General features: G+C 45.5%; 6 protein-coding genes and 2 pseudogenes across 8 annotated transcripts; 3 read left to right on the forward strand and 5 right to left on the reverse strand.

Annotated features, from left to right (window-relative positions):
• Window positions 1–17,206: 17,206 nt before the first annotated feature.
• LOC136544653 (uncharacterized) lies at window positions 17,207–17,864 on the reverse strand. Its single transcript, XM_066536738.1, has 3 exons — window positions 17,820–17,864; window positions 17,434–17,595; window positions 17,207–17,344 (listed from the first exon to the last, which is right to left on the reverse strand). The coding sequence occupies exons 1-3, from the start codon at window positions 17,862–17,864 to the stop codon at window positions 17,207–17,209; spliced, it is 345 nt and encodes a 114-aa protein (XP_066392835.1).
• Window positions 17,865–22,606: 4,742 nt separating this feature from the next.
• LOC136542778 (E3 ubiquitin-protein ligase AIRP2-like) lies at window positions 22,607–27,246 on the reverse strand. Its single transcript, XM_066535372.1, has 5 exons — window positions 26,826–27,246; window positions 25,473–25,623; window positions 25,304–25,370; window positions 24,785–25,019; window positions 22,607–23,188 (listed from the first exon to the last, which is right to left on the reverse strand). Exons 1-5 carry the CDS (start codon window positions 26,888–26,890, stop codon window positions 22,978–22,980), a joined length of 729 nt encoding a protein of 242 aa, XP_066391469.1. The 5' UTR covers window positions 26,891–27,246; the 3' UTR covers window positions 22,607–22,977.
• A 1,741-nt stretch (window positions 27,247–28,987) lies between these two features.
• On the reverse strand, window positions 28,988–36,868 carry LOC136542780 (uncharacterized). 3 transcript variants are annotated; one of them, XM_066535375.1, is made up of 4 exons: window positions 36,659–36,868; window positions 29,355–29,394; window positions 29,158–29,261; window positions 28,988–29,074 (listed from the first exon to the last, which is right to left on the reverse strand). In XM_066535375.1, exons 1-4 carry the CDS (start codon window positions 36,737–36,739, stop codon window positions 28,988–28,990), a joined length of 312 nt encoding a protein of 103 aa, XP_066391472.1. In that variant the 5' UTR covers window positions 36,740–36,868. The 3 variants fall into 3 exon arrangements, 1 of the variants encoding a protein (XP_066391472.1); XR_010780771.1 differs by lacking the exons at window positions 28,988–29,074; window positions 29,158–29,261; window positions 29,355–29,394 and adding exons at window positions 30,450–33,308; window positions 34,311–34,514 and having other exon boundaries at window positions 36,659–36,797; XR_010780772.1 differs by lacking the exons at window positions 28,988–29,074; window positions 29,158–29,261; window positions 29,355–29,394 and adding exons at window positions 30,450–33,308; window positions 34,311–34,509 and having other exon boundaries at window positions 36,659–36,796.
• A 1,428-nt stretch (window positions 36,869–38,296) lies between these two features.
• LOC136542776 (nucleolar protein 56-like) lies at window positions 38,297–42,294 on the forward strand (annotated as a pseudogene).
• Window positions 42,295–42,412: 118 nt separating this feature from the next.
• LOC136542777 (pentatricopeptide repeat-containing protein At1g01970-like) lies at window positions 42,413–44,378 on the reverse strand. The gene is made up of 2 exons (XM_066535371.1): window positions 43,791–44,378; window positions 42,413–43,451 (listed from the first exon to the last, which is right to left on the reverse strand). Exons 1-2 carry the CDS (start codon window positions 44,217–44,219, stop codon window positions 42,645–42,647), a joined length of 1,236 nt encoding a protein of 411 aa, XP_066391468.1. The 5' UTR covers window positions 44,220–44,378; the 3' UTR covers window positions 42,413–42,644.
• Window positions 44,379–44,508: 130 nt separating this feature from the next.
• On the forward strand, window positions 44,509–47,233 carry LOC136542779 (elongation factor 1-beta). The gene is made up of 6 exons (XM_066535374.1): window positions 44,509–44,698; window positions 44,911–45,027; window positions 45,170–45,242; window positions 46,278–46,383; window positions 46,577–46,690; window positions 46,821–47,233. The coding sequence occupies exons 1-6, from the start codon at window positions 44,616–44,618 to the stop codon at window positions 46,982–46,984; spliced, it is 657 nt and encodes a 218-aa protein (XP_066391471.1). The 5' UTR covers window positions 44,509–44,615; the 3' UTR covers window positions 46,985–47,233.
• A 2,951-nt stretch (window positions 47,234–50,184) lies between these two features.
• Window positions 50,185–53,463, forward strand: LOC136547420 (pre-rRNA-processing protein ESF2-like). Its single transcript, XM_066539369.1, has 7 exons — window positions 50,185–50,951; window positions 51,465–51,516; window positions 51,738–51,805; window positions 52,048–52,137; window positions 52,241–52,371; window positions 52,763–52,897; window positions 52,979–53,463. Exons 1-7 carry the CDS (start codon window positions 50,681–50,683, stop codon window positions 52,997–52,999), a joined length of 768 nt encoding a protein of 255 aa, XP_066395466.1. The 5' UTR covers window positions 50,185–50,680; the 3' UTR covers window positions 53,000–53,463.
• Window positions 53,464–60,916: 7,453 nt separating this feature from the next.
• LOC136547421 (uncharacterized) lies at window positions 60,917–62,791 on the reverse strand (annotated as a pseudogene).
• Window positions 62,792–69,675: the final 6,884 nt, after the last annotated feature.

Genomic DNA, 69,675 nt, shown 5'->3' on the forward strand with positions numbered 1-69,675 from the left:
CCGTATCCGTTTTCATCAGCAAGGCCAGATTCATGGCGAAAAGTGACCCCCAGAAGAAAGCCGAAGTCATGGCGAAGGAGTGGTGGAAGTCAAGAAGTAATGAGCAGACCATCGAAGACCTCGTCATCATGGGAGTACTCCACAACAAGGAACTCACAGGATGGCGCACGCCGGAGGGCGAGGGGTACCCCGATCCACAACCAGGTGTGATTATGGTTTTCGAAGATTTCTTCAAGCGGGGTTTTGGGGTTCCAATGCACCCTTTCCATCAGGGCTCTGTCTGTATTACAAGATTAGGATTTGCAATCTACATCCCAACTCAATTCTTCTTGTCTCCACCTTCATTCATCTTTGCCAAGCATATGGTAGCTTCCAGCCCCATTTCGACTTCTTTCGCCATCTTTTCTGTCTACGGAAGAAAGGAAGAGGCGGCTCAAAGATAGCTGGAGGTGTGTACCTCAACCTTCATGATGGGATGAAGGCCCAGTACCTGCACTGCCCTTAGAACACATCGCTTGACGACTGGTACAAGAAGTGGTTCTACATCCACAAAGAGCCAAACACGATCACACTATGGGATGTGGGGTTCATTTCGGAGAAGAGGACCAGCTGGCCGGAGAAGCTCAAGCACCTGGAACATATCCCAGAATTACTTGGGATGATCCTATGGAAGAAACTAGACAGTTCGAGCGTGGTCGGGAACTTCATCAGCCGAAGGATCCAGCCCTGCCAGAGGAGGGTACACCCTAGCTACGAGTACCAAGGTAGCGCAGACCCAACGAGGACAAGGTAAGAGGCGCTTGACAAGATCAAAGTTAGAGCTAGAATTGGAGAGCTATTTAACTTAGCTGATCCAAATTATGTCAGATTGAGTGACATCGAGCACGCTTTCAAGCTCACCCGACCTCCCCCAAAGGTAAATCATCCTGCCTTGTACCTGTAGTTTTATGTTGTAACAAAAACTTACTGTGTTATCTCCTTTGTGTTTTCTAGATTAATGGTTGGGATAGAGCAACAGTGTTTGTGTCTCCACCCCATGGTGTAGATTGGCCGCAAGTTGCCGGTCCAATCGCCCAGACTAGCACCGGGATCGAAGACGTCGATTGGGCCATGCTCAGAGTTAGCAAGGAGCCAACGGCTAGATCTGTTGGTAAGCGGCCGGCGACCAGCAAGCATCGTCAGGCGATCTTTACATTATCAAATGATGAAACAGAGGATGCAGACATCTTTCGACTCGTCCCTCAAAAGAGGAGGAGGCAACTAGAGTCGATGGAGCAAGGTGGCTCCTCCGTGCTGGTAGGATCCGCATCGCATACCACTGCAGCGCCGAGGACAAGCGGCGGAGGGGTTGAGCACCAAGCCCCAGCATCAGTGCTGGTCGTAGAGAGAAACTAGGTGTCACCCGCAGAGCACGTGGAGCAAGCACGACCGAAGAGACGCGCATTCGCCACATCATTCCGTGCTTCCAACATGTAAGTATTTGCAACCTTGATGTAAGCTTACAATTTATATTGATTATCGTTGCCTTCTGAACTTATCTCGGATATATTAGGTCAGCATCCACCAAAAATCCAGACCAACTAGCCGGGAGCGACGTGGCGCCGCCAGCAATGTCAGAGAAGACTGCCCAGCAGCTGGCCATGGAGGAACCCATAGCAGAAAGTCCGCCGAAGCCTCAGTAGACAAGCGGCCAGACAACAGTCCCTGAGTAGGTGGTCGAGGGGAGAGCCGAGCCAAGTACAAGTGCTCTGAGCACCAACCCTGCGGAGGGCGACACCTCAACACTAGGGGTAATGGGTTAGACTGAGGAGCGGCGGCCAGAGTCGAGAGCACAGAGCACGCTTGTCGATGCTGAGGCCCGTGGGAAGGCCATAGTGATCGCAGAAGCTACCAACTCTAGACCAGCACCGGTACCTGAAAAAGAGGCCAAAGAGGATGAAGTAGAAGAGATCCTGGGCCATCCACATGACAGGCGATAACATGTATATGTGTCGTGCTGGCGGAACGACTAATGGGTTGTTCATGAGGAAATCCCAGAGGTCGAAGAGACCCTGAAAGTTAAACGAGCGGCAAAATGACTGGTGATGGAAGTCTAGGTATGCTTTGCTTGACCACCTGACCTTGCCATCTAGTAATACTATCTTACTTAGCTTTTTGCATGCAGGACTTAATGAAGATCGTAAGGTACCACAAGAAGTGCTTCGACCAGATTGAGGGGATCATAGCAAGCAATAAAGAACTGGTGGCCAAAGTGGAACGCTTGCGCCACCAACTTGAAACCGCCAACCATGAGAGGATGGAGCAAGAGGCGCAAAACCAGAACCTAGTCGTCCAGCTCAGTAAAGAGCAAGAAAAAACAAGTAAGTAGTTACTTAATCACAACGATTGCATGACAAGTGTTGTTGCATTGTTGGTAGTAACAGCCATAGTGCAGGCTTAGAAGCCGAAGTAGCCCGTCTCCGAGAGGAGAATAATCGTGTGGTCATAGAGTGTGATCTCCTGAAGGAGGACAACAAGAAACTAGCGCATAACCAGTCGTAGCTCCAGGACCATACGACCAAGATGAAAGAGGAACTGAAAAGTAAGTGTTCCAAACCCCTTTGCTCACTTTTGTTTCCCACCTTATCTTGTCGTGGTAGGACGTTTTAATGTCTTGTGTGATTTGTAGTTCTAAAAGTCAATGCCAAGAAGCATCTAGAAGCCATGATGAAAGATCATGATGGCTGGAAGGCGCGATGCCAAGAGATCACCGAGGATTAGGACACATGGAAAAGCCAGTGCCAGGATGTGGCAATGGGCATTTTGCCGGTCCTCAACCTTATTGACCCAGCGCTTACGGAGGACATGCCAAGGACGCCATAGCTCGGACTGGTCGATAGATGTCGAAAGGCATGGGGATGGTTCCAAGAGTTCGTAAAGAAGGCGGGTGAGTACATAGGCGCACATGTGCTAAGCATGGTATGTGCTCACTACCCCTTGATCGATCTCAAGCGCCTGGAGGCTAGATACCCAAAGGAAGTAGATCCAAACAAGGCTGAAGAACTTTGGATGACCTAGCTGGACTTGTCGGCAAAAATAATTAGCGACATTAACCTGTGTGGAGGTGAGACAACACCTATATAGGGTATGCCATCAACAAGTCAGCTGGAAACACCATCAGTTTTGAGCCAACCGGTGAAGCCTGCGGTCTTGACCAGCCAGGCATTAGCGGGGCCATCTTCTTCAGCTCAACCAGTACAAGAGTCCCTGGGAGTCGAGCATGATGTTAGGCCCAGCGAACAGCAGGTGCTGCATGACCCGACCAGCCAATAGTTATAGTCTGTAGCTGTAGAAGATGTAGTTGTGTTATTGTAAACTTAGTCCTTTTTAGGCAAGCTTGTAATAACGTAACTGTATATCATCATAAGCTTGTTTGTTTTGTGGAAAACGTATTTAAGCTTGAATCTCACGTTGGTGTAGCTAAGTGAGAACATGTTAGTGTTCTATTTAGTTGTACCAGTTTCATCGACACATCATCCTGACAGGTTTGTATGGCCCTAGTTTGTCTTATGGTCGGAGTGTGAGGAGCATAGCCTGTGCACACATAGACGTAGACAAGTCAAAACAAAGGGGACCTACCGATCACCCACAGCATAGAGAGCAGATCCCATGCACGTGTTGGGAGGAACCGGAGACAGGGCCTGCTCCAAAAACACAGGAAGGAATGGTGGTCGGTTTTGACTGGTTAAGTTAGAATAATAATGGACTTCGAAGTGACACATTAGAGTGGTCGAAGAAATCATAATAGCTTTATTGAATTAAATCGAAAGTACAAGATGAGTACATATCTTAGTAGTTAAGCATAGAAACGCCTAAGCTTGTCGATGTGCCATGAATTGGATACGTCTGTACCGTCCAGGTGAGCTAACCTATAAGCCGTTGGTCGTGTGACTTCCTTGATCATGAAGGGCCCTTCCCGTGGAGTTGCGAGTTTGTGGACACCAGCCTGATTCGTCTTCCACTTCAGGACAAGGTCCCCGACCATGAAGAACCGCTCCTTAATGTTCTTGTTGTAGTACCTGCACAAAACAGCAAGGTATTTGGCTGTACGTACGTAAGAATCAAGCCGCTTCTCTTCTGCACTATTCACTTCTAGCTCCCGTGCTTCATTGGCCTTGTCTTCGTCGAAGTTCTCTACCCACGCTGATCTGAAGGCTATATCTGTTGGGAGCACTGCCTCAGTGTCATAAACCATGAAGTATGGTGATACGCCGGTATTACGACTAGGCTGGGTTCTGAGGCCCCAGACCATAGCTGGTAACTCTTTGAGCCATCTTCTGGGAGCCTTGTCATTTTCTCTATACATCCTCTTCTTTAATGCGTCCAAGATCATACCGTTTGCCCGCTCGACCTATCCATTAGCTCTGGGATGCGTCACCGAGACATATTTTACTACTATGCTCCTTTCATCGCAGAAGTCCTAAAAAGTGTTCTAGGTGAACTGAGTACCCAGATTAGTGATGATGCTGTTGGGTATGCCAAAGCGGTGGATGACCTGGTCGATGAACGTGACAGCATTTTCTAAAGATGCCTGTACCAGAGCCATGTACTCTATCCACTTAGAAAATTTATTAATCAGCACAAAGACACATGTGAATTTCCTAGGAGCTAGTTTGAAGGGCCCGATCATATCCAGTCCCTAGCATACGAAGGGCTAAGAGGCTGGTATTGTCTGGATCTCATGTGCTGGTATGTGGATTCTCTTGGCGAAGAACTAACAACCCTCACAATGGTGGACTAGCTTCTCTGCATCGGCTATAGCTGACGGCCAATAGAACCCTGCTCGAAAAGCCTTGCCAACCAGCATTCTCGAGGCCACATGGTTGCCGCAGGAGCCAGAGTGGATTTGGTCCAGGAGATGTTTGCCATCCTCCTAGGTTATACACTTCATCAAGATTTCCTCCTTTGCATTCTTGCGCCATAATTTGCCATCGACGAGCAGGTATTGCTTACTGCGACGCATCAGGCATTCATTTTCTGTCTAATCAGTGTAACCGCTGCCATCTATCAGGTACTTGATGAAAGGTACTCTCCAGTCGAGCTCATTGGTGGTCGGAGGTGGCTCGGTGGTGCTTAACACCGGAACCGTAGCCACCAATAGCTGGTCTAGAAGCTTGTCGACCATGGGGTCTTCCTCTTCGATGGAAGGCGTGAGTAGGTCTTGAATGAATACACCATGTGGGACTTTGGCTTGGGATGATCCTAACTTTGACAACGCATCTGCTGCTTGATTTTTGTCTCAGACCACGTGTGCGTACTCGATGTCGTAGAACTTGCCTTCTAGCTTTCTGATCGATTTACAGTATGCATCCATCTTTTCACTAGTCGTGTCCCAGTCCTTGTTGAGTTGGTTGATGACCAGAGCCGAGTCTCCATAAACATAGAGATGTTTGACACCGAGCTCGACCGCAATGCGCAAACCATGTAGGCATGCTTCGTACTCGGTGGTATTATATGATGCTGGGAAATAAATCCTGAGGACGTATCAGAGCTGCTCTTTGGATGGTGACATGAAAAGGACTCCTGCTCTTGCACCATTGATGTTGAGAGAGCCATCAAAGTACATCTTCCAATACTCATCGGGCCCCTGAGAGGCAGGTGTGCTTAAGTCTGTCCACTCGATGATGAAATCGATGAGTGCCTGAGACTTGATTGTAGTACAGCTTGCAAATTCTAAGGAGAAAGGGCATAGCTCCATTGCCCATTTGATGATGCGCCCGTTCGCATCCTTGTTGCGAATGTTGTCTCCCAGAGGGTACTCGGTCATGACCACCACATGATATCCATCGAAGTAATGTTTCAACTTTCGGGATGTTATCAGTATGGCGTAGATTAGTTTCTAAATCTGTGGGTACCTAGTCTTGGATTCATTGAGTACCTCGCTGATGAAATAGATTAGTTGTTGTACCTTGTAGGCATGGCCAGGCTCATCGTGTTTGACCACCATGGTAGTGGAGACCACTCGATTAGTTGCTGTAATGTAAAGTAGGAGAGTTTCATCTTCTCTGGGAGCAGTGAGGACCGGAGGTGATGTAAGGTATTGTTTCAACTATATGAAGGTAGCATCTGCTTCCTCTGACCACTCAAACCTCTCGGATGCTTTGAGCAGCTTGAAAAATGGTAGTCCTTTCTCTCCTAATCTTGATATGAAACGACTGAGAGCAGCCATACATCCAGTAAGCTTCTGGACATCCTTCACCTTTTTGGGCAGCTTCATATCTAAGACAGCTTTGACTTTCTTCAGGTTAGGGCGTATGCCATCATGACTGACGATGTTGCCAAGCAATATACCAGAAGGAACACCAAAGATGTACTTCTTTGGGTTTAACTTCCATTAGAATGTATTAAGGGCTATAAAGGTGCATGCTAGGTCATCAACAGGGGTATGTGCTTCCTTGGTCTTGACAACTACATCATCGACATAAGCCTCGATGAGATCATCTTTTATCTCGTCTTTGAGGTAGGCCTATATGGCGCGTTGATAGGTAGCCTCGGCATTCTTGAGCCCAAATGACATGGTCGTGTAGCAGTAGGCGCCGAAAGATGTGATAAAAGATGTCTTAATCTGGTCATCCTTTTTAAGAGCAATCTGGTGATAACCAGAGTAGCAATCGAGAAAGGAAAGCAGCTCGTAGCCGGCGGTTGAATCTATGACCTCGTCTATGCGAGGTAAGCCAAATGGGTCTTTAGGGAAGTGTTTGTTGAGATCAGTGTAATCAACGCACATTCTCCATTCATTATTCTTTTTGCGTATAAGAACTGGGTTGGCTAACTACTCCGGATGATACACTTCTTTGATAAATCCAGCTGCCAAAAGCCATGTAACTTCTACCCTAATCGCCTCCTTTTTGTCACGAGCGAACCATCGTAGCTTCTGCTTGATAGGTTTGGCCTTGCTATTGACATTCATGGAGTGCTCAATCAAATTCCAAGGTACACTGGGCATGTTAGCAGGTTTCCATACGAACACATCCACATTGCTCCTCAAGAACCTGATGAGCGCGTCTTCCTATTTTAGATCCAGGTTGGCCCCGATAAGGGTCATTTTGCTGGGATCACCGTCGACCAGCTGGATCACCTTATGCTCCTTGGACTTGATGTTCTTGCATGGAGCCTCGAGCTCTGGGATCTCTAGGTGGTTGGCTGAGGTCTTCTTGGCGTCGAGCATGGTCTCAACCATGCGAATAGAGAGGTCATGAGCCTCTACTATTTTGAAGCTGTCGTCCTCGTAGGTATAAGCTACGTATACGTTGCCCTTGAGAGTTAGAACTCCTTTCTCGGTAGGCATCTTGAGCACCAAATACCTGTAATGAGGTATGGCCATGAACTTAGTGAGCGATGGTCGACCAAGGATAGCATGGTAGGTGCCATCGAAGTCAGCGACCATGAAGTTAACATAGTCGGTGCAGAAGTGGTTCGGGGTCCCAAACTGCATAGGTAGCATGATCTACCCAAGAGGTGTAGAGCTCTGTCCAGGGAGAACACCCTAGAACTGTGCCTCGTATGGCTTGAGATCCACCTAGGTTATCTTCAGGGCCGGCAGACTATTCTTGAACAGTATATCGATGGAGCTACCATCGTCAATCAGCACTCTATCGAACTGAACCTTATTGATACAAGGATCGAGGACCAGGGGAAAATGTCCTAGTTTAGGTATTGCGGCCCATTAGTCCTTTCTGCTGAAGGAGATCTCATGGTGAGACCAAGGAGGGAGCCGCGAATCGATGATGAGGTTGTTGATGTTGGCTACATTTAAGCAAGCGCGGGCGAGCAGCTTGCGTTCTCGTTTGGTCTCGATGAACACTTTGCCTCCAATGATGGTGTACACGCGATCGGTTGGCTTGACGTACTTGTGACGAGGATCTACGTCTTCATCGTCGTTGTCCTTGTTGCACTGTTCCCCTACATCGTTTGGCTTGTCGGATGTATCCAGAGTCTGTTGATGTGTGTAGATAGACTTGAGAACGCGACAATTCTCCATGGTATAGTTTGACTTGGGATGGAGTTGGCAGGGCCCTTTCAATGCTTTGGCATAGTCTTCTTCGTAGTTACGACGTTCACCACCTTTTTTAATGGTGTTGACCTTGCCATCATCTTCCCGAGCATGCTTGCCCCTGTAATCGTCACGACGGTTACGCCGCTAATTACGTTGGTCGTGGTGGTCACGAGAGTCGTAGCGCTGGTTACGGCGGTCAAAATTGTCATTTCGACCACGGTTGTCGCAGTAGTCGTCGCGGTGTGGGGGGTGGTCGGAGCGTGGAACCCTTGCTGCTTCTTCGATAATCATCTTTTTGGCGTCGTCGGCGTTCGCATATTTCTTAGCAGTGGCCAGGAGCGCTGTGACTGATTCAGGTCTCTTGCAGAGGAGCTTGTCCCTTAGGGCGTCGTGGAAGCAGAGGCCAGTGATGAAAGCCTTGATTGCCTCGTTGTTGGAGATTGATAGGACCTTGATGCGCATCTCCGAGAAACACCAGACGTACTCGCGCAGTGGCTCATCTTTCTGATCTTGAATCCGCTGCAGATCATATTTGTTGTCGGGTTGCTCGCAAGTAGCAATGAAGTTGTCGATGAAGGCTTGCTTGAGCTCTTGCCAAGAATCAAAGTAGTTTGTCGGTAAGCTGACCAGCCATTAGTGACCTGCATGGCCAACAATGACTGGGAAATAGTTAGACATGACGTGCTCATCAGCCATGGCTGATCTGCACGTAGTTTTGTAGAGCATGACCCATAATTCGGGGTTCTCCTTGTCGTCGTACTTCTGAAGTTTTTCAAGCTTGAAGTTCTTAGGCCATATGACTTGGCGAAGGTGCGGAGTAAACTGCTTCAAACCCAGAGGGCCATGGGCAGTATCATATTCCATACGGCGATAGCTTTCGTGGGATGCATGATCGTTGGCTCTTTGGTTGATGCGATCACGCAGATCGCGTCCTCTGAGGTAATGGCGGAGATCGTTATTGCCATCACGGCGATCTCGGTTGCCATCTTGATTAACCCTGCGATCACGGTTGTCTCGGCGGTTGTTGTCCCAAATGTCGCAGCGGTTGTCCTCCCGACGACGGTTGTCGTCCCGACCACCATCATGGTTATCGTTTCCACCTTGACAGTTGTCTGATGGGTCGTTGTTGTGCGAGCCACGTTGGTTGGGTGGCTATGAGCGACTTGAGTACTGGCGGCTGTGGCTTGATTTGACTGAGACGGATGGAGCCTGGACTTGATTTACTATCTCTGTGGTCTAGGCCATACCAGCAGTCAGGTAAACTTGTATGTCATCGTGAACTGCCTGTGTTTCTGGGGTGTTGGGTAGTCGTTGCATTGTCGCCATAGCAATAGCTACGTTGGCGCTTAGAGTCCTAAAGACCTACTTGTCCCCTACCCTGTCAAAAGCATTATTAAGGTCGCGTGGCTAGACCCTTATGCGTCGGACCTCCTCTTCTGCCTCGGCTTCAATTTGTCGCTGATTAAACTGGTCAATATTGCATGCTTCGCATGCCAGCCTTTCTTGTTCTATTTCACCGACCGTCGGCAGTTCATCATTACTGACAACATTGATCAAGTCTCCTCGCCTTGGTGGGAAGGACGGGAATTATGGGATTCCTAGGGCATGGTCTGGGGTATCCAAATCATATTCAACACCTTCATTGTCATGATGCTGGAGCTCGGTGTGAATGGAGGCATTAGATGCGATGCTGGACGAGGAGCTTGAGCCACCCTCTTGAACTGTGTGAACCGATCCTTCTTGATAATCCTCAATTCGGACCATGTTGACGAAGTTGTGCAGGCCGTAGGGCTGGACCTGGTGTTTTTCCATCGAGGCTTCATACTTGGAGAGCTGGAGACCCGTCGCAGGGGCTAGCCGATGATGGATGGAGTGCCCTTCAGGAGTAGATATGACCACGAGATCCATATCGAGTCGTGCAAGACGACTGGCCTAAGTTGGTCGGGTAGATCTATTGTGGATCATAGTTACCTGCTCATTAGGTTGACTTTGAATCGAACTTACCAGAGCCAAGGTTTCGGCAAGTTTGGTGCCGACCCGATCGATGGAGTCGAGCAAGTCGGTGTTGTCGATCTGCCTCCTTTTGTAGCGAGGAAGCAGACGATGGGTTGTCGGCGTGGCTGAAGACGATGCTGGCATGGTTGGAGCCAGATCCACCGTGGTCGGAGCTAGATCCACCGTGGTTGGAGCCAGATCCACCATGGTCGGAGCCAGATCCTCCATGGTCAGAGCCACAGCCGATGCAGGTGAAGCAGTGGTCGGCGCAGATTGGACCCACACCTCCTCCAGGGTCATGGTGATGAAGTCATCGAAGCCAGTGGTCTAGGTGATCTAGCCGATGGTGAACATGAGGCCGTTTGGCGTAGTCATGGAACCGGGGATGATGACCATCTTGTTCGCTAGGAGAGCAGTACGCACACCCCCTACCTGGCGCACCATTGTCGACGAAATATGGTCGGCAGTCTACCTAGGGTTATGCCCAAGGTAGTAGATTATCGGCAGACAGATGCGCAAGCAACAAACAAGATAGTAACGCAAGACAAACATAAGGGTTTATCCAGGCTCGGCCACCGTAAAGGCGTAATACCTACGTCCTGCGTCTGATTATATTGCTGTATGTCAATGAGAGATGTTTTTTAGAGGGGTCCCCTACCCGCCTTATATAGTCCGGGGGGTAGGGTTACAGATCTAGAAACTAATCCTAGCTAGTTACAATTACCATAGGTGGTCGGATAAGGATTCCTATTCTAACCGACTAGGATCTTGCTTGATCTCCAAATCTGCCTTGACTCCTCATGTGGGACTCCAAACAGGTTGGCCAGGCTACGCGTTGTCTTGTAGTGGACCGGACCCCCTGATCCAGGCCGGCCCAAGCCTAGCCATAAGGGTATAGGGGTTAATACCCCCACAGCCTCATATTCAGCCACATTGTTGGAGGCAGGGAAGTTGATGCGAACCATGTACCTCATGCGCACCCCGTGGGGCAAAACAAAGACCAGTCCCACGCCAATGCCTTTCTTCATCACCGACCCATCGAAGTACATCGTCCAACACTCTTGGTCGATGGCTGCTGGTGGCATCTGAATCTCAGTCCATTCTGCAATGAAATCGGCCAACGCTTGGGACTTGATGGCTGTCTGAGGGGCATACAAAATGCCCTAACCCATCAGCTCGAGTGCCCACTTCATGATTCTTCCTGTGGCATCCCGGTTTTGGATGACTTCGTCGAGAGGGAAAGATCGACCGTCACCAGGTGCGACTCGAAGTAGTGATGCAACTTCCTCCTAGTGATCAGGACAGCGTACAAGAGCTTCTAGATTTGGGGGTAGCAAGTCTTGGAATCGGATAAGACTTCGCTAACGAAGTATACATGATGCTACACCTTGAGGGCGTGTCCCTCTTCTTCCCGTTCTACCACCAGGGTGGCGCTGACCACTTGTGTGGTGTCCGTAATGTAAAGCAGGAGTGCTTCCCCATTGGTCGGTGGGACCAACATCGAGGCTTTCATCAGGATTTCCTTGACCTTGTCAAGTGCCTCCCTAGCCTTGGGCATCCACGCAAATTGGTTGGTTTTTTTAGAAACCGGTATAGGGGGAGGCCTTGTTTACCAAGGTATGAGATAAAATGGCTAAGTGTGGCGAGGCACCCTATAACTTGTTGTACTCCCTTTAGATTCTGAATCAGGCCCATCCTCATGATGGCCGAGATCTTCTCTGGGTTGGATTTGATGCCGCGCTCAGAGACGATGAACCCAAGCAGCATACCCCTCGGGACCCTAAAAATGCATTTTCTTAGGGTTGAGTTTGATGTTGTTTGCCCAGAGTTTTGCGAAGGTTTGCTCTAGGTCTGCTATGAGCTGGTCAGCCTATTTGGACTTGACCACGATGTCATCTACGTAAGCCTTAATGGTTCGCCTGATGAGGTCCTTAAAACACTTGAGCATATAATGCTGATATGTAGACCCTGTGTTTTTTGGACCGAACGACATCGTGACATAGCAAAATGATCCAAATGGGGTGATGAAAGAAGTCATGAGCTGGTCGGATTCTTTCATCGCGATCCGATGGTACCAGGAGTATGCATCAAGGAAGTAGAGGGTTTCGCACCCCGTGATCAAGTCAACTACTTGATCTATACATGGCAAAGGAAATGGATCCTTTGGACATGCCTTGTTAAGACTAGTGTAGCCAACACACATTCTCCATTTTCCATTCTTTTTTCATACAAGGATGGGATTGGCTAAACACTTGGGATGATACACTTCCTTAATGAATCCGGCCGTCAAAAGCTTCACGATCTCCTCACCGATGACCTTGTGCTTCTCCTCGTCGAAGCAACATAGGCGCTACTTTACTGGCTTGGAGCCTAGCCTAATCTTCAAGGCGTGCTCGGCGACTTCTCTTGGAATGCCTAGCATGCTAAGGCTTTCCACACGAAGATATCTCTGTTGGCATGAAGGAAGTCGACGAGCGTGCTTTCCTATTTGGAGGAAAGTGTGGTGCCGATGTGCACCACTTTGTCCTTAGAGCTGTTGGAGTCTATGAGGACCTTCTTGATGCCCTCCGTGGGCTCAAAAGATCTAGCCAACCGCTTAGAGTCAGGTGCTTCCTTATTGGTCCCCTCCTTACTGACATGAGCTTCTCAGAGGCGATAATTGTCGAGGCATGCTCACAGCACTCAACTTCGTACTCATAAGCACACTGGAAGGAGGTACCGACGGTGATGACCCCACACGGGCCTAGCATCTTGAGCTTCCGGTAAGTGTAGTTGGGGATGGCCATAAACTTCACGTAGCACGGTCATCCTAGGATGGCGTGGTAGATTTCATGGAACCCGACCACCTCGAAGGTGAGGGTCTCCATCCTATAGTTGGTCGAATCCCCAAAGGTGATGGTAGGTCGATCTGTACGTCAAGCGGTATGGCTTGTTTCCCTAGCATGATGCCATGGAAAGGCACCACGGTCGGTTAGACGCGTGACCAGTCGATGCTGATGGCATCAAGCGTCTTGGCATATATGATGTTGAGGCCACTACCTCCATCCATCAGCATCTTGTTGAGCCGCTTCATGCTGACAATTGGGTCAACTATGAGTGGGTACCTTCTTGGCTATGGGACGCTCTCTAGGTGGTCGGATTAGTCAAAGGTGATGGCAAACTCTAACCATCGGAGTAAAGATGATGTGGCTGGCTCGGCCGTGTAGACCTCGCGATGCGTGAGCTTTCGGTGGCGCTTGGAGTTGTAAGCCGCCGCCCCACCGAAGATCATGGGACAACCATCTAGCATCAAAAAGTCACCATCCTTTCCCTTAGCGTTGTCCGCCGTGCGGCTTAGGCTTCTTCCTCTGGTCCCCGTTTTTGGAGCCACCGGATAGGAAACACTTCACGAGGGCACAGTCCTTGTACATGTGCTTGATGGGGAAGGCGTGGTTTGGGCACAACCCCTTGAGTAGCTTCTCGAAGTGGCTAGGAGCACCCTCGGTGGGCGCCTAATGCCTTTTCACTTGGCAGCGGTCATGAGTGAGCCCCCGTGTCACTGCTTGTTCTTATTCTTGTTTGGGTGGTTGGACGTGCCCTCGCCGGCATCCTCATCCTGCTTTGCTTTGCCCTTAGGGCGGTCAAAAATTGCTCCAACTGTCTCCTCGCCTAAGGCATGACTGGTCACAATGTCGAGGAGCTCTTTTGTGGTTCAAGGGCCCTTGCATCCTAGCTTGTGGACTAGGGACTCGCAGGTGGTCCTAGACAGGAAGGCTCTGATGACGTTGGTGTCGGTGACGTTAGGCAACTCATTGCATTGCCTAGAAAAGCATCGGATGTACTCGTAGAGAGTTTCCCTAGATTTCTGTTAGCAATTCTTCAAATCCTCAGGGTTCCTAGGGCATGTGTAGGTGCCCTAGAAATTTCCCACAAAGATCTCCTTTAGGTCCGTCCAACTTTAAATTTGGTTGGACGGAAGGTGCTTCAGCCATGTTCGTGCTGAACCAGCTAGGAACAAGGGGAGGTTGTGGATCAGGAAGTAATCACTATCTGCATCACTAGCTTGACAAGCAAGTCGGTAATCCTTGAGCCATAGGCTAGGGTTCATTTCCCTAGAGTATTTTGGGATGTTGGTTAGTGGTCGATACCACGCCGGAAAAGCCACATTGAGGACGTGCTAGCCAAAAGCCTAGGGCCTCGACAGATTGGGGCTTGGGCTCTGGTCCTTGCCACTGTCATAGCATCTACCACGACAAGGGTGGTAGCCATGGCCGACCTCCTCTCTCTTGTCCTCCTGTCTGCGTTTACGGGCATCTAGGGTGTTACGTGCGTCACGGTTAGGGCCAAGACGCTCATACACCAAGACCATGGCAAGCCCCCTATCGTCGCATGGCACCTAGTGGATGGATACGTCCCGACCATGTTGTCCCAAAAACACGCTGACTGGCATCGAGATCGCGTTACCAAGACAGTGAGCTTTCCGCCTACTACCCCACCGCGCGCTCGAGCAACGTGTGGATCTCATGAAGGGCCCGATGGTCTTCAGGTGTCATGGACTTCGAGAGCCCTTAGAGCAAGGCCGTCATAGTAGCTATGTTCTAGTTTGCCCAGGTGAAGTGCAGGAGGCCTCCATCGTCCTCGATGATCCTCTAGTTTATGTCGTGGGCGATGGCGCGGGCACAACCACCGTCTCCACGGCGTTTAATCTTGCGCTCGAGCTCCACACCCTCTTGCTCTAGCTAGAGTCACGCATCCTCGATCTCCTTATGTTGTGCCCACAGCTGCTCCACCTAGAGGTGAGGCGGGCCCCCTGTATCACCCTCGACCTTGTTGTTGGGGTCATCCATAGGAGTAGCCCATCCCTCGTGGATGCTTTCAATGCATCCCTCAGGAGTGCCTACCATGAAGCATTCTCATGAAGGGTGATGGCTTTCCCTACTAGAGTCAGAATCAGAGATCGTCTCTGAATCTCCTACTAGAAGGTCATGGAAAGATTCCACGATGTAGTCCATCATACCCATGAATTCATCATCCGTAGGGGATGGGTGCATGCGTTGCACCACGAGGTGACTAATGGTCCTTGTAGCATTGCGTAGATCGAGCAGGAACGCTATCGGGGCGCTCTGGGTAAGGTATTATAGGGAGAGCGGTTCCCCTCTAGCAAGCTACATCATGACATTGGTGAACAAGAAGGTGAGGCAGCGCAGGTCCTCCCAGGATGGTTAGGGTCCCAGGAAGGCATCGAGCCGGTGTTCTAGCCTCCCATAATTAAAGCCGAGGAGCTAGTCGCTCCTGGGGGCATGGGCCTCTAGGGCATGCAGCTGTAGCTCTTTAAGGCCATGACAGTTGCATCGAGGCCGGTGGAGCAAAGAAGTTAGACAGGGGCGGGAGCCTGTGCCAGCTCTCCCTCCATGGTGATGAAGAAATCCAGGCTCCCAAAGCACACGTGCATGCCTAGGACCTAGCTGATGCCATGGCTAGCCATCCATGGCCTGTTGTGGACAACGAGATGCGCAAAAGTCCCCTACCTGGCGTGCCAGCTATCGATGTTTCGAATCACCGACTAGTAAATTTGTGATTTGCGTGTCTGGCCCCGGATGGTGTGCTCGGAGGACACAAGGATTTATACTGGTTCGGGCGGAATATCCCTATGTCCAGTCTGCTGTTATTCATGTTAGCAGCACTAGTTTGTAGTAGGGGTTACAAATGGGTAAGAGAGGGAGCAGGTCCCAAGTCTCTGGTGAAAGGGTTGAACGGAGTTAAGTCTCATTAAGCTTATTCGGTCGTTCCGCATGCTCTTCATGGAGCGTCTTGCTTCCCCTTTTATAGATGAAGGGGAAGGTACAGGTTACATGAGAGAAAGAGCGAAAAGCCAGGAGGAAGAAGGCCACTAGGGGTGCAGCGCCCTTCATCTACTTTATGCGGGTCTCACCGGTCCTATAGATGATGACAGGGATAGCTCCACATCGTGACCCTGTTTATCACTGGCGCTATACACGGGCATCGTTAGCCAGTTGTGGCACTCCATTCCATCTTGGCGGGTAGCATGGTTAGCAGATACCCCCGTCGAAAGTCATATGAGGATTGGGTAGCATAGTGCTGGCATGCCCAATATTGTTGGTGATGTGAGTCCTTAGGTATGGCCCATCATGGTCGTGGGTCACATCAAGATGCGCCTACTCCTTTTTGTGTCAGAAGTTTGACCCTAGGTTTATACTCTTGGGTCCATAGTGGTTGGGGGTGGTATGGACCCCTGTTGGGCGAGGTAGAATCTCCCTTCAAGGGGTCTGGCGAGGCGAAGTCCATGCCCGAGGGGTTGGGCGAGATAGAGCCCACACCCTCGGGGTCAGGCGTGATGGTGCCCGTGCCCTCAGGGTCAGGTGAGACAAAGACCGTGCCCTTGGGGTCAGACATGATGGGGCCACGCCTAAGGGGTCTGGCGAGATAGAGCCTGCGCCCTTAGGATCAAGCGAGACGGAGCTCGCGCCCTCGGGATCGGGCATGACAGAACCTGCATCCTCAGGGTTGGGCGACACGGAGCCCATACCCTCAGGATCGAGTGACATGGAGCCCATACCTTTAGGGTCGGGCGAGACCAAAAAATGCTCTTGACCATCCGGACGAGTTAGCGTTCGCGGCCATCAACTTCCTTCTTCTAGGCATCCCTAATATTGATATCCAAAAACTTAGCATTAGGATTTACAGAAGAGGTGCACCAATTAGTAGTTCTGAAACTGAGTTTGGCACAAACAAAAGAAGCCAACTCCTGGCATTCATCAGTACTGAGTGCTACCTCACTCCATCACATTACACAAGTTCATCAGACTTCATCTAACACTGCATCAGCTGCTACCACTACATGATAAAAAAAGCCACAAATTTTCATCTAACAGCTAAGACAACCATTAACTACCATATCCAAGTGCCAACCACCTTACCCAACTACTTTATCTAACAGGTAACACAACAAGCTCAGATCTGTCAATTGGCCTTGAAGAAGAAGGCAACCAGCAGAAACACGATGATCCCCAATAGACAATAGATTAGGTACATGAGCTTACTCTTGTGAATGGTAGCCACTATAGCCTTCTTGTGATATTTAGAACAGATGTGCTGTGTCACCCTCTTTATGTGGTTCACTTCTTCCTGAAGGGCAACTCTTGCATTTGTGGCAATGTCATTGAGGTTGAAGTCATCTTATAGAGCTTCTGCTGCCCTTGACTCTACATGCTTGGCTTGCTTCAGCTGTTTCCAAACCTCCTTCAAGCTCTCCTCGATATGATCAGGCCATGGTTCATCAAGCCACTCCACAAACTGACACTGATCCATTTCTTCCTACTCGGAGCAAAGCCAATTGTTACACAAACAACAATACTTGTGTTAGCTATGAAAAAACTAAAATTAAGTTTAGCAGATGATGAAACCTGAATGGGGCAACCCGAGAAGCGGTGACCAGTGTGCTTCCCACCCCATGCCTTCTTCAGGATCGCATACCGCCCATGTTCGCACTTGCAAACTCTCACAACACCCAAGTCAGTCCAATCCCACTCGTTGACAGCATCAGGGATTGTAGTGTCGTTGTTCTCCTATTGAACAATGGGGAAAGTTCAAAATTGGGCTAAATAATCAAATGATTTTGTAATAAATGATCAACTGGACTCTAATTTTGGACCAAAAGCATGATATTTATGAATCTTCAAAAGGAAATCCAACATTTGGCCCTAAAATCACAAACTTCACTAAGTCAGCTAAACCCTAGGGACGAGGCGGAGATGAATCATACCTAGGATTCAGCAATCTTGTGGCTTACGCTGTTGTTGGAGGAGTCCATGCCATCGCCTTCTTCAGTGTGCATCGATGGGCTCCTCAACTGACGGTCTCGCAACGGGGCATGAGCTGGCGAAGACCGCGATGGGCTATCAGCGTCAGAGACACATGGGCATGGAGCGACACCCACGCACCAACGTGCACGATAGCTCCCACCACTAGCACCACCAACCTCACTAAAAACCGCCATCGGAAACCCTCGGACCTCCTTAATGACAACGAAAGCAATGAAGGAGAGGGAGCACGAGTGGTGAGTGAGAGGAGGAATGTGTGAGAGAGGGGACCGGTATAAATAGACACGTACGGGCGGTGGTGGTAACGTTACCAGACAACAAAACACGCTAGTTGCACCCCATTCTAACCAACCAAACAAACAAACTCATACTTGGCTCCACTAGTGCAGCCAGGACCTTAGCCACCCAACCAAACACAAACATAGCTGAACCAGGCCAAAGATTGATAAGCACCCAAACACACCTATGTTGGCTAGGTGAGAGCAGGCTAAGGTTGTCTAGGCTAGGATTGTAGCTAGGCCAGGATTTAGCCAGGCAACCAGACATCCCCTTACTCTCAAAATTAAGCCTACATATAGGTTGGCGAGTAAATCTGGTTATATTTCTGGTCAATGGAGTTGTTGATCCCTAGAAAACAGTCCACGTTGCTGACAAATGTTTTCACCGCGTGCGCAAATGCTAGACATTTGTCGATTTTTAATCGGCCATGTACAAGATATTCGGCACATGACCCGCGGTTATGGCTGCACTCATGTCTTCTTAGACTATGTAGTCATCTTGTCTAGTGAACGACATTATCTTTCCCGATAAAGAGGGTCAAGGTGAAATTTTAGGGTTCTATACTTTTCAACATTGGATAGGCTTAGAGATTGTCAGCTCCACGATGACTAGACATGGCTTGTTAGAGATGGATTGCGGTGGGATTGGTGACGTCAGTGGCCAAATATGAAGTTAGAGGCTCGAGTAGGGGCTACAAATCATTGGTGAATAAGACTTGTGAGTAGCTCGTTTCGGTTATGTAGTTGCCAGTGAACCTTTGGCCAGTGAACTTTTATGTTACAGTGAAATATCTGATGCAGCAACGGCTACGACAGTTCAGGGTATAGAGACAAGAACACATGGATGTGCGTAGAAGGAGTTATAATCTAGACAACAAGGGAGTTACCGGGTACTTAAGAGACTTGTTTGGATTAGGAATCAAATCCGACCACTATGATCTATTGTCTAAAAATAGAAAGATTTTAGGGCAGAAGAAATCTCCATATTCCTTTAGGCACAACTTAACTAGGTTTCCAACTGTTTCAAGGTAGTTTGGAGAAATTGTAAGAAATGTTTACTTCTTTTGGCTTACCTCTTATTTTGCCCCTTATCATTGCTACCAACAATTCAAAGTGCAAACGAGGAGAAATTATTGGTAGTATTAGATCGACGTTCGATGTTGATGAGTGGTGCATTTACATGGCGAGTGGTAGAATGGTGGTAGGGGTCAAAGTCTCCTAATTTTTTGGTCGGATTTTATGAAATTCGAAGTTTGCAGCTATGATAGATAAAAGAAACGTACTGAAATCCTAAACCCTAGCTTGCATCGTCTTCTTTCAACTAGAGACTCTTGAGCACATTTCGTTGTTAAGCTATTTCATGACTTCCTACTCATTTTGTCGATATACATAATCATATAAAGTACTTATTACCAAGGTTCGAAATACTCAAGAGTTCGCATAGCATGGAAAGCTATATTAAAATATCGTTGAAAACTTAGAAATTCAACCAGAATAGATAACACTGTACCGAAGTCTAAACCTGAGTGGCGGTGGTAGTGAGCACAACATGGATTAACAAGTTGATATAAACATGACGATGCACATGTAGACATCTCGATAAACACATTTTGCTCTTGATATAATGCTCCCCTCAGTGTCTAAGGGAGAGGAGGATGACCTGGAGCACATCTACCTGATTGGCTAACAATACAACATCATCCTTTTTTATGTGTACATGAGAGAGAAGCACATCCTTAGGTGGTTTAGATTTGTAGGGCTACGGTTTGAGTAGAAAAACAAGAAAACCGAAGACCTTGACAAGAGGATCAATATCATTAGGTGTCATGAACTTGGGAGGTTTCATATAAGGGGGTTTATGGATGGCCCACATCAATATCGGGATCTCAGATCCGGATATTAGCGGTTAGGGTTAGGTCAGGGAGTGGATTAGCATAGACAATATGCAGTGGCAGATTCAGAAATTTATTTTCATTCGTGCTGCCTATTGCTTGGAATTAGTTATGTCTTGGTAGCTGGGCTTACTAGATGATGGTGCCCTTAGTCGAGCTTTTTGGTGCCTGTTAAGCTAATATATGATCCAGTACTGAACATTGTGCATTAGGTTAGTTTCTGGCTTTCTGCTACGGCCGATGGGTCTTATTGGTCGATGTACGGAGTAGTTCAGTAGCTGTTGCAAATTCGAAAGCAGTAAACCACATGACGACGTCGTTCAGTCATTTGCCGCCATCCCTCGAGTGTCCCCGCTAGGGGTGGGCTCCGTTCAAAGTTTGCGAACTTTGCCTTGTGCCGGTAGGCGATAGCCTAACATGCTCTCATTTTGGAAGCTCCTGTGAAGATTTTTTTGAAAAAAAGACACATCATTCATCATAGATCACCTTCCATGGAGAAAAAGAGAATGACTCAATGGTTCATGTATGATGTACCCCTCCGTCTTAAAATAAATATACTTCTAGGATTCAATAAATACACTTCTAGGATTCCGGCAGAAGATCAATGCTACTTGAAAATTATATATTACCTATATCAAAAGTCGTTGCATTGTGTAATGATTACACTTTGAAACAGAGAAAGTAAAAAAAGCCTACTATATCTATAAAAGCATTTATTTTGAAACAAATTTTAAATGTCAGAAATACACTTATTTTGAAACAGAGAGAGTATTGGTGTATGCTATAGGCTAAAAGTTATATCGGCACACGAACGATTTAAATTAGGATTTCACCAATCAAACACCCAAACCTTCAGACCTTCAAATTAATCCGACTGGGATAGCACTGGCATCTTACTAGGGCCTGGCTAGTGCCTGGACGTCCGGACGCTGGCCCCGTCCAGACACCCGCTCCTACCAGCTTGTTGTGCATACTGCTGCGCGTGTCGCACCTGCTATGCATGCTGATGCCTGTTGTGCCTGTCGCCTGTGCCTGCTACTACTGCGCCCCTCCCTACACCCTACTGCTGTTGCGCGCCTCCCTACAACTGCTTTGCATGTGCCTGTTGCTACAGTGCTACGCATGCTGCTACACGTGCGCGCGCTTGCCTGCTGCTCGCCCACACCTGCTACTGTGCATGCATGTGGGGACCGCCCGTGCCCCGCTTCGCTTCCCGCGCGCATGCGGGGACCGCCTTGCTTCCCATGCTTGCTAATGAAAACACTTGCAACATAAAAAACACTTGATGCAACATACATTTGAAACACAGGTGAAACATTTAGAACATATGCATGCAATATATGTGTACAGCCACTGCAATATATGTAACATTTAGATAAAACACTTACAGCTTACGTCTGAAACAGGTGAAACATTTAGAACATACACTTATAACATATGTATGAAAACAATGCAACGTCTAGATAGAACATTTGCAACTTGCAACATGAAAACACTTGCTGCAACAGAAGATTGAAACGATGAAACATTTTGGAACATATTGAAACATGTGTGAAAACATAAGCAACATCCAGATAAAAAATGCTTGCAACATACGTCTGGAAACATATGAAATAGTTTGAACAAACGCTTGCAACATGCCTCTAAAATACTTGCAACATATGCAACATGTGCAACATCCCCTGATCTACTGTTGCAACATCCATATGAAACGATTGCAACATGCTTCTCTAAAACGTCTGAAACAATTGAAACATACCTTTGCACCATAGGGGGGGGGGGGGAGAGAGGCCCGGGCCAATCGATTCCGGCCGACGGGGTGGGAGTCAGTGACGAGCGGTTGCGCATGAGCACCACCTAGCACCAGCACCAGCGATGCACACGAGCACCACCACCACCACCACTAATGGCACCGGGCTTAGCTTGGCGGTGACAGTGGGGGATAGGGGCGGGGAACGCCATAGCCACCGGGGTGGGGGGAGCTCGGTTGCCGAGGTGAGAGAGGGCGCCGCGCCAGGGTGGGGGAGAGCCGCCGACTCCCCTGCAACACCACCGCACTACCACCATATGGATCTCGCTCGTGCTCCATGGATATCGCCAGGGTCAGGGAGAGGGCCACTCAATCCGCGGGCGTTGGGCGCTCTGAGTGGGTGAGGACGTCGGGGTAGGGGGAGGAGCCGCCAAGGTGGGAGAGGAGGACGTTGGGGTGAGGGAGGGCGCACGCCAAGGTGGGTGAGGGTGCCGCTGCCGGCTAAGGAAGCAGCCATAGCCGCACGTCGGGGTGAGACAGAGTGCGAGCGCGAAAAGGATAAGGACAGGGAGGAGGAAACAAGAGATAAGATCTTTTTTGGATGCGGGAATGAGCAAAGTGAGACATCCGGACAGACGTCTTAATTGTATCATTATCGATCTTACTACCTCCTACCAAAGCTGACTACCACAAGCTGTATTATTTGACCTGATTATATCGTTTTATGGTCCCACGAACCAATTGGCGCCATTTCTCGAAGAAATAACCCGCAACTGAGGAACCTGACAGAGATTGCCCTGAAAGGCCGGCCTCACCTGACAACTGAAACAACATGATGCAATTGCAAGAATCACTTTCTGCATTTGACAACTGCTCCATCCATACATACATCCATGAACAAGAATCATACATCAGAATATGCATCAGATGAAGGCCTATATCTTTTTTGCCATAACCATGATACCCCACTGACATATATAGCGTCAAATTACCCTAAACCACCATAAAGACCCAAATCGCATCACGCAAGATGATAGAACAAGTTCTACTTACATTCAGTGTATAGCTCCCTATATAAATTAGCCTCCTCGGCACCCAGTTGCTTCGAAACTCTTAAAAAAAGCACAACAGCACCAGAGGCCCAGGGCTCAGCACTAGTAGAAGTAGCAAATACATACATAAAACAATTGGCAGACGGGCTCGACTGTCACTTTACATGGGAGTCGTAGACGTCAAACACAGATTCTGGGATGACGGTGGGCAACTTGTCTATGTACATGAAGAGTCGCCTCAGGTTCTCTCTTCGGACTGTCTCCACGTCGACGATGTCCTTGTTATCTGTGTATACCCACAGGTCAGCAGAGTTTACCCTCTTGAGGCTGTCACGGCAGAACGGACATGACTGGGATCTTGACCTCCTGCAGCAACAACATTACCCACTTAGAACAATGAGATTATATGGGGTCATCGAAGAAAGAAGAAATTCAGTGGAAGAATCTGAAAGATATCTAGTGATGGTCAGATTGACAGTCTGATACTAACAAACTGCATGCTAGTTCTGCATCGACATGTTAATAACACACACAATGGATGACCATTGTCCTTATTTGGCTTGATGTAACATCACAGGACTGTTTGGTTAGCAACCATATTTGCCATGCCTAACTTTAGCCCTCAAAAAAAAAAAAAAATCAATAGAAGAATCAGAAAGATATCTTTTGTAGGCTAAGACAGTGATGGCAAAGGCTGACATCAACAAACTACATGCTAATTCTGCACTCAAATGTCAATAGCATACAGAGAGAATGACCATTGCCCTTACTTGGATTGATGTATAATATCAATTCCAAATACAAAAAAAAGAACAGTTTCAGCAGACAGCAGGCATAGAAATGAATACTAGTCCTTGAAGAGTCCACGAACAGAATTAGTATTCAATTATGGTTATATGGAAATGAACTGATAGGCAAGTCCCTAGCCCCAGGTAATCTAGTATTCACATTTTCACCAAAAATCACATGAATTAATTAGGTTTTGTACTGTTTCAGAACAATGGATAAGCCTACATCCATAGTTCCAAACAAAAAGACGATGACATGGTATGTTCTAACTTGCAAGCAAACAAGCCCAGTGGAGATCTCAAGGCAAGCGCTCCAGAGTAACCGACACATAGGAACACCATTAGAACATATAGACCACTCGTAAGAATTTAGGCCTTAACTCAGTTGCTAGTATCCTTAAATTCAGGCATAACCGAGTGTTCAAGAGAAGTCCACAATACATGGATCTTGGTCTCCTTCAGACTCACCACAAGCTGTAACCTGTTGTTACAACCAGCTCCTTATATTGACACTTTATTATTAAGTTACATTACATGTTCAGGCCCATTCCTGAATTCTTGTCTCGTGGTAAAATGTGTACAGAAAAAGAACTTGAAAAAGAGTAGAGAATGAAGTGATGAACAGTACATCTTCAAGTTCTGCCCCAAAACTTCTACTCCATAGGACATAAGATTATGATCATTGCATCAAGAGCTAGTAAACATCGAAGAGCAAGAATGGCAGCTGATATTAGTTAGCTGTAGAAGAGATTTTTAGCAAGCTTTTCCCATTACAGTTTGTTGCCAAACTAATCTCATGTGAAGATCTACCAATACCTTATGGAACACAGCAGCAAAAGAATGAAGGTCACAACAGCTAACGAAGCAAAACGGCAGTTATGGACTTACGGTCATGATTTAGGGTCAATGGTTCATAAGGGTAAATTGATCCTGTATGTAATGTGGAGGTCAGGGCAAGCAAAAAAATGACCAGCTCATTACTAACAAATCCATAAATTTATGAAAAATCCAGCTTATATACATGTATCCAAACATTATTGTATCAAGCTAGAAATTATTTCACACACTGAAGGCGCAGTATTTCATCTCGAGCATGCAGGAGCGCATAATTGTCAGAACAACGTAATAATTAAAAATATCCCAAAATCTCTAGAAACAGGAGGCAGATTTGTACCAGTCGCGGTAGCATTTAATGCACATAGCGTGGCTACAAGTTGGAAGAACAACTTTGTTGTTTATCTCCATGCATATGCCACATTCCTCCTCTATATTATCATCGATCTCAGATATCACAGTTTTCTGATCCTCATCTCGTTTTCTGTACCTCTCTAGACATATTGCTTTCTGTTTTTTATCCTCCACTTCATTGATTCCTTCATGTAATTGCATCAAGGAGGGAAATATGACAGCTGCCAAAAACAACTGAGAGCTAATGAACAAGAGAGTAAGGATAATAAATGTGCAAAGAAAATATCATTCAAAAGGTTCTCAAAGGTATGCACTAAAAAAAAAGGGCAGACCCAGTGCCGGAGGCTCCCACATGAGTGGGGTCTGGGGAAGGGAAAAACCGAGGCAAGCCTTCCCCCCGTAAAATCTACGGAGAGGCTGCTTCAAACCCACGACCTGGTGACTCAGTGAGACATCTCTCACCACTGCACCAGGCCTGCCCTTCTCTCAAAGGTATGCACTATACCATAAAATTCCCTGATGCTTGCTTTTCTTTCATGAGTACACATGGTGGTTGTCCCATCAGCGTAAACCTGCACATTTAATATAATTGTGACATTAACTCAGGTGCTGAGCCACCATTAGAAATTAGAGAAGGGGAGAAACTTGGTTCTAATACAGGAATGTTGGTCAACCTTATAAATTAGAATCCTCAACAGCCCAAGTGCACCAGCAAGGTTGCAGTCTGTCCACTGCACAAGAAAAAGGAAAAAGTGGGCAGCAGGGCAGTACGCCATCCTCATCTGAAGGCAGGCGCCATCGTATTCCCTTCGAAATTCAGAAGCACTGCATTTTTACAAACTAGCAAAATGAATTCTTGGTAATGTACTGAAGCCGGGGGGGGGGGGACCTAAATGATGACTTGCCAGGCCAACTAGGCCGTGAAACAAACCATGAATAGTAGTTAAATTCATCATTACAGCCTTGTTAGCCAAATGATATTAGCTCTCATGGTGCCTTGTATGTTTGCAGACATAAGATTCCATCACAATTACCAAAGGACAATAAAATCAATGATGGCACTAATTGAGAGACAACAGATGCCACAAAGGCGGAAGCGCATGACACTGGCAAAAAGAAGACGAATTTGATACAGCAACAAGAGGAATTCCGAGATGGCAACTCAAAAAAGGCTCCCACATTGCAGAGCTTCACCAACAAAAGGAGATTTGGCCAAAAAAGTAACAGATTTGCTGACAGGTGGTAGTGTGAGAAGCTACTGGCAGCAAACTTTAGTCATTTACAGAAACTAATTAAACCCCAAACACAACAAAACTACAAAAAGTGAAGTGGTGTATATATATATATATACGTACTGTTCTGTAGCTGGCCACAGAATAAGTTATTCTGTGGCCACTTTGAGTTACGATAATTACTATACTAATTTACGAGATTATGGTAACTCCCTCCTAAGTGATTTAGTATAACATTATGGTAAGTATCATCTTGAATTAGAGTAACCCATGTATCGTAAATGTTTATTGTCATCATCGTAAATTAGTACAAACATTATCATAAATCAAGGTGGCTATAGAATAAGTTATTCTGTGGCCAGCTGCAGAATAACCTTACCGTATATGTGTGTGTATATATATATATATATATATATATATATATATATATATATATATATATATATAGGCGACTCTCATTCTATATAGGTATCACAATCAACAACGCATCATATCTAATCTAGATATTTTGGTTGGGACCAAGGAACCAAAAGGTGACTACTAGCCGTGTCCCATGATCTAATTTCTAACCCATTATTAGATTCCAGACCTGAAATAACCCAAGCAACTCTGTCCTAAAACAAATCAACAGAGCAATTCCGCGGCTAGGTACTAGCACCCAGTGTCCGAGCTCAAAATACCTGGAATAGGCACCGGTCAAAGGACAGTAACAGACGATCTCTATCCTCTCAGCTGAACAAGTGAGCGAACAGTGAACATGACGCGAGAAGAAAGGCGAGCTTCACTACTACTCACATCGAGTTGGCGTGCTGGATGTCGGCCTCGAGCACCTTGAGCGAGTCCCTGAACGACCTTCCCATGGACACCACCTCCGGGAGCGCTCCGCCTCCACCTCCAGCACCGCGACCATCCAAGCCCCGGCCTCCTCCAGTCCCCCTCCCCTGCTCTCGCCGCGCAAAACCTCACCCACCCCACCCAAACCAAACCCTAGCGGCCTAGCCGACCGCGCTCCGGTCCTCCCGATCCGCGCCGGCCCAATCCACTCCACGCCGCGGGGGTCGTCGCGTCGCGCTCCGGTAAACGGCACGGGCGGGCGGCTCGAGTGGCGGTGGTTAGCGGCGCGGGCATTTAAAGCTCTGCCCCCTCTCGCTTTCGTCCCGGGGTGCCTTGCGTGCACGGGAGGGAGCTCGAGGGGAGAGGCACAGTGACGCCGCCAAAGCTACTGACGCGTGGGGGCGGGCGAGGAGGACCCACCTGCCGGTGAATGTGCGTAAGGTATTGGTGGGGTCGGGGTGGGGTCCCGGAGGGGTGCCACGTACGTTTCTGGAAGGTGCGGTCGCTGGCTGGGCATGTCCGTTTTGGTTTCGTCCCTACCCGGTTTCAAAGTTGTTTATACGGTTCAAAGTACACGTCATCATGCTGTACGGAGGATGGCACAGATGAATAGACCTGCTGCTAGTATCATATATTTAGTATATTTAGGGGGTGGTAGATCGTGTGACTAAAATTTAGGAGATATTATATAAGGGTTGTTCTATAGGGTATTTAGATACTGATAAAAAAATAAATTATAGAATCCGTCAGTACTCCACGAGTCGAATTTATTAAGTCTAATTAACCTGTCATTAGTATATATTTACTGTAGCGCCACATTGTCAAATCATGAACTAATTAGGCTTAAAAAATTTGCCTAGTAAATTAGTTGCAAACTGTGTACCCCTTATTTTTACAGTATAGTCTAGTTTATTTTCCCTGCTTGTTTGGTACTTTCTGGACGCAGCCCCCGTCCATCGAGATGGTCAATAAGATGTGTAACTATGTGATTCAGATAGACTTGTTTAAACCACTGCCATGCCAGATGTATGTATGTATGCAGTAGTATAATACCTGTTGATTGCTGAATACCTGACTAACATGAATACATGATCCCAGAGGATACTATTTTCTAGTGGAGTTTGCATCTGTGCATGTAAAATAAATAAAAGAAGGTAAAATAAAGTGACAAGATTTGCAGCCTGCCCTCTTAGGCCTTGTTTAGTTTGCAAAATTTTTGGCAAAATAGTATTGTAGCACTTTCGTTGTTATTTGACAATTAGTGTCCAATCATAATCTAATTAGGCTTAAAAGATTCGTCTCATGAATTTTATCTAAACTGTGTAATTAGTTTTATTTTTTTATTTATATTTAATGCTTCATGCATGCGTCCAAAGATTCAATATGACGAGGAATCTTGAAAATTTTTGCAAAATGAAGTGCAACTAAACAGGCACTTAGCATGAAGCATGATGCATGAAATCCTTAGAGCTATCATTAGAGCTGCATGCTTCTACCCAGTGAAACTCGTCTTTCTTTCTTTCCTTCCTTTACTCCAAGTGTCCATCCACTCGGCTCCATTGTCAGCTGAGGCAGATTACCAAACACACACTACAAACTACATGCTCCTAGGTATAAAGTGGGGAAAATGTTTTACATATGAACTGCCATTTCAGATAACAGTATATGTCCAATGTTCAACGCTGGACACCTGCCCTTCAAGATGTGTTCAGGTGAAAACAGACAATCGTGTGCATATCGTTAAAATCAACAGTTTGATAAAGTTTTGACCAACATCTATATCAAGATCACAACAATAGCTTAAGCCAATGCTTTCCTAAACGGTAAACGGTCTTTACACGGTCACCCTTCGTTTAGCGTTTAAGCTGTTTACACGGCGTTTAAATAAAGTTAAACGGTCTAAACGGTTTTGTACTTTAAAAAAACATATAATCAAGAATAACGTGGAGGATCAACAAGACTCTGTTCGCTGAAAAAACAAGCCAAAACACCATTCCAGTTGATTTGTTGTGAGAGAAAAACACTGTTTCAGCTGAAAAACAAACTAAAAAACAGATTATAAAAGAAGCAAAGCAGAGCAGGGACACTTCAACATGAGGCTTTAAATCGGCCTCGTCAGACACCTATCTTGATTCTGCCTCTTTTAGTGCAAAGATAAGATGGGTCATTCGGTACAGGAGCTTCTCGTTCTCCACGATTAGCTTCTTGTTCTACAAGGTTCATGAGACAAGGTGTGGTTATGTAGATATGAGATATCAACAGCTGTATGATTGTGACAGTTTCAAGCGATTACCTTCTCTTTTTCAGTCAAGCATTCTGCAGTAACCGCATCCAGCTTTGACCGAAGATCCTTCACGGCAGAGGAAGTTGCCTCAGATCCACCGCTCAGACCACCATCTAGCAAATTAATTATGTAAGAAGGAATTAGGCACTACCCTGATCTCTCATGAACAAAGGACACGCTTGGAACAGCAAAACATATGAAATTACCTTTGTTGTACAGCAAGGCTTCCAGCTTTGCTATGCGTATCTGTGGGATGAAAGGAAGCACCCATAAAATTAGGAAAGATAGCATCGAGACAAACCACCTGTACAGATTAAGCATTCATGTAACCACTCTGACCAAGCAAGACAAGATTGCCCCAGGCTTCCATGTCGCTGGTCAATACATAAGGACGACGACGAAGACGACGACTACGACGAAGGCTTTAAGTCCCAAATAAGTTAGAGTAGATTAAAGTTAAAACCCAGCAGAAACAAAGGTTTAGGCATGTGAGTAGCTGTTTTCTAAGCGCTCCTATCTAAGGCTAAGTCTTTAAATATATTCTATCTTTTCAAGTCTCCTTTTATTGCCTCTACCCAAGTCAACTTCGGTCTTCATCTGCCTCTCTTCACGTTACTATCCTAGGTTAGGATTCTACTATGCACCGATGTCTCTGAAGGTCTTCGTTGGACATCCAAACCATCTCAACCGGTGTTGGACAAACTTTTTTTTTCAATTGGTGCTACCCTTAATCTATCATGTATATCATCGTTCTAAACTCGATCCCTTCTTATATGACCGCAAATCCAACGCAACATACATATTTCCTCGACACTTATCTGTTGAACATGTCGTCTTTTTATAGACCAACATTCTACACCATACAACATAGCAGGTCTAATCACCGTCCTATAAAACTTGCCTTTTAGCTTCTGTGGTACCCTTTTGTCATATAGGACACCGGATGCTTGGTGCCACTTCATCCACCCTGCTTTGATTCTATGGCTAACATCTTCATCAATATCCATGTCTCTCTGTAGCATTGATCTTAAATATCGAAAGATATCCTTCCTGATGTAGACTAGACCCGATCTTCCGATAGGTATGATAGTGTCGATTGGTGAAGACTCGACGTTCACGATCTAGGTTTCGAACCAAGACTGATTCGGACCCCCGCAACTGTTACACCACTGCTCCGTTGGTTATCAATCACGCGAACGCGATTGACCTCGTCGAGAAGGCTTTCCTGCAAGCGAATCGAAAACACAAGCAAGAACGAGATAAACGCAATCTGAAATTATAAATAAATATGAGGCTTATAATAACGAGGAGTTCAAGTCTTTATTAGAAAGGACTAATCGCTACAGATGAACAAGATCAAGATCAAGAACTGGGGCCCTAGTTCGCAGCAAGCAGCCTTGATGGCACAATTGCAGCAAAACAAAGTCTGTTTCACGAGGAAATTAAGAACTAAACAAAACTCAAACCCTAAGGAGAGCGACGGCTGCTATTTATAGTCTTGGGCGTCACCCCCTGGACGCGTCCCCTAATGGGCCCAAACACGATACACGGTCCAACGGACCAAAAGACGGTGTCGCAACACCCTGACAGATTCTGGACGCTGACTTATTTCGACGATTCCTATTGATTCTGAAGGTCTTTTGACGTGAAACCACTTGGATTGACTTCCTTATCAAATTAGCTTTCCAACCATATGCGGATCGTCGAAAACGGAGTCCAGATACACCCTGGATGACCAGTCCAAGGCAGACTGATCCTGAAGTCCGAGCCAGACTCGAACTTGAGTTGGACTGGGCTTCCACCATGAAAAAGATGAATTGGACACCCATACTGGACCTCCTCTCCTTGACTTATATGCGATGAAATAGTGATGTCCTCATCATCATTCCTTTCTTGAATGGAAGTCGTCCTCGACTGAAGTAGATCGTCTCCTCCATTGGATGACAGCAACGATGGTTCCAAAAGAAGATGTTCATCTTGGCGTCCCATTCTTCGCAAAGGCGGTTGCCATGGTGGCTTTCTTGTTGGAAATTCATCCTCCTTCTCCTATAAAAGGTTAGTACAAAAAAAAGACATATCACTAGGAGTAGGACCAAGTGGACATATAGACGATGTACAAGTTAGAGCATAACATGGTTCATCATGAACAACAAGAACAGATTTTAGAGCAAATAAAACTTCTTTCATGTTACTTAAAGGTTCATTTAATGGTTTGCTAGAGTCATTATCAAGGCCTTTCTTTTTCTTTTTAGCAAGTTTCTTTTTATATTGCATAATTTCAGCAGGTGTTAAAGGAAGTAAAGCAATGGTCTTTTCTTTAAACATAAAAGTATATATATTTTGTCTACCATAATGTACAACATTATTATCATATTACCAAGGGCGACATAACAAAAGTGAACAAGCTTGCATAGGCATGACATCAAAATTAGCATAATCATGTATGACCCGATAGAAAAATACACATGAGTAGATTGTGTTACCTTTACCTTACCACTATTGTTGAACCACTGAACATGGTATGAATATGGAAGAGCACGTGTAGATAAACCAAGAGTCTTTTGACAAGCTCAGAACTTACCAAGTTATTGTTGCTCCCTCCACCAATTATAGCACGAACACGAAAATTATTGACAATGAGAAACATTTAAAACAAATTATGACGTTGTAGCTTGTCTACTGGCTCAACTTGTGTACTCAAAACGCACTGAACAAGAATTAATTTGTAGTCTGCAGTGCATGCCACACTATCAATTACCTTATCAGGATCTTCAGCACCATCCACAAATTTATCTGCATAAAGATCAGTTACAAGTGCAAATTCATTCTCTTCATCACTAGCACTAGCATACCCACCATCATTAGTAGCAATATATGAACGTTTGCTGGGACATTCTTTAGCAATATGTCCCATACCCTTGCAGCGGTGGCACACAACTTTAGAAGAGCTGCTAAAGGAAGGTGTAGCAGATCCACTAGAAGAAGGTGTGATAGAACTCTTCTTTACAGACGCTGATGGTGTATACACATTAAAAAATTTACTCACCTCGGTTGGACGTGAAGGAATGGATGGAGTCGCGAATGGAGTCATGGATCGCATAGGTTGTCGTCCCTGTACTTCACTTTCAGCTTTAATAGCATAATGATACAATTGAAAAAATCTAGTCCATTCTTTACAGTCAAGAACATCCTGTATTTCACGACGCAAACCTCCAAAAAATCTAAAACACTTATCCATATCATCCTCTTGTATGTTACTATGTGCTAGACCAATTAAAAGCTCCTGATAATATTTCTTAACAGTTTTACTACCTTAATTTAAACGTTGCAGTTTTAATCGCAGATCACGCTGATAGTATAAAGAAACAAATCTTGATTTCATTTATCGTTTAAGTACAATCCAGGTTTGAGGTATTTGAGCATTAGCATTAGCATTATTGCAAATATCATTCCACCAAAAAAGAGTAAAACTAGTAAACTCACTAGTAGCAAGTCTAACTCTATATTCTTCAGGTACTTGATGAGAGCTAAATTTTTTATCTACAGCCATCTCCCAATTTAAATATGCTTTAGGATCAGTAGAACCAGAAAAAAAAGGTATCTTAAACTTGGTTTTAGAGAAATGATCATTGTTACCTTAGTTGTTACCTCCCATACCGCGTCGGTTAAAGTTCAACCGATTACGATTACGTGCATCCTCAACACGTCGTTGAGCTTCGGCTTCAGCCTCAGCGTCGCCATCGTCCTCCTCAGAGAGATCGTCATCATCATCTTCAGGACGTGGTTCAGGATGTCGTTGTTCAACATCTTCAATCCTTTTGGCCAAATTGGTGATTTGTTGAAGGATCTCATTGAACTTATCATCAAGAATGACACGAAGCTCATCCTTAAAAACACAGTCATTGAAATCTGTAGGTGCGTCCTCATTTCTTTGGCCGTTGCCTCCGGCTTTTTCTGACATGGTTAGTAGAAAAGAAAATACAACACAAATAGTATTATCCCTACCAACTACTTAGGTTGTGGATAAGGAAAAATAAAGCACTCAACTCTCAAGCGTCTTACCACGATCTTACAAGTGTTCTTACCAAAGCAACAGGCGGTGCAATCGGTTGATGACTATGATACCGTTGTAGCTTGAGCGTAACAGTTACAAGGCGAACCTGTACTTGGTTATAAGAAAGTAGAGCTTAGACAGGAACAATATAGTAGCAAGGAATAGTAAAATTCGCAACTGAATAGTAAAGCTTAATAAGTATCCCAAGTACTTGTCTTAGTTGCTGGTCTACTCACGTTCCAAGTACCAGATGTATCAAGTGATGTGAACAGTAAGAATATGATTAAGAACAAGGCATAAATCAGCATATGCAAACACAGCTCAAATGGCGCTCTCTATGTGCTCCTCTAGATATTGTTCCACTTTTTCTCCTCTCTTTTTTCTCTTTTTTTGTTGTCGTTGTTTTTGGGGATTCTTTGACTTTTTCTTTTTCTTTTTTTGATATTTTTTCTTCACTTAGGAGCACAAAAGAAGTAACCACATAAAATATGAGCTTAAACAAGTGAAAGACGTAGCCTGTGGAATTTTCAGAAGACGTGCTCGAAATCGACAAAGACCTTGTGACCACGAAAAGAGAATTTTGTGATCACTTTTTGACCAAAATAAAAATCTCCGACCCTGGCAAGACCGGGGATGGACGGATCCAAAATTTTTTTTTGATCAATTTTGATATATGAAACGTCGAAATCCAAGTTCGTATGCAAAAAGTAGATCAGTTTTAAGAACGGACTCCAAATTAGAGGACAACGAAAACAATACGTGCAAAATTGGTCACAACAGCAATGATTTGATGGAAATAGTGAAGACAAATGTAGGAAATTAGATGGCGTGAACTTGGATACAAAGGAAACTCAACAAGACTTGAAGATGTTCACGGATTATGATTAAAAACAAAGGAGAAAACACAAACTAGACTAAAAAACGATCTAAAACCAGCAACCAGAACTTGACCTAGGGCACAAACTCAACAACGCAAAACAGAGACAAAATTGCATGGCACAATGAGGCTATAGGACAGGGAATATGTGACGATGTATATTTTTTTGGCTTTTTGTGGACTAGGTAATGCAAAAACAGTAACAATCTAAAGGGGAAAACAAAGTTATACCTAACGGGCAACAAGGTCTCTGATACCACTTGATGTAGACTAGGCCCGATCTTCCGATAGGTATGATAGCGTCGATTTGTAGAGACTCGACGTTCACGATCTAGGCTTCGAACCAAGACTGATTCGAACCTCCGCAACCGTTACACCACTGCTCCGTTGGTTATCAACCACGCGAATGCGATTGACCTTGCCGAGAAGACTTTCCTACAAGCGAATCGAGAACATAAGCAAAAACGAGATGAACGCAATCTAAAATTACAAATAAATATGAGGCTTATAATAACGAGAAGGAGTTCAAGTCTTTATTCGAAAGGACTAATCGCCACAGGCTAACAAGATCAAGAACTGTGGCCCTAGTTCACAGCAAACAGCCTTGGCGGCACAGTTGCAGCAAAACAAAATCTGTTTCATGAGGAAATCAAGAACTAAACAAAACCCAAACCCTAAGGAGAGCGACGGCTGCTATTTATAGAGTCTTGGGCATCATCCCCTGGACGCGCCCCCTAATGGGCCCAAACACGATACACGGTCCAACAGACCAAAAGACAATGTCGCAGCACCCTGACAGATTCTGGACACTGACTTGTTTCGATGATTCCCATTGATTCTGAAGATCTTTTGACGTGAAACCACTTGAATTGGCTTTCTTATCAAATTAGCTTTCCAACCATATGTGGATCATCGAAAACGGAGTCCGGATGCGTCCTGGGTGACCAGTTTAAGGCAGACCGATCCTGGAGCCTGAGCCGAACTCGAACTTGAGTTAGACTGGGCTTCCACCATGAAAAAGATGAATTGGACGTCCATGCTGGACCTCCTCCTCTCCTTGGCTTGTATGCGATGAAGTAGTGATGTCCTCATCACTTCCTAGGCACTACGTGACCTTTCAAACTAATATCTTCCTTCTCCCGAGTAGTAGCGTCAAAGTCACATCTTATATACTCAGTTTTAGTTCTACTGAGTCTAAAATCTTTGGACTCCAAAGTCTCCCGCCATAACTTCAGTTTCTGATTCATTCCTGTTTGGCTTTCATCAACTGGCACTACATCGTCCGCGAAAAGCATACACCAAGAGATGTCTCCTTGTATGTTCCTTGTGACCTCATTCATCACTAATGCAAACAGATAAATGCTCAAAGCTAATTTTTGATGTAGTCCTATCCTAATCGTGTCTCCATCACTTGTTCGACCACTGGTCACAACATTCCATCACGATAACTTCTGATCAAGGATAATAAGAGATAGCAACCCACAAAGTACAGCTTAGACCAGTAGGTATCCACATACCATAGCCGGCGTGGTCACTGGGTTGGTGATATGGCAATTTAAGAGAGAATGGTCCATGGTAGCCCCTCCTAGCCTGGTAGGTAATACTCCAGTAGAAGAACATGCTAGGTTGCTATTTACTAAGTTAGGCACTTGTGCTGGCAGTATGGGTGGAAAATCTTCAAAGCGGTAGTACATAGGAAGGGACCAAGATGTTTCTTGTAAGGACAAAGGAGGGAGATCTACCAGGGAAGAAATAAAACAAGCAAATAAGAACATAGAAATCTGTAGCCAGGGCAGTTGAAACAATGTTACATGACAGTAGTAGAAAGAATTCTAAGCATTATGTCCTCTGACGCTTTTGAGGCCACGTCAAAAGCGGTCAAAGGTTTATGTTGGGACACCCTGGGATTCCTCGCTTTCCAATCAAAACAAATCATGCAGATAGCACAGACGATACCAAAAATTTTATGTGTGTAAAACAGTTGGCTTTCCTCTACGGCTAGAAGCCTGGGATCAAATTATCTTATAAATTCGAGTAGAATAAGAGCTAAGGCTTTGTAAAATTGTTCCTTTTTTTTTTGAATGAACACTCGTCAATTTGTTCTTTGCTTGCCCTGACATTACACACGATGCATCGGCTACTAGGCCCTAGGCGTACTTACAGTTCTATGCAATTGGCCAGGACCTCAGGAGTGAAAGTGGGGGGTATGAAGCATTTGTTTCATTTGGGTTCACAAATCTGAAATCTAGTGTATGGTCTTATGGATTAGATTCTGACTACAAATAGCACCGAAAGATCATCGAAAAAAAGCCGCATGATTTGCTCATAATTCCTCACCAATCTGTTTTATCTGCCCCAACATACACCATGAATTAGAAAGAAAGAAAGAAAAGTGGCATCCCACGACACCAGTCAACACTCAACAGTGACCAGCTGCATCGAAACCGGACCCACCAATTCCTAAGAATAGGAGGCGAACTAGAAGATTGCTGCCGATTAAGAGTAGTCTAATCTAAAGAGGAACCGCCGGGAATCACAGGTGGTCAGGAGCTCGGGAAAAAAAATCAAATCGAGCGAACCTCAGCCTCGGAGGCTCTTTCCTGGAAGGGCTTGAGGGCCTCGTCCAGCGCCCCCGTCGCGGGGCCGCCGTCCGTCGCCATGCTCGCCGTCGGTCGCTTGAACCCTCGGATTCGGAGGAGTCTTCGAGTTGGTCAAGGGATTTCAGTGGGTGTCTGGGGACTGGAGTCCGGAGGACAGGAGGAGGGACGATAAAGAACTCACGGGCCTAATTCTGCTACTGCTCTAGAAGCTCATCAAGGCCCGCCTAGATTGGCCGTGGTAATAAAACCATCAGCTAAATACCATAGGCGAAGATTTAAAACATTGGTTATAATTAGTATTAGCACATTATATACTTTTCATAATTTTGCTCCCAGGTTCCAACCTGCCAAGTGCCAACCATCCAAATGCGCGGTAGGGTTCTCATTTTTTGAGGTGTCATGGGACTACAGAAAAAACAAAGATTTATGTAAAAATGTGCTTGCTCCGCTCTAAATTATAATTCACTTAGTTTTGTCATAAGTTAGACTTTTCTGACTTTATCGAAGCCAAAATAAATTATATTTTAGAGATAATTTAATGAAACTAAGCTAAAATGAACTAGTATATATAATTTAGAAATGTGGTAGAAAAACACAAAGGACCACTCAATCTCAAGACCTCAAACATAAAATTCCTACACCAAAAATCTGCTGGCGCTGAAGATGAGATGTCGAGGAAGATATAGGAAACTATATAGGTGGATAAGGAGTACAAAATCACAATGATCGCTGAGAACATAAGGTTTTTTTTTTAAGTCGATAGGCCATGTCAATTGCAAGTGCATGTTGTAGGCTTTTGTAAGGTTACCTCATCTATATGCATGGACTAATTGATAGTTAACGTGGTTCATGTGTCTACAACTCAAAACAATGGTTTTAGTGTTGTACATAGTGCGGCTAGTCTCCCTGAATCTTCTATTTGTCCTAAAATGGTAATTCGGTAGAATTAATTTTGCCAACCATCAAATTATGGTGATCTCATAAGCTGTACACTTATATAAAATAATTTGTTCTTTGATAAAATTTATAGGAGTCGAAATCTGTCTATAGATGAAGCTATTTGGAAATGACAGATTATAACAGTTGGGGACAATTCGATGCGCGAACCATAAAACCTAAACATAAATAGAAAATTTAAGTTCAAATCACATTCCGGTGGTATCATGAAAACTCCTAGAAAACTATACTGAAGAGATTTCAAAATAATGCACATCCATAGTGCATCTAGATTGTCATAAAATTTAAAATTCAAAATCAATTGGCAATAATCAATTTTAGATGCACATGTATATAGAACGATGAAATTTATTGAGAACTATCTTCTAGCACATATGCACTTGATTTTTTTCGTATAAATTTTTATAACAAGAGTTTGAATCTCAAATTCTATCAAATATAAATTTATAATTCTTTTGAAAACTTCTAAATATGTTTTTTTCTAAGAGTTTTTTTTACGATTCGATGTGTGCATATTTTCTCAATGTAAGCCCCGTTCGCGTGCTTTTAAATTTAACTTGATCAGTTTTTTTTTTCATCTAAAACAATATTTTCTTCTCACAAATCTCTTCAAATTCATCCAAATTCGTGTTAGCCCGGGCGAACGGACCGACCGTAAATTGCTCCCGTGAAGTCATTCCTCTTTCCTCTCTTAAAACCCTAGCCCTCGGTGGGTCCACACCCATCCCATCTCCTCCTCTGCCGCCGCCCGCCCGCCGGCGAAGCGCGCGGCGAAGAGATGGCGCTGTACCTGCTCTTCGAGTCGGCGTCGGGGTACGCTCTGTTCCACCTGTACGGCATCGATGAGATTGGGCAGAGCGTGGACGCCGTCCGCGCGTCCGTGCTTGGACCTGCAGCGCTTCGGCAAGCCCGTCAAACTCACCGGCTTCTCCCCCTTCTCCTCCGCCGTCGACGCGCTCTACCAGTGCAACGCCATCTCCGAAGGTACCATGCTATCTCGCCCCCGCCCTCTCCTCAGTCCCACGGTGCCCAACCCGAATGAATTGTGACTTGTGAGGCGTTGAGTGGGCTGTGCAGGGATCATGACCGGCGAGCTGAGGAACTTCCTGGAGCTCAATCTGCCCAAGGTGAAGGAGGGAAAGAAGGCCAAATACAGTCTCGGTGTCACAGAGCCCAAGGTCGGGTCCCACATCACTGAGGCCACGGGGATCCCCTGCCAGAGCAATGAGTTCGTCCAGGAGCTGCTCCGGGGAGTGCGGCTGCACTTCGATCAGTTCATCAACCAACTCAAGGTGATGAATTTCACTTCTAAACGAAACTTCTTGGGGAATTCCTTGTGAGCCATTAAAAAAGAGCTCAATCCCTGTGAGCCACTAGAAAAGTTCAACGGACGTCAGCTTCGCTGCTCCAACTTTTTTTTTCCCTCCGTGCCATTGCCGTCAGATTGGGCTCTAACGGTGTCAAACTGCATGTGTGAAAAGTTAAAAATACCCTTAAGTCTAAATATGTCATTAATTTTTTTGAGCATCTTAACGACTTCAAATGAAAAAACTCAAAACTAGAAAGTTGTAGATCTCGTCGAGATCTATAATTTTCATATAAAAATTATCTTCTTTTAATACCGCAAAAAAGATATTGATGGGTGCTGCCGCTCTTTTGTGGAGGATATATTAATCATATCAAATCATATCTTTTTTTGCGGAATTAAATGAAGATAATTTTTATATGAAAATTATAGATCTCGACGGGATCTACAACTTTCTAGTTTTGAGTTTTTTTATTTGAAGTCGTTAATATGCTAAAAAAAAAATTAATGACATATTTAGACTTAAGGGTATTTTCGACTTTTCACGCCTGCAGTTTGACACCGTTAGAGCCCAATCTGACGGCAGTGGCATGGAGGACAAAAAAAAGTTGCGCTGAAGTCCGCTGAACTTTTCCAGTGGCTCACAGGGGATTGCGATCTTTTTTAATGGCTCACAAGGAATTCCCCCAAACTTCTTTATCTGACATCAGTTTTGTTACTGGTCCAATTTTGGAATCTGGAGGGTTGTAAATTGTCTTGTTGCTTATCACATTATCTGAATACTTGAGAAATTTTATTTTCTGGTTAATTTTGCTTGTGGAGCCAAAATCTGTGGTTTTGGATGGCTTTGGCCCTGGGAGTTACACAGTATAGATCCCACGAGCATTTCATCAGGCCTAACTACTTGTTGCTTATATGTAACAAAATTGCAGGAATCTGACCTGGAGAAGGCTCAGCTAGGCCTGGGTCATAGTTATAGCAGGGCCAAGGTCAAGTTCAATGTGAACCGTGTGGATAATATGGTGATTCAAGCTATCTTTCTGTTGGACACACTCGATAAGGATATCAATTCCTTCTCCATGAGAGTGAGGTTAGCCTAACATTTTCCATTTAGTCAAAGCTATTTACCATCCAGCGCTTCTTCTTAGATGATGTGATGATTGCTCACCTCGACTCCATTTTTTTAACAGCACCTTGACTTGGTACCCACATACATTCTGGATAACTCTAAAAATGTATTTGATTGCCCATGATCCTTTTGTTTTGTTTGCTTATGCTGCCATGACATTCTGATCTGCAGTCATGTCATTCTGGAATTCTGTAACACACTGCCATTTTTTCTTCACTTTAGTCTATAGAAGTGCCACCGGAAAGTGTATCTAATTTCTAATATCTGCTATGCTTCAGAGTAAAGGAATTTTTTTAACGCTGTGCTTTAGAGAAAGGGAGTTTATTCTAAATGTATTTTGTCATAAATTTTTCATCAATTCTCAACTCTGTAATGCTGAATACACTTGAGTGATTTTACAAAATGTTGTTGATGCATGTGTGAAAGATTATGTAACTCCACTTATAACTCATCATGTCGTCGTATATACTCATTGTTATGTTTGTAATTGATATCACGGTAAATCTAACTTCATTGATCATTCTTGATGATACAACTATCTTTTGAATATTCTGTGTGATGGTGATGTTGGTTTGGCTGTATTAACAGATTACTTAACCATAATGCAGGGAGTGGTATTCCTGGCATTTTCCAGAGCTAGTCAAAATTATAAATGACAATTACCTCTATGCTAAGATTGCCAAGTTTGTGGTAAACAAATCTGACTTAGCAGAGAAAGACATTCCAGCTTTAGCAGATCTAATTGGAGATGAGGATAAGGCGAAAGAAATTGTTGAAGCAGCAAAGGCATCTATGGATAACAATACATCAACAACTAATTCTGCAATAGTTGAAGTACTGATGTCTTTATGTAAGTTGTTAACTTCTTTTTTGCTGTTGTATTTTTCAGGCCAGGATCTTTCACCAGTTGATTTGATCAATGTCCAACAGTTTGCCCAAAGGGTCATGAATCTATCTGAATACCGTAAAAAGCTCTATGAGTATCTCGTAACAAAGATGAACGATATTGCACCCAACCTGACCTCTTTGATTGGAGAAGTTGTTAGAGCTCGACTAATCTCTCATGCTGGCAGTCTTTCCAATCTTGCCAAGTGCGCTGCCTCCACTCTTCAAATACTTGGCGCTGAAAAGGCACTTTTCAGGTACTTACAAGCTGTTTTTGCATTGTTAGCCTCCTATTGATATCAAAACTATGCTTTGAAGTCCTAATAGTTTGTTACTTGAATCCTGACTATTGTCTGTTGTCATAAGTATTAAAACTTCTCCCTTTATGCCTCTGAATTCTTTTTGGTTGTCCTTCTTTATTTAATTGCAGAGCTCTGAAAACTCGTGGAAATACACCAAAGTATGGCCTCATATTCCACTCATCATTCATTGGTCGTGCATCAGCTAAGAACAAGGGTCGAATGGCTCGATACCTGGCAAACAAGTGTTCCATTGCTTCACGCATTGATTGTTATTGAGGTCAGTTGCACAACTTGTTTGTAAACTTTACATATGCTGATACCCTGTTCTGAGACTCCTGACCGTTACTGTTTGGATTCCAGAGTTGAATACATCCATTTTTGGACAGAAGCTGCGTGAACAAGTTGAGGAGAGACTAGACTTCTACGACAAGGGTGTCGCACCTCGTAAGAACCTTGATGTGATGAAAGCCGCCATTGAGGGTATTAATGCGGTTTCGGAGGATGTTGATGGTAAGGATATACCCCCTCCTTGTGGTTCCACAAACACTAAATTTGAATTCATGTTTCTAATAACCATATCAAATTAATTTACACTCATTGCAAAAATTATTTTGCAGGTAATGAGAAGAATGATGTGTCTGCTAAGAAAGGCAAGAAAAAGAAGTCTAAAACTCAGTCGGACGGCGAAGCCATGGATGACTCAGTGATGATATCAAACAAGATGAGACTCCAAAGAAGAAGAAAAAGAAGAACCGAGACACGTCTGAGGATGTTGAGCCTAAGACAGCCACTGAAGGGAAGAAGAAGAAGATAAAGAAAAGGTCCAAAACTGATGACAGTGATGAGTAGTTATTTAGAATCTCGAATTTAATTGTGAATCTTATTTATATACGTCAATTGAGCCAATTGGGCCTCAAGTAAGCTTTTCACTTGTGGTAAATGCTGTCACATGTTATTAACCCCTTGCTGAGTTTACAGTGTAATGAGGTTATGGTTCATGAATATAACGGTATAGCTGTTGCGATTACATTCAGAATTTCAGATATAACCCTTATAACGCATATTGAGTATAGCTGCTGCAGGCCTGCAGTATTTATCTTTGGAAATTCAGGATGCAATTGACTTGAGAAAAACTCAAGCAACTCGGATAGAGGAACAAGGAAGCATTGAAGAGAAGCTTATCACACTTCTGAATGGCTGAAGATATGTGTGTTCGGTATTATATTTGACATTTGAGTTCGCAACATTGAAAAATTGAAATTATGCTACTGGATGTACGTCATATGGCTCAGCTACAGGTTAGTGAATATTCAAGAGCGTTATATGTTACTATTTGCTTGGAAATACAGTGCCAAAACTTTTAACAATGCTACCAATAGATCACTACTACTGTTCTAAAGAAACTGCAAAACTTGGTTTACTCGCCATGTCTTCTGATGAGAGGTCTCTCAGAACCTGTTCGACCTCGTGAACTACCCCAAGTTTCCTGAACCACGCCGCAAGCAACTGAGAGGGCTCTTGGCCAATTGAAACACCGTTTTCTTCAAGCTCTGTCAAAAATTCCAGTGCTGTTTTTAACATGCTCACCTTCTCATAAGCGCCCAATACTAAGGCAATACATTTGTCACAAGGTTTGACTCCTGCACTTCTCATATTACAGATGACACAAACAGCTTCATCGATTCGATTCGAGAGGCAGTAAGCATTCATCAGAAGTGCACACAACTTCGTGTCAGGCACTATCCCTGCAAACTGTATGGCATCGAAAATCCGCTGTGCGCCATCTGAATCGCCTCTGTATGAATAGGCTCTCAGCAATGCCTTGTAAACTTCCTTTCCTGCGAACATCTGCTGGTCCTCCATTTCTTTGATCAAATCTTCTGCTTCCTGCAACATGTCAGCCCTGATATAAGCCATGATCATCGAGCCGTATGCGCGCTTATCCAGTGGAAGACCGAGCAACACGATTTCTCCGAATATTTCCTTTGCGCGGGTCAGATTTCCGGCCTTACTGTACATGTCCATCAGTGCAGTCAGCATGACCTGATCACAAGGGAAACCTCTGCCTTTCATGGTGGCAAATGCATCCTCAGCTTTCTGCAGTAGCTTCTGCTTGCCATAGATGTGGATCAACTTGGTGTAGTCGCGAACATTTGCTTCGAAAGAATTTTCCAGCAATGCATGCTCCAGTACCTACCAAACATACCGGACCTTCGTTAAATTACTTGACTCATCAACTGGTCATGCTAAATTACTAGACTCGTAAGCCTATTGCTAACAGAGTAACTGTCAACGCCTTAAAAATCAGAAGTCAGCAAACCACAGTTAGTGAGGAGATTGTGGGCAAAAGAGTAGTAATAATTTGAAACCTTGAAGTTTCAACCAAGCACAGCAGAAAGTTGAGAACATTTGGTCGAAATACACCACCAAACGATCTACATTCATTATGCTAACTGTCATAACAGCACACGATCCTTCAGAAGTTCAGAGTTCTATCAGACGACACGAAGGGAGATGCTCTCTGTCACTGACCTCTGCAAGCAGCGGGCTCTCCATGGCCTTGAGTTCCTTGAGAACCAGCAACCAATCCGCCCTCTTGGGCTTCATCGCTTTCACCCAGTACGCGAGCAACGCGCCAAGGCTCTCGTCCCCGGGGCACAGGCACACCACGCGTGCCACCAGGGCCTTGCAGCGGTTGGGCAGCTTCGGAGACAGGCCCCGAACCGCCCGCTGCTGTGGCTCGGTCAGGTCGGACCCGAACGTGTCCCACCTAAACCTTGGCCTGGCCTTGCTCACCGCCGTCTGCTCTGCCTCAGCCTCCGCGGCCCGAGCCGACGACTCCCCGCCATGGCCACCGGACACGCAAGCGCATTGGCAAGCGGGCTTCCAAGGCTTCGTGGCTGTGGTGCTGGCGAGCTTGGCTCCCGCCGAGCGCAAGGCCGGGATGGCGAGGGAGGCCATGGGAGTGGGCGGGACGGCGCCGGAGAGGATGAGAAGGGGGGCGTGCTGTTGCCGCTTGGGGAAGACGAAGGCGCCTATCCAAAGAGATGATAGATCTGAGCCGTCCGTTGATCGTATATGCCGGTCCGACGGCCCGTACGGTCCCTGTGATGCATAGGGAATATCCTCATCGTAGATGCCTAATCACACGGGCGCTCGGTGTCCGGCTCGTGCACGACTTCTGACAGGTGGGTCCCACACGCGCCAGCGCCGCCAGATATAAATAAGCGGCTGTCGCGGCTCGCCCTGCTCCTCTTTCCTCCGTCTCTAGGGTTTGAGATTTTAGCCGCCGCCGCAGCCCGTCTCACTTCCCCGATAAAGTCGCAGCTGACGACTTACTTCTCGCCGATCGATACGATGGCCGTCTTCTCCGATCTCCACACCGCCGACGGCCTCAAGACCCTGGAGGCGCACCTCGCGGGCAAGACATACGTTTCAGGGTGAGCGCTGCTATACTTGTAGCTGATTAGATCTGTTGATTGGTAGCGATTTGTGCTTAATTACCCCGGTTGTCGATTATTAGCGCTGTTATGATGATGACCGTGATAAGAGATCTTGTTGTTTCCGCTTCAAATTTAGCAAATTTCTCTTGAGATGTCCACCGGCCACGGGGCACTGATTACTTAGAGTTCTTGTGCTGCTGCCTGTGCAGTGATGCGATTACTAAGGATGACATTAAGGTCTTTGCGGCGGTGCCGTCGAAGCCTGGCGCTGAGTTTCCTAATGCAGCCCGCTGGTACGAGACCATCTCTGCGGCTCTAGCCTCAAGGTTCGATTTATTTCACTGATTGCAAATTTGTAATTGTAGTAGACTGATTTTCACTGGTTACAGATTCAGGTTTGATTTATTTCACTGATTGCAAATTGCAAATTTGTAAGTGTCGTAGATTGATGTCTTTCACTGGTTGCAGATTCCCTGGTAAGGCTGTTGGTGTAAATCTGCCAGCGGGATCATCTCCCGCAGCAGCTGCTCCTGCTGCTGAGGTTTGTTCTCCCCATCCTAAGCCATATTACCCCATCTTTTTTTTTTGTTTATACCCATCTGTCTTATTGGTCAAGCAATGAGGCACTGCTGTTCTGTTCGATTTAGCATGGTACAATTTTCAATGATTGCTTAAGAAGAAACTCCAGTCGATCTATGTTTCTGATTTTTAGATTGTATTATAAATATCACTGTCTTCATCGTTGTGTGATTGATTGCATGCCAAGGATGCTATATATCAATGCTTGGTTTTTTGTCGTCACTGTCTTCTGCTGGTGTAATCTCCTAACTGAAACTAAAGCCACTGTCTTCCGCTGGTGTAATCTCCTACAACAACAACAACAAAGCCTGTCAGTCCCAAACAAGTTGGGGTAGGCTAGAGTTGAAACCCACCAAGAGCCCCTAGTCATGGTTCAGGAACATCAATAGCTGTTTTCCAAGCACTCCTATTCAAACATAGATCTCTAGGTATATCCCAAGCTTTCAAATATCTTTTTATTGCCTCCCATCATGTCAATTTTGGTCTACCTCTACCTCTCCTCACATTATTAGCTTGGCTTAGGACTCCACAATGCACTGGTGCCTCTGATGGTCTCCTTTGGACATGACCAAACCACATCAACCGATGTTGGACAAGCTTTTCTTCAATTGGTGCTACCCTAGGCGGTCATGTATATCATCGTTCCTAACTCAGTCCATTCTTCTGTGACCACAAATCCATCTCAACATATGCATTTCTGCAATACTCGGTTGTTGAACTGGTGTAATCTCCTAACAACAACAACAAAGCCTTTAAGTCCCAAACAAGTTGGTGTAATCTCCTAACTGAAACTAAAATCTTGAAGTAGTAGCGGAGTTTGAGGATGCTCTATATCAATGCATTTTTTGTCTTCACTATCTTCTGATGTAATCTCAACTAACTAAAACTAAAATCTGGAAACCGTAATGTAGTTTGTCATAGGTTTGATTCTCATTGCTTTAACATTTTTTATGTTGTCGAGTTATCCTTGTTGAAGTAAGCTTTTAATTCTTTACAGGCTGAGGATGATGATGACCTTGATCTTTTCGGGGATGAAACCGAGGAGGACAAGAAGGCTGCTGATGAGCGCGCCGCTGCCAAGGCCTCATCCAAAAAGAAAGAAAGTATGCATAATTTTCAGTTAGGAGTGTTAACCTATATAGTTCCTTTTAATCACTTGGAATTGTTGCAGAAGTTTGACGTTTAGGTCTTGTTAGTGTTTCTTATAATCACTTGAAATTCTTGCAGAAGTTAATTCTTGCAGAGGTTTGACTTTTAGGTCTTGTTACTTATTTATGGCTTTACATATATTTACAGGTGGTAAATCCTCTGTCCTTATGGATGTCAAACCATGGGACGATGAAACTGATATGAAGAAGCTGGAGGAGGCTGTTCGCAGTGTCCAGATGGAGGGTCTCACTTGGGGAGCATGTAAGTTACTTGTTTCTGTCTGCTTACTATGCTATGCTACCGATTTGCCTGTATTAACCATTTGGCATAAACTTGGAATACAACAAAGCTTGTGTCTGTATTAACCATTTGACATGAACTTGTGATACAGCAAAGCTTGTGCCTGTTGGATACGGCATCAAGAAGCTGACTATTATGTTGACGATTGTCGACGATCTTGTGTCCGTCGACAGCCTAATTGAGGATCACCTTACGGAAGAGCCAATCAATGAGTACGTTCAGAGTTGCGACATTGTTGCTTTCAACAAGATCTAGAGTTCAAATGCTGAGATTGGGCAACAGCCGGCAGCGCTTAAAGTTTGTGCTGGGATGCGAGAGTTTATCCCTTCTAGTTACCTTGTTATAGAAATGTTGGTTGGAGTTTATTGTTGAGTGCTGCCAGATTTTTGAATATCTGTTTATCTTGAAATAGCGGAACTGCTGGGCGATGTTATGTGCTGGGCGGAGTTAATGAGTTCTCTTTGCAATGCTTAATTTTAAATGTTGCGGGTTTTTAATCTAAAATGGTGTGTTTTAATCTATCCTCGATATTATATCACTCGTATCGATATTGTATCTGTTTTTTAATCCACAAGTATTGGCTGTACTCGTATCCATATTATATCTGAATCCACTCCACACATGGAGGACGATTCTCCGTTTCTTTGTCCATAATGATGGTTTAATCACAAGTCTTGGCTGTACTCGTATCCATGTTAGGGCCCCGTTTGTTTGGAGGAATTTTAGAGGAATCTGGATGAATCTGGATGAATTTGTGAGAGGAAAATACTGTTCCGGATGAAAAAAGAAGCGGATCAAGCCGGATTTAAGGGCACGTGATATCTGAATCCATCCACTTTACTTATGGAAGACGATTCTCAGGTATATATGGAAGACGATGGTATATGGAACGCAAAAGCTACTGTTAAGAGACTTGTCGCTCCACTCATTGCAGCATGTGCTGCTAGTCTAAAGAAACAAAATCGACTCCCGTACGTCTCGCTCTGCTCCCGCCCTTACTCCTTCCATGCTCCTCATTCCCTATCGCAGTGCACCAACACCTAGCGTCCTCCAGTACCCGTAGATCCGGCGGCCCTCTCCCCTACCCTAGGCGAGATTCACTCGCCTCCGATGAGATCCATGGAGGTGGCGCGACGGTGTTGCAGGGGAGTGGGTGGCTCTCCACCCCGGCGCGACGCCCTCCCCACCCTCGGCAGCGCCGTCTCTCACCCGAGCGACCAAGTTCCCCCGCCCTGGCGGCCATGGCGCTCCTCTCCCCCATCCCCCACCGTCGCTGTCGAGCCAAGCCCGGTAGGCGGTGGTGCTCGTGCGCTGTCGGCTCCGACCCCGACGGCTGGAATCGACCGGCCCAGGCTTCCCCTCCCCTGTGTTGGAAATGTATGCTTTAGGTGTTTCAGTCGTTTTAAAGGTATGTTGCAGTTGTTTCTTATGGATGTTGCAAAAGTAGATTGGGGGATGTTGCACATGTTGTATATGTTGTACGTGTTTTAGAAGCATGTTGCAAGCGTTGGTTAAAAATGTTTTATCTGTTTTCAGACGTATGTTGCAATCATTTTTTATGTGGATGTTGCATATGTTTTCATACATATGTTACAACAGTATGTTTCAAATGTTTGAACCGTTTCAGTCTTATGTTATAGTAAGTGTTTTTCATGTTGTAATTGTTTTATCTAGATATTGCATATGTTTCATACACATGTTGCAAGCGTATGTCCCAAATGTTGCATCTGTTTTAAATGTATGTTGTATTTGAGTGTTTCATATTGCAAGTGCAGACCACCAGCGTTGGTGTCCATGAGGACAGGCAGGGCCAAACGCGGCCACCGACGTGTGGAGGAGGTGCAGGCCGCCGCCAGCGGTGTAGGGAGGAGGCACAGGTCGCACGGTGCTGTTGTGGAAGAGGCGGGGGCGAGTCTTCCGGGCGGCCTGGAAGAGATGGGCGCCGCGGCGGTGTGGAAGTGGCGGGGCGAGTCATCCTAGCAGCGTGGGTCTGAAGCAGACGGTTCGGATGCAAGCGTGGAAACGGATCTGGCGTGGGTGGCACGCGAATCCAAGCGGATGGGGCGAAGCAGCCGTGGGCGTCCGGGCGCCAGTGCTATCGTATATGGAAGATGATTGTATGTTGGAATACGATGGTACATGCACCACAATGGTTAGCAATTAAGCATGGTCTAAAAATGAACTTACAATACACCATTTAACAAGTTTGGAAAATCGTGCCATTTAACAAAATTAGGGACTCAAAATTATAATATTGCCTATCTCACAAAAGTAAATAGATTGCCGCAGTCCGTTCGAGGATAATATTATATGAATGGTATTTCGAGTGTTGTCAGTGTCTACATGGATGCAAGTATGTAACCACCTTGGTAATGACTAATGATACATACTACCTCGCTCTCAAGTCTCACGTAGAAGATGAAGGCAACCTGCGCAGGCCTATCCTCCCGTGGCATGATTCGCCAACAGTTTCTTTCTATCTTGTATAAGAACAGGCGATCTCCATCCTCATTAAGGCCTGTTTGTTTATGTAAATATGGCAAACAATCCGACCAGGAACGGTTCCAGGGAGCGGTTCTGTAAGAACTGAACGGACCCTAGGTCTGCAGAAAAGCTGGACAGTGATTCAGTGAGCAGTGTTGCATTACTCTCTTTTTTTCATTTTGGGAAAAAGTCTACATTACGTCCCTCAATTTTTGTGAAAGTCTGTTTTTTCTCCTGGACTCTAAAACCGGGTAGACCACATCTCTAAACTTTTAAAACCATTTGTTTTACCTCCCTAACTAGTTATATGTGGTTTTCAAAAGCGTTTTTGTGTTTTTCTTTTTTATTTATTTTGGCTGAATCTTTGAAAAATTATAGTAAATCACAAAAAAATCATAAAATAAAAAATCTAATTTTTTTGGACTCCACATGAGTAGATCTACACAGTGAATATATAATATGGTATATTTTAGTATAATTTTTTTTGCTGTAGCTTTGGATCTATGCTTTTCTATAATTAATTCATAGTTGTAGTTCTATGGTCCAATTGTGGTGAAATTTTTACTGTGGGCTAATTATTGTATGCTTGAACTGTATTAAAAATTTTATATTCATTGAATCATGTACAACTTAGTAGATTTATTTAGGTGTAAGCTTGTTAAAAAATATTTATAAATCTATAACTTAGTTATACATGATCCAATGACTATGGAATTTTTACTACAATTCAAACATATAATAATTAATCCACCATAAAAATTTTACCACAATTGGACTATAGAAAATGCAGCTATGAATTAATTATAGAAAAGCATATATCTAAAGCTTCAACAAAAAATTTGTACTAAAAAATATCATATTATATGTTCACTGTGTAGATCTACTCATGTGGTGTCCAACAAAATTGGATTTTTTATTTTATGATTTTATTGTGATTTACTATGATTTTTCAAAGATTCAGCCAAAATAAATAAAAAAGAAAAAGACAAAACGGCCTTTGAAAGCCGCTTTAACCGGTCATGGTGGTAAAATGAATGGTTTTATAAGTTCATGGAGATGGTTTATCCGGTTTTAGAGTTCAGAGAGGAAAAACAGACTTTCGTAAAAGTTGAGGAGATAATGTGGACTTTTTCCTTCTTTTCGAGTAGTGTCCGATTTCATTTGGGGCCCAATCAGTCAACCACCTCTCAGCCCACGGAAGGAAATCCCGACCCGTCCTCTGGGGCCCAGGGCCCATGCGGCCCAACCAGTGGTTCCCGTCGTCCTTCTCTAGCCCACCCGAACTCCTCTCGAAACCCCATCGCCGCCACTCCACGCCCGACCCGCCGTTCCAACCGCGCCGCGCGGCAACCCGCCGCCGTCCAGCTCCCTTCTGCCGCCGCCTCGCCTAGGGAGACCACCGCTAGGAGCGCACGCACAGGCACCTACCTCCCCTACCGCCTGCCGCCCTGATCCAGTTAGCTAGCCATGGCGGAGCACCCCGAGAGAGACCAGTTCACGGACGAGGAGGAAGATGACTTCCTGGAGGACGGTGAGCAAGGCATTGGAAGCGAGGACGAGGATGAAGGAGGGGAAGGAGCGGGGGGCAAGAGGAAGCGGCTGGGGAATATCCTGGGCGGGATCGGCAAGCGTGGGGTGTGCTACCTCAGCCGCGTCCCGCCGCACATGAACCCGTCGCACATCCGCCAGATGCTCTCTAAGTACGGCGAGGTGCTCAGGATTTACCTCGTGCCTGAAGGTAACCAGCTACCTGAAATCGATGCTCGTGTTCTCTTCTGTTTTGGTGGGCGTAGGCGTAGCTAGCGGCAGAGCGTAGTGCATATTTCAGGAGCTTATTAATCCTATTGCGTGGTAGCCTTCATCGTCTGATGTGGTTGGATTATGGGGGAGACACTCAATTTTCATGTTGCTTGTGCTGCTTCCATTTGTGAAAATGTAGTTCTTGATAGAGGAAAAATATCAACTTCAGTGCCTCACTGCATGGTGTTAATTGTGGTTTCCATACTAATTGAAGTGCATGTTGCCACAACAGTACACCGATTTCCTTTTTTTCTTTCTTTGATGTGTTAGAACTTAGATGTCTGATTTAAGGGAAAAATCACTTCAGCTTCTCTTTATTGGTCATGTAACATAGCTTATTATTTTTCTCAATATATGACATTAAGAACTTAAAAATATAACCATATTAGTTTTTCAATGTTTGCCGATTAAAAGTCTCTTATATATTCATATATGTCATGCCCACCTTCAGGTCAAGGTCATCGGAAGCATACTACTGTTAAAGCGAAGGCTTACGCCGAAGGGTATGTTTGGACAGGACATACACACACAAAAGACAGATGCACTGCTATGAAGAACTTTGCATTCCTCATCTGAAATATTACTCTAGAAGTAAAGCATGTGCAATATTCATACCAGCACCAGCTTTAGTGCATTTGTGAATAGTTTTACTGAAGCCTCCAAACATTTTCTAGTGTTCTCTTCAATATTTGTACGTACTCATTCTGCTACCAAAATCTTTTAGGTGGATTGAATTTGCGAAGAAGAGTGTTGCCAAGAGAGTGGCTAATCTGCTTAATGGTGAACAAATAGGTGTGTTCTCGTTGCCATTTTATTCTTCTTTGCTATTATTTGTTTTGTAGTTCTATGTATTATTATGTATGACCCCCCTGCCTTTTGCCGCCCCATTTTGTACACTTGTTGACCGTCAGCCTGTTTGAAGGGGTATTAGATGTATAGCTCTTTCACAGAGATCATAGTATATGTGCTTTAGAGCTTGTATTTTACTTGGCAACCACTGGACAATAATCTCTGCTGATGTTGTACGTTATTAGGCGGGAAGAAGAGATCTCCATTTTATTATGACATTTGGAACATTAAATACCTCAGGAAGTTCAAATGGGATGATCTGGTTGGTGAAATGGGTATGTGAAAAGTCCAAAATATAAAAGTTATTTAAACTTCTGGTGAAAGTGCTTGATGATTAGAATAGTTTTCCAAGTTTTATAATCCTTTGAATTAATGCAGCTGAGAAAACTCACATCAGAGAGCAGAAATTAACCTTGGAGATAGCAGCAGCAAAGAAACAACGTGATCACTACCTGTCCAATGTTGAAAAGTCTCGCGCATTGAAGCACATTCAAGAGCGCAGGAAAAAGGTTCGTCGTATTTTGCATACATACAAGATATGGAAATTTTTTTGTGTTGCTGTTTATCTGTTGGCTCTAGTCTGTATACTTGTTTGTGCCCCTTAATCCATACTCATATTAGATGATTTTCTCATTGATTCTTTTTTTGTTTAATCCACAAAGGAACAATCGCCAATGTAAAGTATCTGGCCTCATTGTTCTATTGATTATGGTCGAACTGGTTGTTATATGTTTGTCCTGTTATATGCTCTTTATGACTCAGTTTAGTAATGAAATCTTATAAACTTGCTGTGGTCGAATCATGTTTCTCCTATCCTAGGGAGATGTAATCGCCATGGACTATACTGTCACAGTGACTTGCCTTCAAATTTTATAAACGTGTTATCCTGGACTGAAACAGAAGCAGAAGGCAGAAGGAGCAGAAGCCAGTAATGCCCCAGAAACAAAAACTGCTCGTCCAATTCCTCAAAAGAAACCAGTCGGGGAGACTGATGCCAAAACTAAATCTACGCTTTCAAAAGACATTTTAGCTGGTGTAAGTTTCAGCTCTCATGGAAACGTGTCTCAAAATTCTTGTGTCCACCAGTTATTATTAACAAACATCATGGTATTGCAGGTATTCGGGGGTTCATCATGACCGCGTCCTATCTGTCAGTGTGGGTTGGTGCACGCCGAACTGAATGGAGTAGTGCAAGATCATAGAGCTCATATCGTACTTCCAACTTTTGTAGATGAAGTCGCGTTTTTTGTTGTGGGTAAGTAGGAACTTTCAGAAACATTTTGTTCTGCTGATATGCCCTGGAAGGTTTTCTGGGACCTGGCGATTGAATGTGAAAGGACTGTTGATTGCTAGCGCCTGTTGATCGAAATCTTTGTAAAACTGAAACGCATGCTCTCTTGTAGTTGAAACAAATATCATGAGCAACTGTCATTGGCATTATCTCCTGCCTGGGATTTCAGTGCCTCAGCTTGCAGCTATGCTGTGTGCGCTAGAAGATGACGGAAGAGACACGAGGGAACATGAGCGGGTGGGATGAGTAGATGGTGGGTGATTTCTTATTGCCGGAGGAATGGAACATGGTGCTGTGGTCATTAGATTTAGATCCAAGCTGGTGAAAGATAAGGTTGTGCAAGCTGACAACCATGGTCAACGTCATCTTGCGTGATCCCATCGACCCATAGTTTTGGAACGTTCCAATATATACATGAGAGGTAGGTCTCGTTCGGCTTACCTCATATTCGGTTTGTTTGGCTTGTTATTTTAGGCGGAACAGTGTTTTTCTCTCGCAACAATTCAGCCAGAACAATGTTTTGCAGTCAAGTTTCAGTCCAGCGAATGGGGCCAATAAGAATAATAATAGGAAAATGAAATGAATTACATTAAGCTACTGTACCATCAGTAAATGTTGTCTAGGCTTCCGGGCCTCCGTATCGCTGGTGTAGCTTGTCTTGGGCTCTTCTTCTGCTTCTGGTGTGCTTGGTGTTGCAGCCAGTTTAGTGACACTCCCTAGGGCATTTTATACCTCCACCGCATCCATCTTAATCATGGGTGTTTTATTCTTTCTTGCGTCCCGACGATCATGCCACCGCCCACCGGCGCAAACGAGGATAAACAGATTTAATGATAGACGTTCTATGTTTTCTTGCGTCCTCGACGATCATGCCACCGGTGCAACCACCTGCCGCTGGTGCAACCACCGTGCGAATGAGGATAAGCAGATGGCCAATCAAGATTTGGACCATTATTTACCAATGTGGCGCCTTGAAACCCAATCCAGATATGCTTTTGCGCCACAATCCATCGATGTACTCAGACCTCACATGACCCTCACCAATGCTGGATGGACCACCGAGAATAAACAAACACTCCCCAATAAACAACCCCCCCCCCCCCCCCTCTCTCTCTCTCTCTCTCTCTCCTAATGGTTTCTAAATAGCTACTCAGAAATAATTCTATTAGCTTTCAGGAAAAAAGATAAAATAGCTAGCGACACCCAAATAGCTATTCTAACACGATCTCCTAGAAATAACTCTCCCATAGCTCAAATAACTCTCCACTGTGATGTTCTTTTTTTTTAATTATTTCTAAGCCCAATCTAGCTAACTATTTAAAAGTTGCCATTGAGGATGCCTGAGATGCCAATAGCTACTTCTTTCTCCTGCCTACCCCCTCTCTCCCCCTGTCGATAAAATCTGGTCGGCAGTCTACCGAGAGGTATGCCCACGGTAGTAGATGAATCAATGAAGGTGCGCGAGATACGAACTAGATGATAATACAAACACCAAGACACAAGATTTAGATAGGTTCGGCCATTAATATGATGCAATACCTACATCCTGTGTTCCGATGTATTGCATTGAGATATGCGGAGATGCCCACTACGGGACCCTGCCTCTCCTTATATACTCTGGAGGGGTAGTGTTACAAGAAAAATATCATATTTTGTATTATACAATAAATCATATCTTCTTGTAGCCTTGCAGTGCACGTCTTGATCTTGTGGGCTGGGCCACCTTTGGGGCGCGACCCATGTCTTGTCTTGTGGGTACCGGTGGTATATCCCCCACAGCTAGTCCCCGAGCACCTTGTATCCTTTGAGCAACGCTACCACCACAGCTAGTCCCTGAGCGCCTTGTATCCTTTGTGCAACGCCATCTTGAGCTTGTCCGAGTTGTCCAACTTGCTGCTGATCACCAGAGATAGGCTTCTGACCAATTTTATTGTGAGCCGAGTTGTTGAAACAAGCATCCGAGCTGTTAACCAGGCGTCCGAGCAGTTGAAAACGACGTCCGGGCAGTTGAAGCAGATGTCCGAGCAGTTCAACTGGGAGCTAGGCTTGAACTTACTCGAGTAAAGTTTGCTAGAAGGATGTAAGTGGCTCAACATAAAAATTTAAAATTCTCCACCTTAGGCGAAGTGTAGCCACTTAGACTCCTTAGTCAATAAGGAGGGTAAATCAGAAAAAGTACTACATTCACCGCTAGGTGAAGTGTAGCCACTTAGTCTCCGAGCCTGCTGGAAGATGAAAAAATGAATTTTGTAGCAGGGTCAAAGAATTTTAATGAAAGCTTGCCAACGTCATCTGTCATGTACTTATCAAGACCTCAAACATGTTGCCCAAGATCAGCACCTTGATCCGAACAACATGGAGCAACTTGATAGCACACCGATGAGACGTAGCAAAATCCAAATGCCAAGGGAGTCCCCAGCTTAGCTGGCGACTCTTGCACGAAGAATCCAAAGGCCGAGGAGTCCCCAGCATAGCTGGCAAGTACTCAACGTAGCTGTCGGTGAAGTCGAAGCGACGATCAATATGACCAATGGGTTGATGATTAGCACCGAGCAGTGCAACCAACTGGTCGACGGTGAAGTGAATGCCTGAGCGGAAGTGAGCGTCGAACAGTCCAACCAACTGGTCGGCGATGAAATCCATGAGCCGAACGGTCTGACCAGTTGGTCGGTGGTGAAGTCTGTCGACGAAATATGGTCGGCAGTCCACCGAGGAGGGTGCCCGTGGTGGTAGATTATCGGTAGACGGTGCGTGTAATCAGGAACCAGATGGTGACACAAGGCGCAAAGACAACGATTTAGACAGGTTTGGGCCGTCTGATCGACGTAATACCCTATGTCCTGTGTCTTTGGTGTATTGTATTGAGATCTAGATGGATTGTCCTCCCTGAGGGGGACCCCTGCCTCTCCTTATATAGTCTAGAGGAGGAGGGTTATAAGTAAAGTATCATATTTGGTACTATTACAATATCTAGTACAATTTGTAATCTTGCTGTGCACGTCTTGATCTTACGGCCCGGGCCACCTCGGATGGTGCGGCCCATGTACCATCTTGTGGTACCCGGGGGTATATCCCCCACAGCTAGTCCCCGAGCGCCATATATTCTGATACGACACGCCATTTTAACCTTCTCCGAACAGTGAGGCTTGAGTTCTTGATATCTCCGACCACCGTTGTCGCCGGAGAAGTAGGTTGTCCGAAGAATGTATGGTGCTCTTAAAAAGAAAGAAAAAGATTTCTGTCCTGGAAAGTATGCCCACTTGTATTTCTGAAAAGAAATATAAGTGCGTCTTGAAGCGTAGCGTCCTTGATCATCAGAGGCGTAGTAGTCGAAAAACAAACACATTCACCGCAAGGTGAAGTGTGCCCACTTAGTCCCCGAGCCTGATAGTAGGTGACGTAGGCACGTGGTGCCAGGGTCTAAAAAGAATTCCTAGTTAAGTTGAGAATCCAATCGTCGTATAGGCGATACGAGATGCACCGGTAGGTGCATCGTACCAATGTAGTCACCGAGCTTGCTGGAAGGCGAGGTATGAGCCTTGTAGCAAGGTCTAAGTGAGAAAAAAATATCCCAACTGTATGCGAGTTGCTAGCCACATGTAGTCGAGACGCAAAGTCTCCGAGCCATGGTCGAAGAGTGGTCGAGGCAGTTCCCGAGCACAGGTCGAGGAGCGAGCGACGAAGTCTCCGAGCCATGGTCGGAGAGTGATCGAGGCAGTCCCCGAGCACAGGTCAAGGAGCGAGCGACGAAGTCCCCGAGCTGTGGTCGGAGAGTGATCGAGGCAGTCCCCGAGCACAGGTCGAGGAGCGAGCAATGAAGTCCCCGAGCTGTGGTCGGAGAGTGATCGAGGTAGTCCCCGAGCGTAGGTCGAGAAGCGAGCGACGAAGTCCCCGAACATAGCTCAAAATTCCTGCAATATAAATATGTAGAATGGTAGTACATGATGTACAAAATAATAAATTATGGAGAAAAAATCCGCGATGAAGAAATAACGCTCAGCAGTCATGAGCATGATGTGATAAAGTAGTTGGTGCTTTGTAAACATCAGTGTTAATGTGAAGTTTGTGTTTATACTTGATATAAATTGCCCGACCAGTTAGTATGTAGCTGAGTCTCCAGTCCTAGTTAGCCCGTTAACCATAACGCGGGGCGCGGAGCCCGTGCACGTGTAGGATGAACAAAGCGTCGCTAAGGAGCCACTGTCGACCACCCATAACGCAGAGGGCAGACGCTCATGCACGTGTAGGGAGGAGCCGGAGACATGGCTGTCTCTGTAGGCATCGAGCGTCAACATGACTGGTCGAGGATTTGCATTAAGTATAGCTGTATGTTATATTTAAGATTGTATATATGGACAAACATTATTTGAAGAATAATCATGACAAGGATGTTGTGGAGAAATGTCGTAATGAAAATTATATTAAATATAAATATTAGAAGTGTACTTATCTTTGGATAGAAATCTGGTCGGCGGTGATGAAGTTGTTCGGTCCTCGAGCTTTCTGACCTGTCGTGACGGTGGTCGCGGTTGTCATAGCGCCGTTCTTCGTGGCGATCATCATTGCGACATGGGCTGGTGGTCTGGTGGTTGGAGCTCGGCGGAGCCGCTCGGGACGTGGTCTGGTGGTCGGAGCTTGGCGGAGCCGCTCGGGATGTGGTCTGGTGGTCGGAGCTCAGCGGAGCCGCTCGGGACGTGGTCTAGTGGTCCGGTGGTCGGAGCTCGACGGAGCCGCTCGGGACGTGGTCTGGTGGTCAGAGCTCGGTGGAGCTGCTCGGGACATGGTCTGGTGGTCTGGTGGTCGGAGTTCGGCGGAGCCGCTCGAGACGTGGTCTGGTGGTCGGAGCTCGGCGGAGGCTAAACGCCGGGATCGATCTTGACTGGGATAGATCACTGCCCTACCTAGTGCGCCACTATCGACGAAATATGGTCGGTAGTCCACCGAGGGGGGGTGCCCGTGGTGGTAGATTATCGGTAGACGGTGCGTGTAATTAGGAACCAGATGGTGACACAAGGCGCAGAGACAGCGATTTAGACAGGTTCGGGCCGTCTGATCGACGTAATACCCTACGTCCTGTGTCTTTGGTGTATTATATTGAGATCTAGATGGATTGTCTTCCCTGAGGGGGACCCCTGCCTCTCCTTATATAGTCTGGAGGAGGAGGGTTACAAGTAAAGTATCCTATTTGGTACTATTACAATATCTAGTACAATTTGTAATCTTGCTGTGCACGTCTTGATCTTATGGCCCGGGTCACCTCGGATGGTGCGGCCCATGTACCATCTTGTGGTACCCGGGGGTATATCCCCCACAAAGTCCGAGTGCCAAGTGGCGCGACCACCGAGACGATGATCCTCTTGTCCTTCCTGACGGATCCAGTCCCCGAGCTTACACATAAGCTCGTTGACTAAACTAGGCCCCTGAAATAAAAATATGTAGAACAGGTAGTTCATGATGTAAAAATAAAATGTATGAAACCTGGAGAAAAATCAGCAGTGATGAAATAGCGTATGGAGCTCGACGATCAGTTGTAGATGAACATTATGTTTGTTTTTGGATAAAGTGTTTATATTTAATATAAAGATTCCGAACAGTTAGTTTGTAGCTGAGTCTCTAGCCCTGGCTAGCCCGTTAACCATAACGCGAAGCCCGTATGCATATAAGAAGAACAAAGCGTCGTCAAAAAGCCGTTGCCGACCACTCATAACACAGAGGGCAGACGCTCGTGCACATGTAGGGAGAAGCCAGAGACAGGGCCGTCTCTGGGGACATCCGAGCGTCAACATGACTGTTCGGGGATTTATTGAGTCGAAAGCGGGTGTCATCTTTAAGATGGTATACGCGGAGAAAAAAGTCATTTGGAGAATGATTATGGAGAAAACAACATGAAGAGACATCAGAGACATATGAAGATTAGAGAATATTTAGAAGAATATTAAAGCGTGACTTAGCTTGATTGACGTCGAGTGGAATAGAGGAGTCGGCGAGTCATGATGTCCTTGCATGCCTGAGATACGCGAGGTTGCTTGCATGGTGATGTAGATCCAGATGCATATGTGCTTGTATATCTCTTCAACTACTCCAATTAGCTTGTACGGTCGACCAACATCTTTGGTGGAAACACTGCTCCACATCGCGCTATCGCCGGCCACCTTTCCTAATTGCTGGTTGTCGTGATCCGCGGAAATGATCTTACGTATCTGATCAGAAATCACGAGCAACAACAAGATGCAATTAGGTTTCTCCCAACCAAAATCATGCAGACATACAAGTATATCTGGAAGTATAATAACATATTTAATTAGGAAGCGACTTGACTTAGCTTTCTTAGATTACTTGACTCCGATCTTGTTGGCGTGTGTTGCGTCTGTTGGAGGTGCATGGCAAGGCGTCGGACTCCAGCACGTGCGGCCGTTCGCCGAGGAAAGCAATCCGTTGCATGCCATTGTCGAGTTGCCGCCGAATGCTGAGTTGCCGGAGACGTTGATTGAAGAAAAGATTCCCATCTGGTTCACCCATAAAATCAGCACGCACATCCCGTACCTGGCGTGCCATTGTCGACGAAATCTGGTCGGCAGTCTACAAAGGGATATGCCCACGGTAGTAGATGAATCGGTGGAGTTGCGCGAGATACGAACTAGATGGTAATAGAAGCACCGAGACACAAGATTTAGACATGTTCGGCCGTCAGTGTGACGTAATACCTACATCCTGTGTTTCGATGTATTGCATTGAGATATGTGGAGATGCCCACTACGGGACTCCCGCCTCTCCTTATATACTCTGGAGGGGTAGAATTACAAGAAAAATATCCTATTTGATTTTATACAATAAATCATATCTTCTTGTAGTCTTACGGTATACGTCTTAATCTTGTGAGCTGGGCCATCTTTGGAACACGGCTCCTGTCTTGTCTTGTCTTGTCTTGTCTTGTCGGCAGTCTTGTGAGTACCGATTGCCTCCTCCTCCTCGGCTCTGTTGGCCGCCACTGAGGACTCCTACGCTGCCGGCTAGTTAATTTCTACGCCCATGAAAGATGCCTCGCCAACCTGTTATCTCTTCTTGGCTTTGGGCTCCTCTGACCACCGGTACAGCCAACCTCTCCCTTTTCCTCCCACATCAGCTGCCTATGGCCACATGATCATCGTTGGTGCTAGTGGTTGCCAGATCCTCCGAATTAGATCCGTTGTAGACCAATTTCGACCAGAGCTCCATCCTTGGCATGGCTGTTGTCAATTGTGAGAAAGGTGAGAAACAAAGCGAGAGAGAAAGAGTGATGATAGCTGCAAGTGGACATCACGAGTGACATAGAAATCCATGAGCCTTAGGTGGAAACAAGATACAACTCTTCTCTTTTCTTTTTTTTCTCTCTTCTATATGTATAAACAAAATGCTAAGCAGGATATCCTAGTTTTGCACATTCATGAGGCATATCAATCCATCATGCACGTAAAAAGAAAATTTTAACTGAGGGGTGCATAATCCATGCATGTTTTCATAGTTATTAATACAAATATATGTGCTGATACATCTGCCATGCAAAAGAGAGATCTGAATTGGAAAAAAAGCAAATGAATAAACTAAATGAATTATAACTAGAAATACTAGCTGGAATGTTGTTTTTTTTGTCTCAACCAAGCCGTGCATGCCTCACGCATACAAGCTTTTCCTCGTATATATGCAGATAGACACACACCTGCCAAGTGCCAAGCACTCGAGACACCCGAATTGAAAAAACGGCAAATTTGATGACAAATGAAAAATCAAATGGTAACAGCACTGCTGAAGGTTGGCACCCAAAACGAAAGATCCACCTCGCAGGGACAATACACTTCGTATGACAACCGACGTTCAGAAGAGAAGCACCTGACGATCTTCTTGGGGTGCAGATCCAGCCAGAGCAAACAGCAGCCATGAGTCTCAAGGAGCACGGCGCCGCTCCTCTCTCCGAACCACAATAGCTCAGGACCACACATGGTCCTCGTCCTCCTCGTCCCTTCTTCCCTCCCGAAGATCTTGACCATGTCGTCGTTGCACCGCAGGACGGCCTCCTTCACCTCGTCGTTGAACCCCAGGATGGCCTCCCTCTCTATCACCACCTGCGGCCGCGCCTTCCACAACTTGGTCTTGGTGCGCTTGCACTGCTCCCACGTGCGTATATTCTTATTCTCGACGTCGGCGACGAGCACGACCGGGCTCCCTCCAGCCGAATCCGTCGCCAAGAGGTAGCTACGTCTCCCGGGGGCGTCGCCACGGGGGAAGCTCGCCGGGAGAGCCGTCTCGCTCACCCGCGCCGCTCTCACGTGGAGCATCAGCACGTAGCTCCCGACGTCGGTCAGGTACAGCCAGTGCACGACGTCGCCGACTACCAGGACATTTCGCCGCGATGCCCAGCAGATGTACCTCCCGTGTATGTTAGGCGTCGGGATCTCCGTGAGCGGGGTGTTAGTACTCTTTAGATCATCTAGGTGCGGATCCAGTGGGTGAGTTCTTTTTTATTTGGAATAACTAGTGACATAGAGAATCTTCAGGAGTAGGAGACAGAGAGAGAGTAGGAGCATCTGACCGTCTTAGGAGCTCCCTGCCTTCGCTGGTTCATCGATGAAGATCTGCACACGGCAGCGACGGTCGGAGTAGCGGTGAAGACCATGGTGGCGCAGTGCAGTGGCGGCGGCGGTGCTTCCCGTCACTGGCTGCGCCCCTCTGTTAGATCGGAGTAGGGTTTCTAGGTGGGGCGTACGGCTTAGACGAACCTCGTACTGAGAGCCGCCGACCCCACCTCTATTTAATGCGCAGTGTGACGGGGGCCCGCCAGCCATAGATGGATTGGGCGCCCCCGATCAGGGCGCGAGGTCAAAGCCCAAGTGGCCGTTGGGCCACTGTGGTTGGGAGATCAAACCAACACGGGGACCACGCGCCGTGCTCCGACGAGAAGGTATGGACCATCAGGCGACGGTAGTAAGGGTTTCTCTTCGACAACACTAGCTTCGCCTTGAGCACTTGAAAAGGTCGGCCGACAGCAGCGCCTCCCTCGCCGTCGCTGTCGCTGACGAGCAGCACGTACTTTACTTCCGTACTCTGGCCAGCATGCAGCGGGAACGCTGGTTCCGGCGGGAGATCCTGGCGGCGACGGGTGGCCGGGTTGCACATGAGCAGCTGGTCATGCTGCCGTTGCCACGGGTGAGCCTGAGACGTCGCTGTTGCGCGAACGAGGACGAGGCCGCCACGCGAGTCCACGGGCAAGGCGTCCCTCCTCAATGTCTCGGTTTCGGCGAAGGTGGCCCTGACGAGACGGGTGGTGTCCGCACCGTGGTGTCTACCAGGTACAAGTCGGTCTTCTCGTTGCTGTCGTCGTCGTGGGTGTCGATCCCCGCCAGGTGGCTGGGCAGGAGTGGGAGGAGGAACCGGCCGGTGTCGCGGAGGCGGAGCCGGGCGCGGAGGTTTGGGTCCTCGGCAACGCGGCGGCGCGCGCCCCTGCACGTGGCCGCGCACCGCACGAGGGTGGCCGCGTCGGAGCACGCCGCGATCTCCACGATGACGTCGAGCGGGAGGCACGCCGCTGCCTTGTGTCTCCGCCGCCCTCCTCTTGGCTGCCGTGCACGCGGCGAGACCGGGACGTCGTCGCCGCCGCCCGCCATGGGTTGAGTGCGTGGATAGCTAGGTTTTGCATGCCAATATGATCCTAGTTATGCGTGGCAGTATAACAACTTTTTGCGCCGCCGCGGCGTGCAAGTAGTTTGGCCTAGCTGATTATTTTTTGTTCGGTAACGCTGCAGCTAGGCCGTCCGTCCACCCACATGCTTGCTTCCTAGGCCTGCGGATTGGCCCAAGCAACCTGCTCTTTCTACCAAATCAACTAGACGGGCTTCTAAAAAAACTAGAGGATGCGGCATTTTCCCACTCTGCCTCCCAGCGTTATTCTCCACCGCCACAACCGCACTGCCCGCTCGTCGTGGCCGCCTCCACCGAGCCAGCTAGCCTCCATGCTGCCACCGGGGTTGAGCCGCTTGTCGGTGTCGCTGGCTGTTGGGCCAACCTAGCAGCAGCCACGCAGGCGCCCGGACGCCACGTGTGGCCAGGCGACTAGGAACAGGGGTCGTCGCTGGCCAGGCTCAGGCTGCGCCACTGTCCTCAGATGTCGGCTGGCCGGAATGGGCCATTCCCCACTCTGTTCTGCGTCGTATGGAAGAAGAACGGTTAAAACGCATGTTGCAAGCGTATATTTTAAGTGTTTCAGATGTTTCAGGGGGTATGTTGCAAGTGTTTTAGATGGACGTTGTAAAAGTAGATCGGGATATAGCATATGTTGCAATGGTTGTACATGTATGTTGCAAGTGTCTGTTCCCAATGATTTATCTGTGTTTTTAGACGTATATTGCAAGCGTGTTTATCTGGATGTGCATATGTTTTTCACACATATATTGCAAGTGTTTTATCTGGATGTTACGTATGTTTGTAATGGGTTTCAAGCATTTTTTTTCAAGTGTTTCAGAAGCATTCAAGTGTTTTATCTGTCTTTAGACGTATGTTACAAGTGTTGCATCTGAATGTTTCAAAAGTAGATCGGGTGTTGGACATGGGATGCACGTGGGAAGCAGGAGGGGGCGCGAACGGTCCTCGTGCGCAGTCTAGCGGCGCGGGCAACGTCCAGGCGGTGTAGGCCCCGTGTTGGTGCGCAAAACACGCGCATGCGGAGGCATGTTGTGTAGGGAAAATGGACCCTATGCCCATTTACTTTGGATTTTGGTGTTTGATGACCAATACAACCAAATTGGACTAATGAATTTACAAGTGATTGTTTTGTAGTTCAATAGGGTGCAAGACGTGACTTGGACGAAGGCGATGTGATGATCCGATGATCAACACCATAAGCAAGACCCTAGAATAACAAGAGAAGACTCAAGATATCAAGCAAAGTTCAAGCATAAAGATAGGAACCAAGTCAGACGCAAGATCACGAAGATACGAGCTCACAGAGGTGACCGGACACTAGACCGGACGCTGGACGGTGATCGACCGGATGCTCCGATCAGTGACTCGGCTATGGCAGGCGTCAGCAGCAGCGACCAGACGCTGAACAAGTAAAATGACCAGACGCATCGATGGCACTGTTCATCATCCTAGCAACACATTCAGCATTGACCGAACACTGGCGGCAAATCGATCGGACGCATAACAGCAGCGTCCGATCGAGTACATAGAGGTTCCATAGCGACGAAATTGCGACCGGACACATTCGGTGACATGTGACCGGACGCTGGAAGCGTCTGATCAGTTGATCGTGGCTCTAATGGTCAGGACGACCGGACGCGTCCGGTCAGGATGTGATCAGCATCCGGTCAGTAGCAGAAAAGCAGAATTTCGTCCCCAACGGCTACTTTCTCAGTGGGGCTTATAAATAGACCCCCAACCGGCCATTTAAGGTGTGTGGAGCTGAGGAAACATATCAATGGTGTTGATACACCATTTTAGTGATCTCCACTTGCATAGTGCTCAATGATTCATTAGGTGATTAGTGTAGGTGCTTTACGAAGTGCTTAGGTTGATTAGACCACCGCTTAAGCGCTTGCATAGGTTTAGGACTAGTGTTTAGTGAGCTTTGCATACCTCTTACCACTCGGTGCTTGCACGCACCATTGTTGTACATCGGAGGGGCTTGTAGTCTTGCGAGATCACACCAACCGTGGTTGTAGTGTGGTCGCCATCGTGTATCGGAGAAAACAAGGCCCACGGTGTTTCGACCGGAAGCTTGATATTGAAGACAGCGGGGAGCATTTGGGAGAGGCTTGCCGGAAGACACGTCGGAGACCCACTTGCGCGTGGCGAAGGCCAGAGGCTATCCACGGAGTTACCCGACTGGGAGCTTGGCCCTTGTGAGGGATTCCTTGCAAGGGGCTCCAATGAGGACTAGGGGGAAGCTTGCGTGCTTCTTGATACCTCAGTAAAAATACTAGAGTCATCGACAAGAGTTTGCATATCTCTACCTTGCTCTTTAGCTTCTGCATTTACATTGATTGTATTACTCCTTTTGCGGTAGAGATAGAACACACTAGCAAAATCATAGGCACATATTTAGATAGTTTATTCTTTTGCATAGGTTTTGCTAAGGTTAGTAAAAGAGGTCATAATTTAGAAGTAGATTTTTAAGTTGCCTAATTCACCCCCCTCTTAGGTATCATGGTCCCCTACAAGTGGTATCAGAGCCGGTTGGCTTAATTTGGACTTTTGGCTTCACCACCGTTGAGTCGACGCTTTTTAGAGTGGTTGGGATGGATACCTCTAGGCCTCCGCACTTTGACGGCACTAACTTCCCCTATTATAAAGCTAGAATGGCTTGCCACCTTGAGGCGGTTGATTTGGGTGTTTTGAGAGTCACTCGTGATGGGATGAAACCCATTAAGAATCCTGATAAACCCACGAAGAGTGAAGAAAAAGAAATTTATTTCAATGCTAGAGCTAAAAATTACTTGTTTAAATCATTTAGTATGGATGTGTTTAACCAAGTGTTCACTTTAAATACGGCACATGAAATTTGGTTAAAACTTTAAGAGCTCCATGACGACACATCTAATGTCCATGAGCAAAAACATTGTCTAGCTAAACAAAATTATGATTCATTTACAATGAATAATGATGAGCTTGTTCGTGATATGTATTCTCATATGAATCTAATTATCAATGAGCTCCATTCAATAGGATTAACAAAGCTAGATGATATGGACATCATGAGGAAGATCATCTCCGTACTACCACAAAAGAAATATGCAAGCATCATCACCATCCTTCACAACATGGAGAACTTGAGCACCATGACCCCGGGCATAGTCATTGGCAAGATAGTGGCATTTGAAATGTCACGTAAGATGGGTCAAGACGAAGCCTCTTCATCGAGCAAAGGCAAAGCTCTCGCATGTAGCGAGAAAAAGAAGATGAAGGGCAAGTAAGTTGAGACAAGCTCAAGCTCTTCAAATGAAGAAGAAGAGGAAGATGAGGACGATTATGATGATGATGATTCAAGTGAAGATGATCAATCTTCCTCCTCCACCTTCGACCTTGATGAAGAATCAATCAAACTAATCAACAAGGTGGAGAAGATAATCCAAAGGCTCAATATCAAGGGTGTGCCCATCCAAATCCAAGATCTCATTTTCACCCATCAAAGAAATGAGCAAAGAAAGAGAGGATGCTATGAATGCGGCGAGTTGAGGCACTTTGTGGAAGTTTGTCCAAACAAGCTCACACCCAAGACAAGGAAGAAGGCATGCAAGAACCAAACCATCACATCAATAAGGTCATGGGATGATTCTTCAAGTGAAGAAGAACACTATCACAAGAGGTGAGGGCGCAAGCACTCATGATCAAGCTCTTCTCGTATGTGCCTTATGGCACGAGGTAACGAAAGCTCATCCTCTATTAAGAGTGATAGTGATGATGAAATACCCTCTTATGATGAAATTGTGCAACAAAATCTTAATTATGCTAAAGTTTGCACTGGTCAACAAAAGAAGCTCGAAGAATTAAAAAAAGCGAGATAGTTCACAAGAAGCATACAAAACTTTGCTTGAATAATATAAGAACTTTGCTAATCTCAATATTGAGCTATCTACTAAAATTAAGCAACTTGAGGCTAGTGCAACAACAAATGCATGCACAATCAATGATTAGCAACTTGTAAAGAAAAATGAAAAATTAAAAGAAAAGTTAGCTAGCTCACAAGATGCTTATAAAAGTTTGCTTGCTAAAATGGAAACCATGTGCAAACATTATGATGAGCTAACTAATAAAGTTGCTAATCTTGAAACCATTAGTACAACCCCCACCAAGGCATCTAAAAAGAAAAGTTCTATATTTAACATGTCTAAAAAGGATGCCTCTACTTCTTGTAATGATTTATGTTTGGACTCATCTTTGTGCAACTAAGTTTGTGTTGAGAAAGTTGTTGTAGATACATGCACACAAGAGGTTGCAAAGGAGAACGAGCAACTCAAGCAAGAAGTAGCTCGCCTCACCAAGGACTTGACTCAAGTGAAAGGCAAGGCGAAGCAAGCCCAACTTCATCAAGATAACACCGTCAAGAGAGTGAAGAAGCTTGATGAAGGACAAACCATGGTTTGCTACGTGTGCCACAAGGAAGGTCACAAGTCCTATAAGTGCAAGGTGAAGAATGGTGGAGGAGCAAAGAAGAAAGAGAAGAAGCAAACAAGTAAGCTCTCCAACACCAACACCAACAAGGTGGACAAGAAGGTCTCCACACCATACTTGTTAAAGACGAAGAAAAATAACAAGGTGGTGGCCATTAAGGTGAACAAGCAAGCCATCAATGGGGTCAAATGCTTTTGGGTGCCAAAGGAAATCATTTCCAACATGAAGAGCACCAAGAAGGTTTGGATCCCAAAAGAAAAGTGAGAGGTCCAATGGACTTTAGGGAATTTAGAGTCTTGGTAAAGTATGGGTGCATTTCATGGGGTACATCATGATGGACAAGATCATTGCCAAGTGGGTTAGTAAATACTATGGACCTGAATTCCTCTTCCCATGTTAGGTAACTAGATTCAATTTGATTCAAGTGGTACTAGATTTAATTTCCTACAAATGGCATCTTTAAGCATCTAGTTACTCTTCATGCCTAGGTTTGCATTTGCATGCTTATATCTTTTGTCATGCATACACTAGGTATATCTTATGGTAGGCTTGCTCGTTTTCATTCTTAACCCTTGGAGCAAACCTACATAGTTTAAAATTGTTTAGGAGCACGACACATAGCTTGTCTTTCGATTGTTCATCTAATATGTGCCAAAGTCCAAATTGTCGATAATTTCTCCCGAATATTGCCTTCAAAAATGACTCTCACATTCATATGATATCATCTTTCAAGTGATATTTTTTATTCTAAAATCAATGTGCATGTTTCCTACTAGTATTCCATACTTGTGTGCACAAATTTAGGGGGAGGTTACTCTACAAGTTGGATGCTTTGAGACTAACACATTTTCAAGCTTATCATGTGTGTAGTAGTCCATTGCAAGGAAAATGGAGACCCCGGAATTAAGCATCATACTTCAAATATCCACCACCTATTGCAAGTGGTAGAAATCAAATTAGTTTTCATATGTGGTATTTCTAAACCGATATCATCATGTTGATTTTATTTTGATATTTATATGCTTTCTCCATACATTGTATAGATTAAATTCCCTTGAGTAATAATTTACCAATTATGCATATGCTTTGCCTTCTACCATATGTATGCATATATTTAGGGGGAGCTTAATCTATATAATGTGAGAGTTAAATTTTGTGACCTATTCCACTCTACATACAAAGGATCATAAAGTTTGACCCTCCTTTGTGCTACTAATATCTTCATTTTCGGTGTTTGATTCCAAAGGGGGAGAATTTAGAGGACCAAAAGCTAGATCATAATAATTTACAAGTGGTATTGGTCTACAAGTGGTAATGGTCCGAGAAAGTAAGGATAGTGGATTATGGATTAGTCTATGTAATGGAGAGAATTTGTAGAAAGCAAGGCTTAAATTCATAATGCCACATGGGGACATTTGCAAGGGCAAGATAAGTTTTTATGTGGTATCTTTTAGTCTTACAAACATTATCTTTTAGCATCATATAACCTTGCCCCTTGCATTGCATCCTAGCAAGTATGCAGTTTTCAAATTTCAAAATTCTATTATTTGTTTGCTTTGGTCGTGTTGTCATCAATCGTCAAAAAGGGGGGAGATTGTAAGGAAAATGGACCCTAGGCCCATTTACTTTGGATTTTGGTGTTTGATGACCAACACAACCAAGTTGGACTAATGAATTTGCAAGTGATTGTTTTGTAGTTCAATAGGGTGCAAGACATGACTTAGACGAAGGCGATGTGATGATCCGATGATCAACACTATAAGCAAGACCCTAGAAGCACAAGAGAAGACTCAAGATATCAAGCAAAGTTCAAGCATGAAGATAAGAACCAATCCGGACACAAGATCGTGAAGATACAAGCTCACAGAGGTGACCAGACGCTGAAAGGTGATCGACCGGATGCTCCGATTAGTGACTCAGCTACAGCAGGCGTCAGCAGTAGTGACCGAACGCTGAACAAGTAAAATGACCGGATGCACCAATGGCACTATTCATCATCCCAGCACCACATTCAGCATAGACCGGACGCTGGCGGCAAATCTATCGGATGCAGAACAACAGCGTCTGATCGAGTACAAAGAGGTTCTAAAGCGGCGAAATTGTGACCAGTTGCGTCCAGTGGCATGTGACCGGACGTTGGAAGTGTCTGATTAGTTGATCGTGGCTCTAACGGTTCGGATGACCAGACGCGTCTGGTCAGGACGTGATCAGTGTCTGGTCAGTAGCAGAAAAGCGGGATTTCATCCCCAACGGCTACTTTCTCAGTTGGGCTTATAAATAGACCCCCAACTAGCCATTTGAGGTGTGTGGAGCTAAGGAAACATATCAAGGGTGTTGATACACCATTGTAGTGAACTCCACTTGTATAGTGCTTAGTGAT

This window comes from Miscanthus floridulus, chromosome 3 (assembly GCF_019320115.1).
Source record: "Miscanthus floridulus cultivar M001 chromosome 3, ASM1932011v1, whole genome shotgun sequence".
NCBI lineage: Eukaryota > Viridiplantae > Streptophyta > Magnoliopsida > Poales > Poaceae > Miscanthus > Miscanthus floridulus.

Coding starts and splice junctions, on each gene's coding strand:
- LOC136542780 (XM_066535375.1), bottom strand. CDS start 36,739: ATGGCGACGGACGGCGGCCCCGCGACGGGGGCGCTGGACGAGGCCCTC. Junction 29,262..29,354: donor AGCCTTGCTGTACAACAAAG/GTAATTTCATAT, acceptor TTAATTTGCTAG/ATGGTGGTCTGAGCGGTGGA. Junction 29,075..29,157: donor GCTTGACTGAAAAAGAGAAG/GTAATCGCTTGA, acceptor TGAACCTTGTAG/AACAAGAAGCTAATCGTGGA.
- LOC136542778 (XM_066535372.1), bottom strand. CDS start 26,890: ATGGGAAGGTCGTTCAGGGACTCGCTCAAGGTGCTCGAGGCCGACATC. Junction 25,624..26,825: donor ATCCAGCACGCCAACTCGAT/GTGAGTAGTAGT, acceptor GTAAAAATGCAG/TGCTTCTGAATTTCGAAGGG. Junction 25,371..25,472: donor TGAGGATTCTAATTTATAAG/GTTGACCAACAT, acceptor TTAAATGTGCAG/GTTTACGCTGATGGGACAAC.
- LOC136542777 (XM_066535371.1), bottom strand. CDS start 44,219: ATGGCCTCCCTCGCCATCCCGGCCTTGCGCTCGGCGGGAGCCAAGCTC. Junction 43,452..43,790: donor AGAGCCCGCTGCTTGCAGAG/GTCAGTGACAGA, acceptor TATGTTTGGTAG/GTACTGGAGCATGCATTGCT.
- LOC136544653 (XM_066536738.1), bottom strand. CDS start 17,864: ATGCACACTGAAGAAGGCGATGGCATGGACTCCTCCAACAACAGC. Junction 17,596..17,819: donor TGGACTCCTCCAACAACAGC/GTAAGCCACAAG, acceptor ATTGTTCAATAG/GAGAACAACGACACTACAAT. Junction 17,345..17,433: donor TCTCGGGTTGCCCCATTCAG/GTTTCATCATCT, acceptor TGCTCCGAGTAG/GAAGAAATGGATCAGTGTCA.
- LOC136547420 (XM_066539369.1), top strand. CDS start 50,681: ATGGCGGAGCACCCCGAGAGAGACCAGTTCACGGACGAGGAGGAAGAT. Junction 52,138..52,240: donor TGATCTGGTTGGTGAAATGG/GTATGTGAAAAG, acceptor GAATTAATGCAG/CTGAGAAAACTCACATCAGA. Junction 52,898..52,978: donor CAAAAGACATTTTAGCTGGT/GTAAGTTTCAGC, acceptor ATGGTATTGCAG/GTATTCGGGGGTTCATCATG.
- LOC136542779 (XM_066535374.1), top strand. CDS start 44,616: ATGGCCGTCTTCTCCGATCTCCACACCGCCGACGGCCTCAAGACCCTG. Junction 45,243..46,277: donor CAGCTGCTCCTGCTGCTGAG/GTTTGTTCTCCC, acceptor AATTCTTTACAG/GCTGAGGATGATGATGACCT. Junction 46,691..46,820: donor GGGTCTCACTTGGGGAGCAT/GTAAGTTACTTG, acceptor CTTGTGATACAG/CAAAGCTTGTGCCTGTTGGA.